A 69936-nucleotide genomic window follows, 5' to 3' on the forward strand; every position below is an offset into this window, starting at 1 on the left:
TTTATTTTGTGCAATGGTTTGTGAAAGGAAATGTTGACTGTTTTTTCTAGCTCTGAAGTCTTTTCACAGTGAGTGTGGGAAAGAACAGAGACTGAAATATAATGCTGCTGTTGAATTTATCAGTACCTTTAGATCTCAAACTACAGTGCCATTTTAAAACTTGGGCAGTGAGTGAGGGCTGGGCAGCTTTATATATACAGCCTTCTCCCTGGTGTCAGTCCTAGGATCCAGTTTCTGGATGCCTCTGATGTGCACTCATCAGCCCCTGGTCTCCGTGGGAGGAATGGGGCTGTGGCTGTTTGCAGCAGCTGAGGTGCCATGGTTCTGGCATGGGGCATGGGGATAGCGCGTGGCTGTCAAACTCCTGGAGGAAGAGAAACCATCTTCCTCAGGCAAGGCAGACATCTCCTGCATGACCCTTGATGTCTCTGCCACTCTGTTGTGAATCCTATGAGAGCTCACAAGATGCTTTGCACTTCCATTTCTGGCTGGAACTACTGGAGGAGAAAGCTACCTTTTTCTTTTCTTGCTCCAAAATCTGTCTGTAACATACATTAGGGAAGCACCCTGGTGTATGAAACCAGGGCTGACTTAAGATCAAATCTAAACCCCAAAAATTGGAGTTCTGTTCATTGTAAACTGCCTATTCTTTGAATGTATATAAGCATGATTAAAAAGCATAATGCAATTAACTTAAAAATGTCTATTTCTTACTTTCAACACCATCATACAATATAATGACATGATTTCTAGAGGGTACCTAAAAATTAATTATAGGGTGTTCACATTCTTGGTCACAAGTGAACTGCTGAGCTTAGTACTGCCTTCTGTAAATACCATTCCAAATAATCATGAACATCCTATAATTCAATTATAAATAACCTCTGAGAACCATGAAATGATATATCCTAGGCTTGTGAATTGAACAGATGTATTCACCATTCTGACTGTAAAATTAAACCTAAAGCAAACCCAGCATTTTCACATGCTTATGATCTGCAATGTGCCTCTGTGCACGAAAAATACAATGGAGACTATACAGCCTGTAACACTCTTCTTGGAATTAGCCCTTCTCATTAAAACGAAGTTTAAATCAAAACAAAACAAAACAAAATTGGTATGTTTCCCATTAAAAAGAAAAATAATAAAGGCCTTTACTCTGCAGTTGTTGAGATATAGATATGCAGGAAAAATTAACAGTCATTGCAGGAAAACATACATTTTTCTGACCCTTACAATAAAAATTATGATGTGACATTTTTAAGAAGGTTGTTTTACTGTTACTTATGTATTAACTTCTGAGGCCTCCCCATCCTGATGCTTGGTGCAAGAAGTCCTCTTTGCACTACCAAATGGTAAAACAGGGTTTTAGAATAAATGAAAATTGGGCAAATCAATGGAGCAAATCTAACTTGGAGAGAAGGACTGTTCTTCACCAGGTGACAAAAAGCTCAATAAATCTATGCTTAATATAGACACCTTCTATCAAATTTTGTCGTAAAAGGCAAGATAAGAAATCATAGACAGCAGAGTAAGCAGACATTTGAAATACAAAGGCACCATTGTTGCAGTTGTTTAGCTCAATGTTTTTGGTGCCTAGATGAAAAAAGACATGCAGTATTTAGATCACACAGGACCAGGACAGGGATAAAATTTTATACTGTAAAGCAAAAATTAAAAAGGAGCCAATAAGTAACATCCAGGGTTGCAGTAGGTTAATGGTGGTGAGAGAAATTAAACAAAGTGGAAAGCTATATTTTGGCAGAGTCCCCCCACTACAAGGTGTGGAGCACACACAATGCTAACCCACAGGCTCTGTCCCTTGCAGCATCACCTCCACCTCCACCACGGCCTTAGGTTCCTACAGCTCTGAGACTGGGCTTGTGGGCACCTACTAGGAGACTGCTCATGAGTGCGAGCCTCGCAAGGATGGGTGGCCGTGCAGGGCTCAGGGACAAAGCTGTCTGATATTACTTGTGTCATCAGAGCAGAACAGAGCTGTACACATTTTGATAAGATGTGGAAAAAGATGAGTAGATTAAGCACAAGATAACGTGCTAGGCTTGGTGGGTTTGACGCATAAAAAGCCTGGGTGAAGCCTCACAAATGTGTCATCTTGGGTGTCACTGTGGCACCGAGCACTGCTCTCTGTCTTTTTAGCTCTGTCGCCAAGTGGGAGGAATAAAATTGATGATCTCCTCGCATCTTTGATAAATAAGTGCTACTGTTTTCCAGAAAGCACCTGTTTCTTTTCTACATCTCTTCTTGGGAGATTTTTTTAAAGAACTTTTTGCCCGAGAAGCAGCTGAATTCCAAATCCCAGGTCACCCCCCATCTGTTTGCAGAAAACAAACTAGTTAATTTTGGGAATACTAAAAACAAGTTCTAAAAACCCTCTTTCACATTGATGCTCCCCAACACTGGAAGGCAAGGCATATGGGGGAGCAGCAGTTGGTGGAACAATTTTATTTGTGATATGAGAAACTTGATAAAAGTGTTCTTGTGAGGACACGTTATAAATGTTAAAGGCAGATCTGATGATTGCCTTTTCCCTTTTGGGCTATTATTACCTACATATTGTGCAGCTGGTACTGACTACTAGTAATGTGTATTTAGTTATTTAAATATTCACTTTTGAAATAAGGTGGCAGAGACTCCCCATTTTGTGGTTTGTAGGTCTGTAGGTCTTTGTAACTTTGCAGCTTTCCATCTGCAAGCAAACTAATGCTCACTTCTGGGCACAGTGTTGCCACGAAGACATAGATAAACTAAAGGGAGCTTGGAGAAAAAGAACAAAAGTTATTGTGAGGCTGAAAAGAGTGATATATAAAAGAGATAAGTATGCACAACTTGCCTAAACAATGATTAACTGCTAGGGCGAAATAACAATTCTGAAAAGAGTCTTAATTGATTTATCTGAAGAACACTCAAGGATTCTTTTAAGATGCTTTACTATTAGAATTATTTATCTGTCTAGGTTAAGGGTACAGTTGAAGACTTCTGCCCTCATTCAACAGCCAAAACTGGAGAAAACTAAACACACACAGAACCATAAGCATCACAGGGTTATTCAGATGCCAGTGACTCTTAAAATATTAGTGCGTGAATAGTCCTGTGTGTCATCAGAGGAAGCTACTGGGTGTCCTAGAGTCTCAGACGGTGATAAAGACATTAAATGATAATGTTTACAGGACTCTTAACAGTGAATTAGTAATCCAACACACAGAACAACATGGCCTGAGAATTGCTATATACTGAGGAGCACCAGCCATGAATTCTGGGTAAGGTGACTAGCATAAGGCGTGCAATAAAACTTGTTAAATTTTGGGAGAAAGGATATGGTATTCCTTCCAAAAAGTTAAAAATATTAGTTCATAATACTCAGATGGTATAAAATGTCATAGCTGCATTGACTTCAGCGGCACTGTGTTGATTTACATTAGCTGAAGTTCTGTCCCTAAATTCTTTAAGAAAACCCAGAATGAAACTATAATGAATTTATTTTTGGAAGGACACCATCTGGTGTTTTATTGCTAGCTGACAAGAAGTAGGAAAGGATAGTCTGACTGCTGGTTGCAAGAGCAATGCAGGATTTACTTTAAACAGGGGCTAGTGAGGATGTGGTTAACCAAGTATCTCTTTTTAACAGGTCCCCTCACAATCATCTACAAGCTGGAGATGAGCTCAAACCAAATTCAGTGACCTGGACATCATAAATTTTCTCTCTTTAAAAGTGTGTAAACTAGGAATAATGGCACAATCCTGTCACGCTTTAGAAGCAGATTACCCCCCTGTCTAGATCTCTATTGTTCCTAACCAATCATCTCCATTTAATGGCTTCAATATTTCTGTTGATTATAAAGCCGGCTCTCAATACAAGATAAGCCACCTTTCAGGATTCATAACCCAGTAAAACTGAGGAACTTTAATCCTTGCCTGGATGTTGATTTCATTGCATTCTCTGATTCCCTAAATTTTTTTCCATGACTCTTCCTCTACATTATAAATTTATTTTTCCAGTTGTTCCAGTACATAATTCTCTGTAGAACTATCCCTCATACCACATTACACCACAAGCAAGGTAAATGTAGCTTTTCCTCAATGCTGTTGATTAATTTTGGGAAAAGAATATTTAAGGTGTGATTTTATTTTTTTAAATATCGTAACTGTGTCAGATGCACCTTATTTTGATTCTTGTTCAATGACAATTTTAGCAGAGTCTTTAGGAAGAGGCATCAGATAAGGGGACAGCAGAACCTTTCTGAGAAAGATGAAATGATGGTGCTCCAAGAGGCAGTTTGTTCTTCACTTCAAGCAACAGCCAGCCACAGAGCAGGTGCCAAATCAATGTCTGAGGAGATAAGCACGAGTGTGAGATATTTAGTAAGGGAGAGCTAAGAACACAAAATGATTGTTTTATTTGCCTATCTCTACCATGAAATGCAGACATGACTGGGTGGTGAGACCACAACAGAAAGTGAGGGCACAACTTCTCTTATGGAAATGCACGTTAGATAGAGGCTCAGCAAAAGGATTTTTATTTCAAGGCATTTGTATTAATTTGCATGATTAGTAAGCACCAGTTGTAGGATGTAGTAAGAATAAAAGCCACTGTGAGAGCTGACCTGAAGTTTCCTCATTTGCTTGTATAGTACCCGTTTCCCTGATGAGGCAAGCGTTGTGCTGTTCTCCACTGACAAGGGTTGGGAAGCTGGTTTTTCTGCTGCTGGAGCCCATCTCCGCTCATCCCAGGCTGCAATCTGGTGCAAGATCCCTCAGTGAGGAGCCGCACAGGGAGCAGCTGTTCCGAGGTTTGAGCTGTGATAGTGGCCATGTCACACTGGATTCACTGAGCAGTGTGGAGCTGTTCTCAGCTGAGACTGGGGAGGGGGATGTGTAGGTCTGAGCTGGATTTGAAAGCATTTGCTCTGCAGGAGCCCCTGTAATCATGGCCACCTCAGCTGACTACAAGTATTGCTAAGACAAAGTAGGTGCTCTTCCTTCCACTAGATATTGGTCTCAGACTGTTTGGACTTAAACTGTAATCAGCTGCCAAAGAAATGCCAGACCACAGGGGTTTCTCCTGATTTTTAAGGAACAGTACATAAGGATAATCCCATAGCTTCAGCATGAAGACAGCTAATGCTTTTATTGCCTTTACTTGTATTAATGCTACTTGGAAAATATAATGTTAATATATAACTGTAATTAGAGTAGGTCTGCAGTTATAAATAAGGCCATAAATATTTCCCCTTAGTCATATTCAAGAACACAGAAAGCAATGTGCTTGCCCTTCTGCATCAGTGTACTTAAAAATGGATAGTCCTGATGGAAAGCAGCCACACAGAGACTGAAGTGAATAAGGTAAACAGACCCTCATGTGTGCCTCCCAATGTCATATAAATCCAAAATTCACAGCTAGGAAACAGGGAACACGAAGAACATCTTCCTAAAGGCAGACACAGAGAGATTCAAGCTCCTCTGTCTGTGTGAACACTGAAACAGGAGCTGTGGGCAAGCGCAGCTGGGAGGCATTTGAGGCGGCTGCTCGTCAGGCAGCTAGACTACGATTATAGACTAACTCCTTCACATGGCTGTGGTCGCAGCTCGCGAGCCCTGCTGAAACCAAGGTGCCCGCTTAGGCATCACATAGGGCCGACAAACTGAATCAAACAGGAAAATGAGCCAGTGAGAACACATTGCACTGCTCTGTGTCAGTAGATTAACTGGTTCAAGTTTCCACTGCTCTGCACTCCACTCACTTCTGTGCACGAATTCCCATTTAAATAGCAGGTTGATTAAATAATTGATGTGCTTTAGTGTCTCCATAGAATGCCATAGAATTCTTGTGTGTCCTTGGGCAATTATTTTCCCCTCTTTGGCCTTCAGTTCACCATTTGCAAAATAACTGCAGTCAGAGCTCAGTTAACAGAGATAACGGAGAGGTGGGATAACGCAGAGAAAATGAAAATATGGATAATTGAAGACGTGCTGCAACAACTGTACAGTGAGAGGACAGAGACATGAAAGATCTGTGACAATGTTGACTGGAATGCAGGGAACCCTGAACCACCCTGGAGCTGAGGTGCTCAGTCAACCCTGCACACTCCTGCCCAAACACATCTACACTGGTGCATGCTTACGCAGACCTACCCTGGGTGTTCCTGCACCTACTGAACAGGTAATCTGTCATGTGGGTAAAGAACCTAGGGATGCTGTGCTGTAGGGTGTTATAAAGTACTCAAATACGCATAAATGATGGATAGTATCTTACTGTACCAAGCAACATTGTGATTGAGATGGCTCATTTTGTGAGGCTTAACCTTGAGTGATAAAACGTTCTTGTGCTGCAAAGTACCTTATGAGAAGCAGTAGATGCAGCAAATAAGGCAGACTTTTTGCTCCAATCTTTTTATGTTTTTTTTTAGTATATCGAACGTTGGGGTTTGTGAAGGAGCCTGAAGGTACCTAAATGATGTCCAGTTAGACACTAAGTAGACTTAAGTCTGTAAGACCATGTAATTAGTCAGTCTAAACTGAAAGATCATCTTTCTCCATGTGAGAGTGATGACCTGTAACAGAAAGACTTCCCTGGAAGAGCTTTTTTTCCTTTGTATATGAGTACATATGTAAATCACAGACTTTGCCACAAAGGCAAAAGTGGGATATACTGTCAACCCTGGATAAATGGTTGAGATGAAAACATTTTCCAAGCACTTGGTGATCTAGGAGCATACATATAATTTCAGCCTGGGATTTATGGATATACATCATTTTACATTATATGCACATAACAAAAATGTTATCCAAAAGCCAAAGTCAGAGAAAGAATGGGTGATTAAGAGAGAGAATTCCCAATATCCTGAACTATGATTAGGCTAGTGAGAGTGCTGCTGTGAGAATTAAATTCACAACAGAAGTAACTCAGTTTTATCTCTTCTGAGTAATTCAGTACATTCTCACTTTGCTGTTACAGTTAACTTCTTTTTCTTTATAATTTATTCAAATATCCCAAAGGGTCAGATAAGAAAATTGCACTTGCTTTTTTGGAACTAATAATGAAGATGGGGTCAGTCAATGCAAAACAATAAGGTATTTTACCATAAATATTCTGCAAAGCAAAACAATGGCTGCCTCTAAATTATGTTTTTAACCATTCCTTCTAGAACTGGATAATCTGGACCACATCCACATATATAGGCTTTCTATTACAGATGTAACACACCTGCTTAGCCTCCTCATTCAGCCTGACAGTCTGCTTTGCTGTGGAACATCCTTCTTTCCTTCTTTGAAACACAGGGCACAATCCCATAAGACATACTAGAAACCCCCTGGTTTGTAGCTGGACAGTTCCCAAACTCCCAAACATTCTTCTGAAACTCCAGGTTCTTGGCCTTTTTGGTGAAAATGTGACAGAAAAGCATGGAAAGGAAGCTTAGCAAAGATATTTCTGAATCACTTTGAGACAGCCTGCAGTCTTAAAACAAACAAGACTTAGAGATTTTTGAAAACAAAAGTTCCTGATGTCTTGTCTTACTGTGATATCAGGAAAACATCACTTTTTAGGTCAGGTGAATCCTCCAGCAAGTTTTCCTTATGTATCAGTGTCTCCTTACGCAGTGCAGCACAGCACCCTGCTCTTAAGCCACTTTCATCCACTATGCTTGTACTCACTAGATCAGATCTTTCCCAGATCCTTCCCATACTCACTATTAGTACCTGTATAGAAAGAATAATTTTTTACAGATGTGAGCCAGCAAGTGAGAGGCGATCAAAAGCTCTTTTCATGCCTTCTCAGTGCTGACTTTCAACGAATCTTCAAGAATCCTCCCTGTGTAGAGTAGCTGTTTTAGCTGAATTCAGTTCAAAATGTTAATTCAATATAGAGACATGCCAGTCTGTCACAGTAGTTGGATCAGTGCTAGTGGAAGGGAAGGATTGAGGACTCTGATTTGTATTCTACTCTGCTGCAACCTGCTTTTCCAATTGCACCATTTCCTATTTCTGTTATCTCTTACAGGAACAGAATCAGGGTATTTCAGCTGAAGTCAATAGTCACTTGATATGAAATCTCTACCAAATCCACTGTTTCCAGTGGATTCTGGATGCTCACTTTTCCAAATCAAACTTGCCATGTGGAAATTCTTGTCTGGTGTCTCTGGGTCTGGCCTGTGAATATCACATAAGAGAGAAGGATTATGCAACTGTAAGCACTCCATTACCTTCTTTAATTCTGCTTCTTTGTGCTTGTGATTATTGCAAAAAGCATATAGCTCAATGGAAGAAACATAATGCAAAAATACATTATCAACTATACAAATGAGATTTAGTACAGAAACATTTCCTTGGTGCTGGGCAAATACAATTGTTCTTTCTACGTTGTAATGTTTCAATAGGAGAAATTTTAGAAAGATCTAAAGAAAAACAACTGATTAAAAAGTATCCTTCATTTGTCCTTTTTCAGGGTGCGCTACCATCATACTGTCATGTGATGGTGATTTTGATTTTCTTTTCATGATGTTTTATTTGACACAGTTGATGAAAAAAAATCCATATTTATTGAATATTGCACTGCGGTTGATTCTGATGTCAAGCCACAGCCATCATCTCAAATTTCATCTCCCTAAGTGTAAATGCCCATAAACAATGTTTGATGTTTAAATCTTCAGACTCAATTTGATCTTGCAGATCAAGAAAAACCCTTGGGTGCTACTGGCTTCAGTTAAAAAAAGAATGAGCTTTTTTGTCCATTTTAGGGAAAAAAAAACCCATGTAGAAAATAGATTACTGTGAGCTTCCACCCAAGGATGAAAATATTCCCTAGCTTTCAGTGCAGAAATAGTAGTTGAGCACCTCAGGGAACTCCCAGCACTAATGAGTAAATTCCAAGTATGGACTTACATTGGAGGAGTACCCAAATGGTGATGCATGATTCCCAGGTGGCTTTGCAGCAGTCATGATTGTGGCACAATGCCTGTGTCATTCGATTAGCAGTAGGACTGCACTGGCTGAGGAAGGGATGAGCTGGCAGGTGGTGCTGTCGCTGAAATTTCAGGGTTACTCTGGGATTTCTGTTCATATTCCCACTGTACAAACCAAAAGCAGTGAAACCTCCAGCAAATTCTTGTCATCACCTTCTCTAGATTTCCTCTCCAAGCTCTTCCTTCCCTTGCCTTGCAGTTCTTGGTGAGATGAGGATTTTATCATCTCATTTAGTAAGGGATATTTGCCAACTCTGATATGATAGTATATCTCCCATGTGATGGATGCAGAAACTGGAGAGAAATGAAATTATTTGCCTAAAATCAGTCAGTGGCAGAATAAGGAAGCAAAATAAAGATGGGGGTCACCTGTTAGGTTGAAGTCTCAGAAATCTTTATCCTTCACTGTAAATGGCATATCATCTTTCCTGTCCTTTAAATCTAGTTTTCTCACAATGCTTTTTCCCAGAGATGCATCTATTAATTTTCAGTAACATGACTGTGAGTCCTTAGAAGGAAAGTACAAAAAGGACCTGGAGGAGGGAGATGACCTATAAGCTCACCTTATACAGTACCCTATGGATAGACATCATTCACCACAATCCTAGCAACACAGTACTGACTCTTCAAATTTTACGCCATTTATTTTATATTCATGCCATCGATGTCTTTTGCCAGGCCTATGCTTTCAGTGTTATTAGCTCTTCTCAGGTCTCAGGTTTGTTAAAAGACAGGGGGAATAGGTATAATTCATGGTATCGACTGCAGGTAACTCAGCCATTTTGTGTAGAGTTATATTATGATTATCTTCAAAATTAATGGGTCCATCTATGTTCCATAATAGCATCACTGAGAATCTTTATGATCGGACAGCCATGTTGTCTCCTTGCACTCATGTATACGAAACATAACAATTAGTTCTTTGAACAACGGGGTCAAATCTTCAGTTTTTGTAAACTGGCATAACTTCACTGAGAAAATGCAAATAAAAACCCAAAACCAATTCTTCTCTTTTGCATAAGGGTAAATCAAGGCTATGCTCTGGGTAAATGGCTTAACATGCTTGGTTAAATGCTGACCTTGCTTACAGCAAGTTAAGCGAGGAACAGCTCCACTAGAGAGGAAGAGTTATAGGAACAACTATTATAGAAGTACTGTGTAAATGATGAAGAGGGGACAACAAGGAAGAAAAAGACCAACAAGACAATATAATTTGCTCAACAAGCCTGTGGCAAAATCAGGAATGGAAAAGAAAGGACAGATTGGCACTGAATAAGAACTGCCATGGCTCCCTTCACAAAGAGGTTGGGATCTTGCTCTGCTTCACCGTGCACAATCTTAATAATTGATCTTGCAAATATCCATAGCAAGCACAGGTGTTATCACCCCACATTTGTTGGTTGTACTATTGTGAGCAGCAAGCTAAGAATTATTTGAGAAATTAGGTGGAAAAGTCTAAATATCAATGAATTGTAAAGGAAAAAAGGTTTAAAATATGTGAGAGGAAAAAGCATTACTGGATAGCAACATCTATAAAATTTGCTGGTGTTTTCTATTATTTCTGTAGATTTTAATTTCTTTTTCTTTTTTTTTCACATGCACAGGTTATTCTTTTCCTGTATTAGTCATTTGGTGATAATCTGCTGAATATGGGAATGTCAAACTTGCCATCATGGACCAAATTAGTGGCTTAGAGCCTAATATCTGATCTGACACTGGATAGTTGATTCAGAGGTGTACTAATCACAACCAGTGCCTAAAGACAAAGTACACAGAAACATAAAACATAAGAATCCACAGAGACTAAGAGGAAAGACCATTAGGCAATACCCCACACAAGTCAATTCCTCCATCTCTGAGAAAGTGCTATCACAGAAATGTTATTGTTCCCATTTAGGACTTGCTTATTGCTTGCACTTAGGACTAATTCAGCAAATCACTGACATGCATTAAGTCGATGTGGTTTAAATATAAGTTTGAGTGTTTTTCTGATTTAAGTCTTTATGTCCTTCTAAATGACTGTGGAATTCCAATACTGAAGTACAGAGGAAATCCATCAACATAATAGGCAGCAGAACTGGACTGAACACAGAACAAAACTGGTAATCCTGAAACCAACAAATGAGAAAAGAAACAAATCTACTACGGAAAGAAAGCAAGATTTCTGAACCCAAGAAATAACCTTCAGAGAATAGAAATGCAGTCCCAGTGATCTCCCTGGAGAGACATCTAAACAAGGGCAACCAAATGATGGCATAAAATTTATGAAATAATTTAAAGAGCAAAAGGACTTAAAGAACACATCTAAATATATATATTTTTAAAGGATAAACCATGAAACTGTGAGGGAGCTAAGGGGCAATTAAGGATGAATATATATATATATAAAAGAAAGAACCTAAGTGGATTCTTGGCACTGTTCTCCTTTTACTCCAAAGGATGCCTGCCTGTAACAGGCTTACTCTTTCAGCTAGTAATGATGAAGCACTCTCAGAGATTGTAGTGTCAAGAAAAATGCTCGAATAAGCTGATAGAACAAAGAGCAGCAACTCATCAACACTGGAGTGTAAGAAGAACCACAGAAAAATATTCAAGATAGTGGAAAAGACAGCACTGCTTAACAGGTTCTCTTTTCTGCCATTAATACAGGGACATACAATTACAATGGTGGGCTAAGAACTCAGAATATTAGCAGTAAATCCTTTTTTTGTCACAGCATCTAGCAAAGATTAGGCATTTTCAGAGATGTTATTATCACACATTTGCTACAGCTCTTCATACAGTCATATGATGATCATAATGATCCTTTTTGACGTTAAAAATTACAGAAAATATTAGTGTTATAAACCTTTGAAAGGATCTGATAGTGGCTATTGTTAGTAACAGGATATTGGACTAAGCAAACCATTGGTCTGCCTTTTAGGACAATTCCTAAATGTTTAAATTATCGCTCATCTTGTGTGTCATGTTGGTATTCTTAATGTCAACTATATAAAAAAAATAAAAAATAATTCAGAAATAACAACATAATGTTGTAAAACCATAAAGAGCAAATAAGATTAGAAAAGCCATTTCCTTTACTGGGATTTGTGAGCTAAAGGTTAACTTCCAATTAGAGTTTAAAAGGAAGAACTTTTATTCTGCGTTGGTTGAGGCTTTTAGCAAATCACATTTATATGTGCAGAACATTTGTATATTTCTTAATAACTTTCCATTGCGTTAAAGGCTGTAAGCATGCTGCTAGAACTTGTATAGCCAATTTGGACATAAGGTATGCAGCGATAAGATTTGTTAATATTTCATTATCAGATGCTATTTCTTTGCTATTTATTGCAATCATGTTACCGTTCAGTTGCCAGGTAAATCCTGTTCACGAAATTTGTGTCACTAAGTGTAAATAATATTCAGTAGAGGAAGATTAATTCCTGTGTCACATTAATATAGTAGTAAACTAGCAATAATAGTATTGTATTAAAAATAACATAAAAGAAAAAGATAAATAGTGCAAAACAATAACCGACATATTTAAATAATAGCAGGCCCAGGGGATTAAGTAATACTTTGCATTTTTATAGTGCTTTCAGTATAAGGATCTCAAAACACTTCACAAACATTAGCAAAATAAGCCTCCCAACACTCTTTAGGTAGGGAAATATTATTATCCTCATTTTACAGATGAATAAGCTTCTTTATGAGGAAGATAAAGCCAAGTGAAGTTCCCAAAGCCACAAAGCATGTCAGAAGCAGAATTACTAAATAGGCTCCGTGCTTAGATTACACAGACAGAGACCTTGACAGATAGAACAGAATCCACATATTCCCTTGAAAACCAGGTCACATGTTATGCAGCCACCATCTTAATGAGAATTACAAACATGAAAAAGATAAATTTTCATTTCTGAAGTCAAAACTAGGACTGTAGTGAGAACCTCCCATCACAATGCCTGCAAAGACTGCTCATGGAGTCTCAAGGCAAAGCTTTGCTCATTGTATGCTTCACAGCACACGTACCCTGGGGGTCCTAGCTTGAATTCACTAAAGGCTGGTCCCATACTGCCCACACTGCTTTAATCTGCCTCACGTGAACCCAAATCCCTTTTCGGCCAGCCTGCAGGATTTTTTTCTTGTTTTCAATTGATAAAAAACATTTCTTTTTTTCTCACAACGATGCACAATTCAGCATAGGCGCATGGGAGATGATGTTCTTTCCTTCCTGTACATACCTTTGTCTTAACTGGTCTGATTATTACAGAAACGCATTTTACAGGTTTAACTACAGTATGACTCACTATGAAATTTGCATAATATCTGATCTAGTAGGCAAGATAGGAAGTAGACAGTTCATGTCAGATATCAAGAGCCCAATTCTGGCAAAGCAGTTTTACAGGAAAATCTAGAGTTATCTTGGGTTTTCACAGCTGTAACAAAGTACAGAACCTGACTGCTGGCATAAATAATGGAATAAAATTGCTAAGAATGACACAGAAAAGTTCAGATTTTTTTTTTCAGGGTGACAAAGTAAGAAGAGGCAGCTGGGGCAATTCCTTTGGGGACTGCCAATAGTAGGGGCAAAAGAACCTGGAGAAATTAAGAAATATCCCCTTCCCTTCCACTTTTTTCTGATTGCTACAGATCTCACTGTCACTTTTTCTCAGTCACTGTCGAGGCACCAGAAGCTTCAGTAATGCCATCAGAAGGAATGAGGCATATATATCTCTCTATCTATACGTACACATATATTCACACACATATATGTATGTACCTATGAGTGACCTAAACTTTCCAGGCACGGTCACAGCAGCTGTCATCCTCTTCTCTGATGGCAAGCTTCTACTCACCTTTCACAGCAGGGCAAGTCTGCCCCTTCCATGCATAGTTGCAGATGAACTCCTGAAAACTATTGTTCCTAGGAAATGTGCTCACGTCACCTGTTCACGTGGAGAATTGGGTTTTTACAACAGATTTAAGTAAAACTGACAAACCTCATTAAAAAAAAATATCAGAAGAACAGAATTTTTTTCAGCTGGATCCATACCTGCTGGACAGTCATCAGTTATTGACAAAAGCGACCGCATGGCTGGGAGCAGAGGTGGGGACGGGTACATCCCTTTACAAAGCAGTCCACAGATATTTCATCATAAAATGACTGCAAAGCCACAGTCTCCATCTTTGAAGGGTTGTAAGAATTTTTTTCAGTCACTCATTGGTAATTTTTGAGATTTAGGAAAATGGCAAACTTAGAGCTGTTTTCAGTACAGATACACCTATATAACTCTGCAGGACTATTTCACTGGCCTAGCTTCAAAATCCCTTGAGAATGTTTTTCCTTCCTCTGAATGAAATGAGGAACAAGGCAATAATAAATTTCTCATGACATAATGTTTTCATTAAGTAGCACAAATGTCAAACATTTGGTTCACCAACTATTTTTAACTGAAGCAGAAATCTGCTTATTCTGACAACAACAACAAAAGCCGATCTTTAAAAAACTGTGACAAAATAGATCTACTGATATTTTACTATTTTTACATAAGGATACTTTTTTCAAATTGTCAAAAAGTGTGCAATATTCTCACGCTGCAGAACACTAAGCATGGAAGAGCTTTCTAAATAAAGGTTTCTTAATAGAAATACTGTTTTGAATAATCCATTGGTTTTTTTATGAAGTCACTACTGCCAGTAACAAGCCCCCCAAAACTGCAGTTTACAGCAGAATGGAAACAGAAACAGCACCATCACTAGTGACTTATGTTACTGCAAGAGTGAAGAATTATGGCATGAAATTTTCCATATAAACCTGAATGAATTAATGAATACATGTATATATATTGAAGACAAACAAGCCCTGAGTCATGTTAAACAAAGGAAATTGAGGAACCATAAATCTGATGATGAACATAAAGGTTGAAAGAAAACCTTCCTGATGTGACATGAAACATGTTTGCATCTTCTCCAGGCAGCGGATTTCATTCTGTTCATCAATACCCACTGCAAGACTTCAGCAGGTGTGAGAGACTCAGTTATCCAATCCTACATGCTATGAAGTTTCTCAAGGTTTGGGATAGAAAATGCTGTTGAGGTCACCAGGGAACTAGTGTAAAAAGTTCTCTAACATTGACGAAACAAACTGTAATCCCAGGAAACTGTCATATCCAGTTCAGATCTAGCAGGAAAATACTGGGTTTAAAAAGTCAGAAGGAGGTTTCTAAATGGAGGGAGAGCAGCTGGATCCAGGTTTTCAGGGAAAGATGTTTCTAAAATGGGGATTCCTAATGTTCCACGGTGAATGTACCTCTGCCCTCAGCATGCCACGAGCTCAACACAACTCCAGCTGCTGATGGTGCCATGACCCTAGCTCACAGCTGGATGTGGAGTGCAGACAAACAAGCCAATAGAATGTGAGATGTTATTCTAGAGGTTTGTCCAGAGTTTACTGAGTTTAGGAAATTGAGTAAATTTACTGAATTTAGTGAAAACTATAGCTGAATACTGGTATAGCTGAATACTGGTAGAATACTGAATACAGAAGGAATGAAAAAGAAAGGTGAAAAGAGTAAGAAAGAAAAGCATTTATACTAGAACCAGTTGTTCAGTCACCCTGAATTCTAGAACCAAGCATGGTTTAGGGTCTTCTATTACCACTAAGATATTAAAATATGTAGGTGTATGCCTATATATGTGTATATATACACACACACAGAGGTGAGAGAGAGAGGCAAATAGACACACAGGTAAAAATTGAATAATTGTATTAATTTGTAGTCAAATACAGTCTACCAGATTAGGAGTGGACCTTCACTGACAAAGAGTTTCACCTCTGGAAATGTAGTTTCAAGAGATCAAAGATGTTGGCTTTTTCCTTTTGTTATTTGAATTTATTAGTACTTTAGGAATATGTGTTGAGTATGTGGCTTATTTTCAAGACAGAAAACATTTCCCTAACTTGTTTTGGAAGAATGGCTGCCTGAAAATGCTTGGCTCTAACAAAGATGGGGAAAAGGATGTTGGACCATCTGTTTACATGTTTTTAATGCATATTTTGCACCTGTAAAAAGAACTCAGTTCCCACGCTTCCCCAAAAAAGAACCAGCTGATAAACAAACAACAGTTAGGCTTACATGTGGAAGAGTTAAAAAATTACCTGAAGTATCCCTATATCCTTAGGACACTAGCAAATATCAGCTCAACAGCCAATGAATTGCAAGGATTTCAGCTGCTGGAGGAAACCCCTAGCTGCATCTAGACCACGTCACTGTTAAACAGGTATCAATTCAGTAACCAGAATCATCACCTTGTGACAAATGCAGAGCATTGAATCTAGAAATTCATTAGTTTCACCAATCAAGTGTGGTCTGAGGAAAAGATGCACTTAGGGGCGATCACCCAGGGTGAAGAGGTGAAGCTTCACTGACCCAGGCAGAGCTTTTTCCATTCATAATAGTGAAGTTTCTGATCTAGTTTTACCCAGTCAAAACTTGCTTCACCGAGGCTGTTCAGTCATTTTGGTATTCACAGGAGCTAACAGTGGGGGAAGGGGCAGTATTTATGAGCCACCTGAATTATAGCAAGAGGCTGATACAGTTATAGGAGATCTGAGTCTTCAATAAAGCCAGCACAAGCTGCTAAGAGTCATTTATGAATGGCCATTCATCGTGTATGAAAGAGAAACATTTGAAGACTGTCAATGTTGTGTTCACATGGCCACAAGGGCAGGGAGACATATGGCTTTTAGGCCTTACCTTGACTGTAGGAACTCTTAAATAGCACTGACTCTCATCGATTTTGGCTTTTTAATGGTGCAGTATTTCATACGATCAAATTTGGAAAATTCTTTTGCCATTTTTTGTTGGACCAAGTCTTATGCCTACATACGTACAGATGTTTTGCTGGTGTATTTGGCTAGTTTCTATCAGGCAGTCATAAAACTGTCTGGTGCAAGCTACCCCATCTTAGAACAGCTGCGTAAAATCACAAACCTTGTCTTCTTTGCTTAAAAGGTATAGGGTTATTACCCGGAGGCAGTTAATATATTTGGACTAATTGGAAGTAAGACAAAACACTGAATAGAAGACATGTTAGGATTACTGTGGGGTAAGCTATGTATGGTCAAGACATGATCACCAACCTTAAGTATAGTACCTTAGAGTAAAACTGCACTGTCTCATGTTTCATGCGGCACCTCTTGGTAACAAAACTCAGGCCCTGGAGGGAAAAATAACAACAACCCGGACAAAAAATCTCCTGTATCTAGACTATTTGTGAATTAATTAGAATGTTAAGTAATGATGGAATTTAACAACTTCAGTGAGAAATATCCCAGGGCTCCCTCCCCCAAGCATCTGATGTGTACATCCATCTCTAATACAGTTTCATTGTTTCAGCCTCCAAGAAAAACAGGATGCAGTACGCCTTCTGTCTATGATAAAGTTTCCTAATACAGTACAGTAATGCAATTTATTTTCATACAGCATCCTGCATATAAAATATTACATAACCCTTTATGAGCAGATAATGCATTACAGACTCAGGCACATTACTGTCTTGCAGGAAGAAATTGAAGGACAATATTGTGGGAAGGGATGAAGGAAATAGGAGCTAAGGTACAAAAGTAGTTAAAAAAGAAAGTAGTAAACATGTAAGTATTCTTCTGGCACCCTTATTATCTGCATGAGTCTATCTTTTGCAGAGGGCAGGTCAGCATTGTTGCAGATGCAGCGTAACACAAAATGTTACGTACACATAGGAGGGGATGGCTCTTATCCCATGGGTTTATGCCATAAATAGATCAGTGGGATGACAAGGTGAGTCACAGAAGTACCATGTGAATTCCCCAACAAGATCAAACAAGGAGCTTGTGGTTCAAGTGAGGAATGAAAATTAATGTCAAAAGTTCCAGACAGTGCATTGTCAAAAAAAAATACTCTCCATGACAGATGCACCAGAACTGCAGACCCAAAATGTCTTATGAGATCTGGGGACACTCACCCTGGATTCAGATTGTTGCAGCTCGGAGCCACATCTGAGTGCTGCAGTGTGGAGTCCTAAAACAGATAAAGAACAAAGGCCTTTGTGAAAAATCCAGACTTGAGTAGAGTGATTTCAAAACTGAAAAACAAAATTACTTGCAGGAACTTTTGTTTATTACTTGGACTGCTGGAGTAAGAGTTATTCCTGATTCCTTTGCAGGAAATATGAGTGAGCCAACGCTGATGCTGTGGCTAATCTGAAAGTGGAGAGGTGGGGTGGGAAGCAGAGTGTGAGGTGAAGCAGGTCTTCGGAGAATTGTAAGAAAATGAGAGAAAATATGCACTCACTCCAAATGAGTGTTGGCACCTCTGATCAAAGCAATTTATATTTGTAAAGCATAATTATAAACCCTCAAAATCCCACTATTTCAGTTTAAGAGACAACAAATGCAAACTCTCACAAACCTTGCCCAGAGGGCTCAATAGTACTTTGGGCCCTGCAGGTGCGTAAATAACTTCTAGAGAAAAGGAGTTCCAAGAGAATTTGAACTCTCCATTGAAACTGTCGTCCTTCCCACCATTCAGAATTCAACCTCAGGAAAAAAAATAGTGGGGAAAATACAGGGCTGCATACAACTACAGTGTGATTGGCTTCACTACCATATGGATACGCAAGCCACTGAACATATGTATACCAACAGGGGAGAGAAGGGGTTCTTAGACATGCTGTTCTCGTCCTGTAAATCCATCCCTTCAGTGTCGTCTTTTTTTCAGGAGCTCACGGTCTTCTGGAAACTGGGATGATTAGAGCTGGGTTTCTGCCATGGCTTCCTGTGTCGCCTTGGACAATATATCTAGGTGTGTTCAGGAGGATGGAAGCAGGCAAACAGGAGCTCCTCTGCCTGTGCTCTGAGCCTGTGGACATGAGCCAGCTCCCATCTGGGACCCATATGCCCAAATGTCCCCATGCTGACAGATATCCTCTCCCTCAGGAGTCTCCAGATATTGCTGTTTCTCTCACATGCCTCCAGTGGAAGTCACTGCCCCAGTAGTAAGCTGGATAGGCACAGATGCATACCTGTGTCTTGGCCACTCGAGCTCACACTTCCATACCTTAGTACATGCTTACCTTCAGTGCAGTTGAAATGAAACTAAGACGCTGAACTGTGAAATGGAGCAGCTGATGCGCAAGAACATCTGCTGAGCCAGATGTAGGGGCAGTAATCTCTGGTAGAAGTGCAAAGCAGGCAGCTGGTGGCAGTAAAGTTTGAAGAGGCCACAACTAGATTCACCCAAGAAAGACTGTCAAAATCCTAATTAGCTCACTCACAATGAAAATGCAGCAATAAGGCTTCTGCACCACCGCTGATTCTGGCTGCACCCATCTGTGTAAACACATATAAATCTTTCTTTGATTTTCCCCCCACCTGTGAAATGGGAGCATATCACATTTTTCTGAACATTTTCTCTCTCTACAATTTTAGCTTTTCAAGACTGGGCTCTGACTTATTGTAGCCTTGCTCATTACTATAACAGTGGGAGAGATACTTAATAGCTGTCATATCTGGGCATTCTCATTGGATTCAGAGACAAAACTGACATTGACTTTAATGGGAATCAGAAAGGACATTCAGAAAACCATGAATTACTCAGTTTATTAGAACTATGTGAATTGTTAATATGATAATGATTCAAAGTGCTGTAAGATTGGGACAGTTTTCAAAGGTGCAGATTTACCCAAGCCTAATCTCTGCATGTTTACAGATGTCTTATGTGCTTATGAGAATCCAAGCAGTTCTTGTACTGTTAGGATAGAATTATATATAGCACAGCCTGCACTTTAAAGAAATCATAGCTTGCAGAGTCTTAAGAACATTAACCTTCAACCCCTTTCTTATGATCCCTACCACTTTTTTTCCTCCTCTCTGTCTTCAGAAGTTGAAGATAAGTAGTCAGAAAGGATGAAAGCATGGACCAAAAGCTGAAGAAGGACATCAGAGTTTTGCTGGCTTTTGGTACAGCTGCTGCTGTTTGAGGTAGGGTTAGGGCAAGGTTTGGGGGTGAGGAAAAGGGACATCACAGGACTGGAGCTGGAAAGGAGGTGCCAAAGCAAAGGGTGAGGAGCAAAGGGAATATGGTTACAATAATTTTTTTGGTATGGTACTGCCTAGGGGAACTTGGGCATAGGGATTACTGTTAGGCTGAGGCTTAAATTTATCATTCAGAGGAAGACGGAGCCATGAGCTCCCACTGGAGCAGGAGTGAAAAGTTGGCTGCCAAAGTAAAATTATAGGAAAACAGGACAACTTTACCATGAGGCCTTTTTGGTCTCAGCAGGTCTCTTGGGTGTTTCTGAAGCTCAGGTTAAGGTTAGGTTTATTTTTAAGGTTAAGGCTGAGGGAATAAAGGAGCCTGGAGCTCTGCTTAGAGGGGGATGGCAAAGGGCCTGCCAAAAGAAATTGTAGGCTGTAAAGACTGGGAGACTAGGCTGGGAGATGCTTTCGATGTAGGCAATGACCACACAACCCCATCCAAGGCTCAGCTTACTTTTATATTTATTACTAGAGTTAAGGATGAAAGAAAGAGCAAGCTTGTTCCTGCAGTTGGAATGGGGCTGAGAAGGGGCTTCAAAGAGAAGGAATAGGCTGCCAAAATAACTTGTGTAGAAAAAAGAATCCTCTTGACATGTTTGAGGACCCAGTCTAATGTCCAGCATCCACTTGGGTTTAGTGGTGGGGTAAGAGTTAGGGTAAGGAAAAGAAAGAACTAAGAAATCCAGTTGTCCTGGGGTTGGAAAGGGGTTACCAAAATAAAGGGCAGGATGCAGGGACAACTCTTCTGTGAGAAATTTTTGTGTGCGAACTGGCTGGGAAGCTTTGTGTAAGGGTTAGCCTATAGTTAGGGTTAGAGTTAAGGTTACTGCTAGATTTGAAAAAGAACTATAGCTGGAGTGTGTCTTCAAAGTGACTTCCAAAGGAAAACATAGGCTGCAACGAGAATTCTTTTGCAAGAAATTTCTGGTTAGGTGTATTGTTGGAGTTAGGGTTAGGGTTGGTAACAAGAAAGAGCCTAAAGCATCAGTGTTATGGGGACTAGAAAGAAGATAGCAGAGGGGAGGGTAGAGTACAAAGAGAACTTGTTTGTGAGAATGTCTTGGTGTGGCCATCAGCTTGGAGTCAGGTCAAAGATTCAGACTAAGGTGAGTTGAGAGCTCCATGTGGATGGGGCTGGAAAAGATTTGTCAAGGAGAGACTGTGGCGCAAAGAGAACTCGACTGTGAAAACTTTTTCATTGTGATACTGGCTGGGGACCCTTGTTTTAGGCTCAGTCACTTGTTAAAGTTAGGTATAGGTTAGAAAAAGCCATTTATTATACTGTGAAGAAGCAGTAATAATTGTTTCATGGAAACTAGCTTTTCCTTCTAAGTTTGAGATAAATAATGATATTGATGTAATATTTTAATGGATCAAAAGTTATGTTAAAAGTAAGGGAAATGTGGATTTATTACTAGCATCACCAGATCTTCTAGGCCATGGAATGTTATCCTTTCTTCTACAAGTCCAAGTCATTTACCCCTGTATTTTGCAGAAAATTAACCTTAGAATAAACACCTAAGATTTTATTTTTCTTTCTTTTTTCTGCAAGTGTTACCATTCCAAGGCAGAAAGTGGAAAAATCTTTAATAGCTCCTTATGTCAATTAGTGAAGAAATGAAGAGTTTTGGAAAATATTTTATAACTCCCATGTGGTAAAGAAAAACAGCAATCCCTGGCCTGATTCAGCAAAGTAGAAAGCCCTGGAACCCACTGCCATTTATGGATTAGTTAAAAGTGAATTTTAAATACTTGTTAAAGACCTGTTTAGAGATGAGTGATAGGAAATCTAAAAATAATCCACTCCACTCTAATACAGATTAATCAAAGAAGTCTAGACTTGCTTATGTTCATCACTAAGCCTTTTTTTTTTTTTTGCCCTCACATAGCATCTGAGGACTGAAAAAAATCACTCTTTTAACACCCTGTGAGGTAGATCAGCATTTTATTCCTTTAATGAAAGAAAGCAGAGGGTAGGAGGAAGCCAAGACACTTGTGGTTAAAAGTCTTCAAAGCACATGCTTCCAATCCAGTTTCTAATTTCAAACCTTTCTTAGATGTGGCCTGGGACTTTCAACTACTCATTTCACTGCTTGGTTTTACAGTTTTCCTTGCTGGAAGATTAGACAGCAACCTTAATAACAGCCTAGTGGTATTATGAGGCAACATTAATCTATGAAGCACAGTAGGTAGTAGCAGGATGGTGAGCACTCAGTGTGGGTATGGAGCAGGTTGGTGATGGAAATGGGAATGGAGTGACCTCCTAGTACTGCTACTGCTGGACCGTTTTCACCAAACAGGAGTAGACTCTAACATGGTTGGAAGCCATAGGGATGTTTCTGACAGAGAGGTGGTCTCTCTTTAATCAAACATTTCTAAGTGGCATGACACTCTGCCTAAAATGAATATCTGCTCCTTATTTCACAGTTACACTTTTTTCCTACTCTGAATGCAACTTTGAGTTCATGCATTGGTTCGGCTTACTTCAGGACATGCAGGGTGAAACACCTGCAGGGTGGAAGGGCTGGTACACTGCAACGTGCCCGAGGTTTTGCTGTTGCGCTGCCATGCAGTTGTAATTGGGCTGACAAGTCACCTTCCTGGAGGGGTCCTGATGGATGTTATGTGCCACAGAAGCCAATAACATGTACAGATGGTCTAAGCTTGGGCTGTCTTAAAAAAAGCCATGCTGAGCAAAATGTGAGGAAGGTTTTCTCCACTAAGTACTGTGGATTTTTCAGGATATGGGGCCACCTGCATGAACACATAATGATTCTGCAACAGCACTGAACACAGTAACTTCAGCTGTCCTAACAGTCCCCAGTCTTATTTACTCCAGGATGTTGCAGCAATTATGAACAGACCACGCAAGAACTGACAATGATCCTTTTTTACTCAGTACAGCCAAATGTGAAAACTGATCGCCCAAGCAGTTCTGATCAGACAATTAATTTTGTGTTGCAATGCCTGCATCCTGGGGCAGAATTAAATTTAGCACGTCTTTTATATGGTTCTAATCACTATGTTTACTCTGTAATATTTATTTATATTTGTATCGTTTATACATCATTTTACTTGTATAGCCAGCTGTTTTACAGTCAAGGACCTCATCACAATGAGATATAAATCCATGCTGCTGGCCCCTGGGAAAACTGGTAAATTAAACTATGTGTGCATAGACTTTAAAATGCTGAAATCTATTATACCTTCCCTTCCCACTGATAAATGACAATGGGTTTTACTTGCTGAATGCTTACTTATGAAAGGCCACTGTTTATTAATACCTCCCTGTATAAATATTAACATAGCAAACCCATAGGAAAAATATGTGAAGGGTCATCTTTAAATTGTGAAAAGTCAGACTATTAAGCACAAATGTCCATGCTTCATTCTGTCTGGAGACTTAAACAGCCTCATCACCATAGTATCTGGAAGGTGCACACAAGTGTGACATGATTAGCATCTGCCATGTGTAGGTCTTTCTATTCCTTCTGCACTCCCTAGGGAAAAATGTGCAAGGATTTTTTAAAATATACGATACGAACACTGTGCTGTATATTTATATTAACAGAGTCAAGGTCAAAAATATGTACTTTACTCCCATCTTTCACTCACCTCATTTTAAAAGATATGAATACAGAAAGCAGTGCTATCTGTGCCAGATATATATGCTCAGATACTTTGGCATATTTCTTTAATTGTTCCTATTAAGGATGCGAACAGGGACTGAATAGAAAGTGGTTCAAATGCCTTTCATTTCTTAACATGCTGAATATGGCTACTGTCTTCTCATTTCATCTCCTTTTCATGGCACTTAAAAGAATAGTGAAGATTTTTTGTGGAAAGAAATAAATGTTTCCATAGTCTATGGGTCACTGGTATAATAATAAATGTAATGGTTCCCACACAGCCATTATAGGCTGTTGTGTCAATGCATATTATTAGGCACCTTTTGTCTGTGAGTTATTGACATGATAGATTGCAACATCTCTTTTGAACATTTTCTCACATAAAGCAAAACCAGCAAAATTGCCTCAGGTCTCCTTTAGAGGAGTCACTAAACCTAGGATTCTCCTGTCCCTTTCAGTTTTGTGTGGAATTAAAGATTTGATGACACTTGCTAAACGTATTCGAGGATGACCCTGTCACCCTGGACAGTGTTTTTCCCTTCTCCATGTCTCTCCTTGCCCCACCAAAGGGACCAAACCTTTGCTGTTGGAGCAAGGCTGTCCTTGGCTGTTTCCATGACTACTCCCTCGGCTGAGGGAAGGATGCGGGGACAGACGCCAGGATTTAAGGAAATTAATGTGTTCCCACCTTCATTCACTCTCTGCTGAAGTGTTGCTGCCTGGTGCAAAGGACACCCCCAAGCTCACAGAGCAAAAGCAGCTACAACATGTGCTCCCTCCCTTTTCCCAATTCACCACCTACAGGCATACTGGGGCCTTTACTAAGAGCTTTATAGTCTTTCCATTCTTAATTTAATAATAATTAAAAAGCTATTCTTATTCAGGCAGGGGATATTTGGGTTTGATCCTTACTATTCTTCATTAGGGAAAAACTTTTGCGCTGAGGAAAAATCAACATTTGCAGAAAATCTGGGTGAGGATCCATAGTACAGGTACTACAACCTTGAGGCCCCCTTACTCCTGGTAATTTGTAATAGCTTTGTGACTAAAACAATTTAACCACTGCCCATGACCTATCAACACCTCATTGCAGAGGGTACACATTTGCACCCCAGCAGCTGCCACTGTCCCCATAACCCTGTCAAGGAGAGGAGTCACTGTGAACGAATCGACCTTGGGCTGTGCTGTCTCAGTACAGGTCCCCTCGGTCCTCTGTATTCAGCTCTGCCTCTGGCCTGCTTTTCCTCATAGTGTGGCTTTTCTGTACTAGAGGTAGTGGTGATGCTACAAAGGTTACTGAGCCCCTTGCTCTAAATGGCAAGGAGAGAATATGGAAATCTGTGCCTGGACAGAGTGTGATGCAGTTAATGCATTTTCACCACCTACTGGGAAGTGCACGGAGAGTGCTTCAGAGACCAGCTTCAACTGATTTTTTGGCCAGCCTAAGGAATGGAGGGGAAACATCTCTATGGGGTAGTTTCTGTTGCTCATTTCAATTGCTTGAAGAATTCTGCATTGGGCTGTTTCTGAATGCCAGATGAAGTGTCTGTTTTCTTCCCTCTCTCCTCGTGCACCTGAAAATGCATTTGGCCTTTTGCTGTGCATTCTCTTTATGCCCTTTGTTTTCTAAGGTAAGTAGGCCAACCCTGTATGCAGTATTCAAAATTATGGTGTCACTGATTTGTATAAGGACATATTTTGCTTATTATCCTCTTTTTATTTTCTCAGCTATTCAACCTTTGCACTTTCCTGTTTTCAATATGAAGCGAGCAGACATCTTCACTGAGCTGTCCAAGGAGACTGAATTCTTCTTCTTGAAAGGGCATAAGTAAATCAGATCCAGTCACTATGCTCAAGACACTAAATCACCTCTCTCACGGTGCATCACTGTTTACCTTGCCCTTGCCTAGACTTTGATTTTTCTCTGGCAGAAATGGAAAGCCAGTCTTCAAAAGAGAAACTGGGGCAAAAGAGGTCAAGAGATGAGTGATAAGTGGTTACAACACACACACTGTCTACCATGTAAGTCCTACATGTAAACTACTCAGAAGGGGAAGGAGGTGGGGAGGGGAAAGCACTGACTATTCATAAAATCAAGAGTGAGTTCAATGGATGAGATACCCTCACACTTGTCCTCTCTTATGTACTCTTTGGATTGCTACCAGCTTTTCTCTTCCACAAACAACGTCAGTGGTAACATCCCTGACGACATTTCACAGTCTGTGCTTTCACACTCCTTTCCCCCTTCACTATAAAAAGATCCCTGTAAATTTATGCAAAGACTTTATCATTCACTGAGTCTTAAAACTGAAAGGAATCTCCCTGCAGGTCATCAGATCCAGGCTCCTTTCAGCTATGGCATATTACTCATTGCCTTTCATAAGGTGCTCAAACTCTGTTGTTACTAATGTGTACTTTTGCTCCCCTAACTCTTATCAGAAGGCTGGTTTTGCACCTGTGAACAGGTAAGAAACTCTCCTACTGCCTACCTGTGTTTAGTCTCAGCCTGGCGATAGGCAGACCTGTGCACCTGGTGGCCATTCAATTTCCCTGCCAACACAACAGGAGGAAGACATTTGGATGTGTTTAAGGAGCTAATGATGCCTCCATGCCTGTGTCTAATGCCAGATCTTTCTAATACTTCGATATGGGTAGCTTTAGGGGTCATCATTAAATGAGTAGCAGAGCTAGGAACTAATATTTCTGAGCCATGGTACAGCGCTTTGCCTAGTTGTACCTGTCTATGAAAGGCTTACAAAGTAAGACATAGTCTTGACCTCTAGGAATAAGTATGAAATAAATAATAGTAATTCTATGCTCTAAATTTCAAGGAGTGCAGCACTTAAGGAGTGTAAGGCAGTACAGTGGTCTATATTACCTCTGTGCTGTGAGGGTATTGTGGATATTTCCTGTTTGAAAGCTTCCCAGGCTCTTTGTGCTCCCTGGGCAGCATGGCAGTGAAGGGACAGAGTCTGTGCACCATGTATCTTTGGTCTCTTGCTACACAAAGCATCTATGATTTTTCTATTTCTTTTTCTAGCCAGGGACAGGTGGAGGTGAGGGATGGACAGAAATCAGAGTTTCCTAACATTTAAAAAGGTCAGGGGGAGAGAGAAGGAAGGATAAAATAAGGAGAGGAAATAAGAATAATTAATGCCTAATGCAGTTCCCTTTCTAAAGATCAGGCAGCAAGGGCAGCTATGACAGCTGTAACATTTCCATTTCCTCCTGCTCTAAGTAGTGCCACTGGGGCAAGTGAAGGACAGCAGTGGTCTTGGAAACACTGCAGCATGTAAATTCAGTTAGCATGACTGCAAGAAAAAACAGCAGTAAGCTACAAGGGCAACGAGTGAGATGTCACAGGCAGCCAGCATAGACACAAAGAGGCAGCAGATTTTTGTGCATGATATTTTTGAGCTGGCATTTCCAGTCACATTTCCCTTATGCATAAAGTAGTAGGATGTGCTGAGAAGCAAACGACTGCAAGAAGGAAGCAGAAAGCAACCTGTCGACTGTGCAAGGACTGAAAAGCAAGGTGCAGATTCCTGCCACCACCTTTAGCACTGCTAAACACTGTTGTAAACCTGTCACTGAAATGGACCTCTCCCTTTTCCCCTCTCACTGGCCAGCTCAGGAGAAACAAAACGATGCTTTGGGCAGGGGTGCAACCTTAGTGGAAGGAATGAAGAAAGCAGAAGTGGATTGACCTACCGTGACTTAGCTAACTTTCTCACATGCTTGTGTCCAGCATAACTCTCAGTTCCCTTTACAGACAGTGGATAAAAGAAGGCCCCCAAGACAGGGCAAGTAAATAACCCCCACAGAAACCCATTTCTCTTCGGTAACTATGAAGAAAGTCTGCAATGAGTATCTCAGACTTTCATGTCCAATTTTTAAATGTTTGGTACTTAAGGGAGAGTCTGGCCCCATAAAGAAAAAATGTGGAAGCCATCTACTCCTTGCATTGCCACAGCTGAAACACAGCTCCTTTGCTGTGTTCCCAATCCCGCCCACAATGAATGGTAACTTGTGAGAGGAATATGATAGCAAAGAAAACAAGCAGGGGAGTCATATGTCAGGCCAGCTGAACCTTATCACTGAAGTAACCACAGGGTATAAGCAGTTCTGCAGGAAAACAGAAGGCAGAATTCATATGTGCATCACATGCACGAAAGAAAGAAAGAAAGAAAAGAAAGAAAGAAAGAAAAAGAAAGAAAGAAAGAAAGAAAGAAAGAAAGAAAGAAAGAAAGAAAGAAAGAAAGAAAGAAAGAAAGAAAGAAAGAAAGAAAGAAAGAAAGAAAGAAAGAAAGAAAGAAAGAAAGAAAGAAAGAAAGAAAGAAAGAAAGAAAGAAAGAAAGAAAGAAAGAAAGAAAGAAAGAAAGAAAGAAAGAAAGAAAAAGGAAGGAAGGAAGGAAGGAAGGAAGGAAGGAAGGAAGGAAGGAAGGAAGGAAGGAAGGAAGGGAGAGAGCGAGCGCTATATTATGTGTTTTAATACAGATATTCACCTCCTTTCTACATTTTGGGTCTTATTCTCCACAGCATTGTGCTCAGTGTGTTCATTTACACTTAAGCTATGGGAGATCCTGAATGAGAACTTGTGAAATCTGGGTTCACTCCCTGTGTCTAAAAGAGATTTCTGTGTGACCTTGAACACACTGGGTGATCTTGTCTCTGTGCCTCATCTTCTCTCCCAGAATGGCAAAGTGTGTTCTCATATAAGCGCTATAAAATTTCCGAATATCGCTTGCATCTTTCTGTAGTGATACTATTTTGCACCCTATATATACTCATACTGCATAAGAATAAGTAACCAGATACATGGTTCAAAAGTTTCTACAACACGTTTTTCATTGTGAAATAATTTAATGGCCTCAAATAGCATGAAAAAAGGGCTGCAATCTCCATAAAAATCACCTTTATAACCAGGACTTCTCCTTGGATCGCTATTACCAAAAGTATCTTCAGATTCTTCTGTGAACACTTTGAGAAATTCTTTGAAAAATATTGAGGAAATAAGACAAATATGTGGTCAATATGCTCTTAATCTCAAGTAAGTAGTAGAAACACCTCAAACAAAAGTGCACCTGCTTTGCTTCCTTAAAGCAAAACATTCAAGGAGGTGAACAAAGGCAAAGATGAGCAATACCACTCTTCCTGTCAAGTTCCCACTGCAACAGCTGAAATTCCATGAATCATCCCATCAATCACCATAAAGCAGACAACACAGTCACTCTGAATGCCAACATCCGGCATCCATACAACGCAAGCAGAGGGCAAAAACCCAAACTAAGCACAGAAGCAAACCAAGAAATAAAACAGAATTTGGCTTTGTGATTGCACACCAGCCATCTAAAATGTCAAATTCAGGATAAAATAACAATTAAAAAAAAATAATCAGGAAACAGGCAGCAACAGCCAACCTGGAAATTCCACATCTGATGCAACATCCTTTGGTGTTACAATGCCCCTCAAGACCCTAATGTGTAGATATTCACTAATGAAAAAGCTTGTGAATTGCTTAGATCCAAATAGGGTAAATGACTGATTTCCTCTCCCTTTCCTCCAAACTATGCAGCGGACAGGACTGTAGCATCCTGGTTGTTGACTGAAATTCCCAGAAATGGAGTGGTATATAAATAAAAGGCCTGATAGCTTCCCAATGATCTGAGGACTATCCATGCAGAAGTTACCTGTGTCAGCATTGCTTCATATGAGGGTTCAGCTTGATCCTTTTTTCTTCAGCTTTAGAGCCCAGCAGGGGAAACACAAACCTGTAACAAAAAAAAAACAAACCACCCAAAACTCCAACCCCCACAAAAAAGCAAAATAAACCTAAAGCCTCTTTTATCTTGCATGATCTCTCCTGAGCTTGAATATTATTTCCCCAGGGAGCTGTGGTTGGGAGCAAGGTTCCAGTAGACATACACTGAATGGGAAAAAGCATCTGTAGGGCAGTTCTTCAGACAACTGTGAGTTGCCACTGCTCACAAGGATGCTGCAGCACCAGGGACTCAGAATGGGAGAACAAGGAATCACATATGACCCTCTGAAAGGTCACCAAGGAAGATACAGTGGATTTCTAGGGGTCTGATGAGTACTCAGAGAGGAGGAAAAAAACCTTATTACGAATTTTCCTGCATTGTAGGGTTAGCAGGATGGGCTTTCTACTGAGGGATTACGGCTACCCAAGCTGAGGTTTGACTGACAGGAGTCAGACAATTACTGTTAACTTATTCAAAAGGAGAGGATAAACAGGGCTGAGGGCTCTAGACCCTTTCCCATGTGAAAGATCCACTGAGAGGATATATCAAATGTAAGTGGGTGGGATAATGGAATAAAAATAGATTATCCACCTTGTGAGAAGGGGCAAATCAAATTTCCTTGGAACTGGGATATGTGTGATGCAGTAAAGGATTTAGGAATTTTAAGGACCAGTGTCTCTGGTTGGATACAAAACTAGCTCAGATTAGATAACAACTGCCTACCTTAACATCAAATAAAGATAGGCCATAGAAATAATAGATCTTTAATTAGGTTTATTTTCTAAACAGCTGAATTAAAGCCAGTGTTGGAAATACTGTTTTCTTTCCTGTTAAAATCTACAAGCTATAAATTTGTCATTTTTGTTCTAAGCATACGCACAAACATTCTAAGAAGCAAATCTTAACAGCTTGTTATCACAAAGCAGCTCTGACTCAGTAGGAACACATGAAGGCAAGTTATCAGAGTTGCCTTTTCAGGGCCACAGATCCGTCTTTTCCAAATCCTCAGATATGTTGATTTCCTAATCCACAAAGTATTTCACTCACATAACATTTGGAAGCCATACCCCTTGACTGTGTGCCCACCTTACACAACACTTAACAGATCTTATTGGGTAATTAAACAATTACATCATGTATATTCAAGAGTGTCATTACTTGCAATGCTGTCAAATATTAACTTGTCAAATGCCCTACAAAACATAGCTTCATGGATGTCTTTCAAGGACACTTGCTGCTACACTTCCTTATTATCTACTTTACAAACCTTTCCAACACAACTCATTAATTCATTACAAAGTTAACTGCTCTTATTACTTCATTAACTGAAACAACATGATTTTTCTTGTGCTTTAATAGAAGATTTAATTTAACAATTTAATACACTTCATTCATAATCCCAGAAACAAATACTCCTATATGTTACCAAATCTGAAATATTTTCAGCAATCCTGATCAAAATTGTTTTCTGTTTGTACAGCCTTTATCATAAAAAGCTTTATTGTAAGCAACAAATATTTCAGTATAGTCAATGTAGGAATAATACTTGACCTACAATAGTCTGTGGAGGAAAACATTAGAGGAGAAAGGGGATTAGAGAGATCTGGCTCTGCTGCATGGGGTCTTGCTGCTAAATTAATCAGATGTTTTAGAGAGAGCCTACCCTTATTTTCTTTCAAGAAAATATTAAGGCAAGCCTTTCTCCTTTGTGTTCTTAAGATGAGATACTCTGCTGGTAGTGTTCACTTTATAGACAACATAAACCTGAGGATACCCGAAATCACTGAAGTTTCATGTGTATTGAACAGAACTAATATCATATGAAGTTCTTGGTTTTTTTTTTCCCAGAGTTCTTCAGGTATGTGGTAACCCTAGGAATCAACATCAGCAATAAAACTTCATGATGTAAAAACTCATGGGAATATATCCTCTATTTCTGTAAGCTGGCAAAGCTCCATTTAAATCACTACAAAAGAAAATTTGACCCAGGGAGTAGCAGTAACATACAATAACCCTCTCCAAGGATTCCTAGAAAAAGATTTCTATTAAAAGAATTCACAAAATGAAAAGCAAGGTTTCATTTCAACCTCAGAAAAAAGTCTAAAAAATGAAAAACCTCTCGAAGTTAATGCCGCAGAGAACATATTTGATCTCTGTGGCCAAGATGGACTTGACCTATGCATTTATGGCCTGAGAGGGGGAAATTTAAAACTGAAGCAGGGAGAATGGCAATTATAGTACGTTTCTGGGGGCTATTAGTACATTCCCCTGACAGTTTACACCAGTGCTGTGTGTATGGGGACTTTGAAGCTGCTTAAATGCTCTTCCCACTCCTGTTCAAAGGACTGCTTTAAAAAGTACTCTTTAAGCTGGCAATTTATACTGCAAAGAGGGTTTCAAGGCCAAAAATGCATCCACAGAATAAGAACTTGAAACAATAATGTTATCTGACCCCTTGGTTGCTACCATTAGATGACGATGTTTAATGCACGGTGAGTGCTTTATTTTGGGCTGGTTTGGCATTCGGCAAAGAACATTTACAATGGTTATTAACCCCGTGTTCTACACTTCCACTGCAGTAAATATTTTTGCTAGATATTATGTAATGGTAATGATACATTGTGGATGTACATTTTTTTGGTGGGGAGCTGACCTCTTATTCGATTAAACAAGTGGTTGGAGGTTATTTGCATGTGTTGTTCCAAGAGCATCTTCCTCTTCTAATTCTGTGTGAAAGACTGTTTCCTCTCCTACAGTGAAGGATAATAGGGAGCAGATAATTTAGATTCAAGGTCAGCGTCCTTCAAAGCAAGTAGCCTGAGCTGCTGCAAGTAATCCTATGACATGCAAGGGAATTGCCTAATATGAGTAAGATTGCAAAATCAGGTCATGCCTGAACTGATGATGTTGGGAAACATGAGGTATTTCCTTCCCTTAAATGACCTTGTGGGATGTTATACGCCCAACTTTAGCCAAGAATGCAACCGGGGAACTAGCATCAATTTTCAAAACTAGGCTTCCACTTAATGGTACAGACTGTGGAAAATACCACTTCTTGCAGGCAGGATTAATTACTCTAAATAAAGGAACTGTCTAGTTACTGTTCATGCCAAACAACATGACGTACTCACCTGTGAATTTTCCCAGTGCAGGAGAACCACAGTGGTTGCAGTAACTCTTTCTTGCATTTCATGTGAATGTGAAAATGAGTCATGGAACAAATCTACTGAGAACTTCAATTAAAAAAAAAAACCAAAACAAAACACACAAAAACACAGTACATACCATGAATGGTGATATATTAAATGCAACACAAACTTTATTAGAACCTAGTATAACCTGAGGGCTGTAATCTTGGTTTAGGTGAACTGCCCGAGCTATACTGAATATGCATCAATCCTTTTACAGTATTCAGTTTAATTAAAATTAAATACTTTTTTAAGACAGTCCATCAGGTGCTCATCATACTGCTCCAAACTGCAAAATTCAGGGTCAGAGCTGTACACTTTGTACATATACAACAAATCCCAGGCCAGTCTCTATTCCTAATTTTGCAAATTGTATCCTTTAAAATTTGCTAATCTGCCTGTAAACCTGCTGGATTACTCTTATGTCCGTTCATTCCCCATCTCAGTACTCCATGTTTTGCTGTATATGGTGGGATTTTTGCAGTGACTGTTTCCATCAAGGATAGCTCTGTTCTGTCCAGCAGAGCCCATGTACAGGTCCCTGCAGATAGCACTGAATCAGTAGCAGCACAAGCTTGTCTCCGTGATGCTAAGCATGAGCTGTTTAGCCTTGTTTCTACAACTCAAATACTTCTCGGTAGTACAATAGCGTGCAAAAAGCTAACTCAGAGATCTTTCACATAGCACAACAGACACAGCCTGAATGCGGAGGCAGTGTTTGATGACAGGCTTCCTGGCTCAGATATGCCTCTCTCCTGGGCTACAGGGTGGCTCATCCTACACTGCTAGAACTTAGATTTCCCTCACAAATCTGAAGTCAGATTATTAATAAACCTACTGCATCTCTCAAATGGCAAAGAACTTGTAGCCTAATTGTAATGCCTGCTTGCATATAGTCTAAAATGTTGAAGTGGTGAAAGGTTTAGGCTTCTTTGTGTGTACTTTGCAGTGCCAGGGAATTACGCTTTGCAACCAAATTGCAGCTATGCTCTGCCCAAGCTGCCTGCACACACCCTGAAGCAAGGCAGCAAGGCTTGAAAGCAGCCTTGGATCAAGACGGTGACTACTAAGCACCTTTTGCATTATTGGCCCGAGGCTTGCATAGAGAACAGGCCCTCGCTTTGGTGAGATCAGGACTTTTCCCTTTGTTATTTAGAATCCAGTCCAGCGGTTCCTCCATTGTACAATTCCCATGGCTCTCCATGACTAGTCCTTGCATTAAGTGGCCCAATCCCCTCTGTATTCAAAAATTCCATCCTATTAAGACCAAGGCTTGCTGCTTTCCTGCTGAAGTCCTGATTTTGCAACCTCTTTACATGTGGCATTCCCACTGAATTCGATGCAGATAAACCTGCACTGTCTCATTCTTCCTCAACCCCTGCAGAAAGCACAGCTGAATATACAACACATGTATTCACAGAGGAAGTGGCCTTATTTATAAAAAAAGTCACCACATGTCCACACTATCTATCAGTGCTGAGTCAGAAAGTTCCCCACAGGTGCAAACCCCATGTGTCATAATAATGATTTAGTCACTTTAAAATCCGTGTACCGGAGTGTTAGTATAATATATATTTTTTTACTGAGACAACTGAGACCACAAACCTGATTCTTCACTGAGGAGGGGAGCAAAGAAGGGCAAAAAAAAAGAGGAATGGCATTTCATTAAATTAGTAGTGACTTAAATCAATACTATCTTTTTGACTGCAGTTTTTTGAATGAAAGTTGCACACTGTATTTTAGTTATATTCCGTTAGAGAAGTAGAAGATCACTTAAGAGCTGATATTTTTAATATCACATCCTATTGTTTCAAGGGTACAACTCCAAATCTGATGCCTTTTGAAAGAATAGCATGAAATTATCTTAAAATGAAATATGAGTGTAATTACAAACTGCTAAGCACTCTCCTAATGCACTAGTTGAATATACTATGCCAGTAGCATAAAATATGTCACAATTGATATTATTTAAAACATGCTTCAGTAATTTCACTTTACTCTTAAAAGCAGGAGAGAATAAAAGAGCTTCTGTGCACCTTTCTCACTGCAGTTATAAATGTTTCATTGTTACTTTGGGAAACTAGATTGATCTGGAGTATTTTAATTTTCTTTGCATCAGCAATACTAGAGCAGATATGGAATTTAGTGAAGTTAAAAATAAATGGTAATATTCTCAGATAGTGTAAATCAGCACTGAGATCAATACAATTATGTCACTTTCCATCGGATTAAAATATAAAGATATAGGTACTAAATCACAGCACCTCCCTGCCCAATTAGCTGCTCTGCCTGTGGACAGACAAGGTCACCATTGCTTCAGCTGTGCAATAAACTGTTTGACTCCCCTTTGACTCCCCTTTGTTTTGCTCACTAATTTGAGAATAGAAGCCATGTAATGATTTCCCTATAATACCCCATAAAGAAAAAATTTAATCTGAGCTTTCCTTTGTTGGTACATGATGGTAGTAGAGCAGCAAATGGAAGAGCAGCTGAGCTGAAGGGGTGAAAGGTTGGAGTTTTCTGGTCAGAAGCTGTTAATCAAGAGGAGCATTGCCAGGGCTCTCCTGCAAGGCAGCCACAAGAGCACCAGCTGGAAGGGAGAGCTGCCAATGCTCCTCTGTAGTGTATGACCTCTCCTGTGTCCATAGCACTTCAGAGTTTTCAAACTTACAACAGGTTTTGAAATGAAGTCTAATGAGCTACCTTGGCCTGATTAAGGATGTCCTTTCCACACACCTTGCAGCTGGTGGTGCCGTGTTCTCAAACCAGCACCTGAATAGGAGTGCACTGAGGAGCATGAGCAAAACCAACATTTATACAATGAACCTGAGCAAAGCAACATCTAGATTGGATTACCAATTATTTCATTTGAGTTCTCTCCAATGTTTTCAAGCAGAATATATTTACAAAAAAATATATTCAACAGTGCAGTAAACCAAAGTATATATGGGCTTTTTAACATGACTATCAAAAGTCTTCACAACATGTAATTTTGTCTTTGACCACATCCAGGAAAAAGTTGTACCGCCTATGCATTATTCAGACATAAAACCAGGACATCACTAGAAGACAAAGTCCATCTGAAGACTCTGGAATTCTTTATAAATGCAGTGCCATCAAATGTAATTCATCAGGAACAGTGCAGGGCTGTAGAAGTTTCATGCTGGACCTCTGGAAGTCATCTAGTCCAATCTTCTACTGAAGGAGGTGCTAACTTCAAAATTAGATGAGGTTGCTCAGGGATTTTTCCAGCTGAATTTTGAAAGTCTCTACAGGTGGAGATTCCCTGTTTTCTTGGCAGTCACTTCCAGTGTTTAACCATTCACATTGTGACTTTTTTTTCCCTTTATAATAATGACAAATTGCATTTTCCTTCCAAAGTCAGAGTCTTTCAGAAGTGGAATCTAAAGGCAAAGGACTCCGCTCCAACCTTTGAAGACCAATGTTGGCCCTTAAGTTTCACCCAGTTATCCCAGTATTATATTGCAGTGTCAAAATTTTATTTGTGCAAATCTTCTCTTTCAGAAAAAGATACAGTCTTTATCTGCAGACATCAAAGTTTCCCATTTTCCTTGGCAAACCATTCCAACAGCTAATCATCCTCTTTCTTAAAACTGTGTGTCTTATTTCCCACTTGAATTTGTCTGATTCCCTATTCTAACTGCTGCTTTCTTTCATTTCTCCCACCTCTAAATTAAAAGGCCCTTTAGTTTTCAGCATTTGCCCATGCCCTGTGATGGTATGACTTAGAAACATGTTCTGCAATACCGGAGTGGCTACAACTGCCTTTTAACCATGTGAATATAAAAGGCTTGAGGAAAATGAGCTCTGGAAAACAAGTGGAGATTTTTGACTTCTGTCTTGTTCACCTGCAAGGTGTGAGAGAAATGATGAGGGTTTTTTCGGTGTTGTAACCAAGTTTGCTTTCCGTGTGCTTTTTGTTCAATTAAACAGACTATCTTCTTTGTCTCTCTCAGGGTAAGGCATCTATCTGCATCCTCTCTAATTTTTCAATTGCTACTTTAACATATGGCTGCCAGAACTGTACAGGATCAGTTTTACTACACATCAAGGAAAAATTGTGTCCCTCCTCCCCCTCATTCCTGTTTATCAGCCAAGGATCATATAAGCCTCCTTTTTTGTCTTTCTTTTTTTTTTTTTCTTTTGTAGCACATTATTCCAGAGCTTATACCAAGTTGCTTCCAAACTATATACCTATATCTTTTACAGAGGCACTGATTTCCACAGTATAGTCCTTTGTTGTGAATGTATGGTCTGCCATCTTTATTCCTAGAAATAAGCTGTTTCATTTGGTGTGTTAAAATGCATATCTGTGAAAGGTAACTTCTCCCTTTCTCAATCTGTTCTTATTATTTACTATTCTTTCCAGTGTTGTCCCATTCATATATTTTTCAGCAACAGCTGAAATGCTAAACAGCACTGGGCATAATACAGACACCTGTCAAACATGACTAGAGCATTCAGTTATGATTCCCCATAGATGACTGTTACTTGAGACCTGCCAGTTAATTAGTGGTTAACTCATTTAAAGCATGATTTATTTGAAATTAGAGTATCTTATGGAACTAAGTCAAAGTAGATATCCATGGGCCAAAATTACCACTGAATATCAGGTAGGAACAATCATACTAAAGACTAATAATGATGAGCTTATAAATATGTATAGCCACATTATTATTATTTGGGAGCATTTCATTCTGCTGCTCTGAGAGAAATCAGTTCCCTGCTTTACTTCTAGATGATTGACAGTTCAAGGGTCACACATTGGCCTGTTTCTCTTCCTTAAGGAGGAAATCTAATTTTAGTCTGAAAGAGAGTTAAAAAATCCTAGAGCAAGAGGTCATCCAGCTTTATTAACTGCTCTTTGGGCTAAAATCTTTGATGGACAACTATGAATTTTGAGGTGTAAAAAAAGATTCTTGTAAAATGCTGATGCCTACCCAGATGGCATGTTAGATCTTAAGAGCGCCATGAGTCACATAAAAAAAAAAGTGCGCTGGTTTTATCAAAGAGCCCTTCAGGCAGCAGGAGGAAGGGGAGGGATCTTGAGCATTTGTTCTTGTGAACACACAACATGTGGCACCAGAAATACTTCTTTTGTTTCCCTTCTTTAAGTACTGAAGGCAAGGAGGGGATTCCTAAAAATCGAAACTGATTTAGAAAATTTTCAAGGGTAAAAAGTCAGTAATCAGTCCCCACAGAGACAAAATGAAGCCAAACAAAAGCATAATGAATGTATAGGCAGAACCTACTGACCTTCTACTCCTATAAGTAGATTTTGTATTTTTATTGTCACAGTGAAGAATATACATTATTCCAGAGTAACGGACATCTATGTAGCATGTACAAAGCTTACTGGCATTACTGGAAGGAGTACCATTGGCTTCAAATGTATTAGGCTACCTCTGCATGACCTGTAAAATTTCATTGATCTGTACCTGTTACACAGAAGTTCACAGTCTGACATCCTGCAGAAACCAAGCCATTGAATTGCACCTGAGTTCCTGACCTAGTTAACATGTTAATCTGAGTTTAAATTCTGAAACAAAACTAAAATCTTTCAGGAGTATTCTTCCTTATTTTCAGGAAGCTGGTGGTTAAAGGTTTCTCTTAAGACAGGGGAGGCTTAAATTCAAATCTTTTTCTGATTTCAGATATAGAGATTTAGGGGTTAAACAAGCATTGATAAAATAACTCTACAGCCTAGTGAGATAAAATTGCAGTCTCTCTTTCAATTAGTATTTTCTTAATTTATATAGAATGGAGCAATTCCAATTGGATACTGAATTTCATCACCATTCCAGAATACTCTAAGGAGAGGTATTGCTTTTCTGAACTGTGGAAAACATTGGTGTAATTTCTTGCCCCAAAGTGGGTTTCAAAGGTATGTGATCATGGATCTCACACATACCAAGCGAGTATCACTTCTGCTGTTTGCAAGAAAAGATGAAGCTGACAGATGAAACTAATTCCAAGAGTCATTTGTAGCTGCAAATCTGAAATGGGAGAAGGTTTTTTCCTCTAACCCAGTATTCGTTTAACAACCTTTGATGGCAGAGCAGAAGTCTGAACATTTCTTTGTCATTTCCTACTGTTTAATACTTCGCGAAAAGCACTGGCTTCTTTGAACCTTGTTTTAGGTGTCTTGTTCTGCCCATAAATTGTATAGAAAGCTCTGATTTCACTAGGGAGAAGGCCACCTGAAAAATGTTCCAAAACTCTTTAGACTGTCATTTTTCCTTCTTCAGCCTATTTCACCTTAACAATAACTCTAGAAAGATCACAGAATAAGATTCAAATGTAGTATAAATCGATGCATCTACTGACCTACCCTGGTTCACCTTAGCAGAAAATAGAACTCCATTCTGGAAGTGAAGTGACGGTCCAGTATCATATAATCAGACAATGCTGTAGGAAAATACTATGAACTAAAGCAGGGCCAACTGCCTTATAAATATTGTGTGAATTAAGTCTGTAAAGTAAATTAACCTATAAAATTAATAAAGTGTTGTTTGGTGTTGTTTTTTTTTAATGAGAATTAGATTCTCAGCAGGTAGTTGAACTGTCATGTTTGGAGATGTGCTGATTTAAACATGGCGAAGACATAACAGATTACTTTAAAAATTATTCTCCTTTCTTAGCTGTTGCATCTTGGGCTGGAAATGAAGCATAAGCAGAACTCTCACCAAAAGGAAGAAAAATCAGTAGAGGCTGAAGAAGATTCTTCATTTATTTTGGAGACATTTTACTGACCATCTTTACTTTGTGTTTTCACATTCTTCTCAAGGGAAATAAAAAGATATACTTTTACGATGCTTAAGAAAGAGTTCAGAAGCATGTTCTTTTACTCTTCTTGCCTAAATTTCAACCTTTAAAATTGACAATATGTTGCAAGTCCACCTCTGGGAGGAGGAAATGTAATTTTCTAAGGGTGAATTTGTCAATAGCAGAGCCAACTCAGCAAAAGCTGAGTCACTTTTATGAAATGAGTCTGGCATCAGGTTAAGGAAAAATAACATGTGGAGACAGAAGGGTATGCAGTATATATTTTTACTCAGCCATACACTAATGACCCATTGTCTAAAATCCTGCCTACAGTCAGCTGACTCATTTAACCCACCAGTAAAAATAAAATGTTGTGAAACTAAGGTGCCACGTATTGATCCATTTAGTATCTTCAGCAACCTGAATTCTCAAACAGGTTTTTTTGGTTTCTTTTTTTGTTTGTTTGTTTAAGTCAATATTAATCTTTCTATTTATTTTAAATTTGCTTTTCTTGTAAAAGTCAATGACAGTGAGCTACATAGCTTAAAATGCACATTATACATACATTCAGGAAGACAGATAGTCCTCATGACATTGACTATCTGAGATTTTTGAGGAAAATGTGTTAGGAGTGAGTATAAGGAAGGACGTGAACATCTATAAAGCTGCGTATTGGCATTTTAGGTGACTCACCTCAGAGTGGTATCCAAACCCTGGCTTATGAAAATATGTTGTCCGTATCATGTATAGGCACATTTAGGATCTTCATACTGAAACCCAGACCAGTCATCTACAGCGGGCATCCTCAGCTGGTGACTGCTCAAAAGCAGCCGGAGCTGCCCTCCTGCCAGTTCTGCCCTAACTCCTCCCCAAGTAGGTGTCTGGCAGTGCGGGTGAGCCTAAGCTTGAGCATCCAGGGCCGGTGGTCTGAGTACAGAGCTCTTGGGTATGGAAAGTGCACCTCCTGCTCCTCAGAGAAAGCACAAATTTGTATTTGTAGGCAGCTTAGTCTTTCCTTGTGGGAGACATGCTCTGAGATTGCTGCAGATCTGGGTGGACTAATATTTAGATCAACATTAAGCTCCCAGGTATTTTTCAAGTATAACTCTTTGGCAGCTATGTCTTCCCCAGAAAGCAATAAGTCTGTTTATTGTGTGTGGTCCAAGTTCAAGACTTGAACTGATGAAGACAGCAGATGCTACACAGGCAGGCAGGATCACATCCTACTATCATGTCAGTTTTACACAGTTCTGACCCTCCTGACTTTGATGGAGATATCCCAAATTTAAACTGGCACAAGGGGAAAGAGCCCATAATATTTCTAAGGAGCTGATGTCCTTAGACACTTGGTTATACGCTCATCTGACATATTATTCACATAGGTATTCTAACGGTTGCATTTAATACTGAAGTTCTAGCTCTAGTTTAGAAAATATGTCTGTCCCTGCTTTAGCCTATAGGTCTAGCAGCTGTGACTGCCAAATATTTTTGCTTGCAGAAATATAGGTTTCTGTGTGCAGCTATTTCTCATAACAGTGCAAAAAAGTAATACGGGTCACTTCAGCCATGTGCTGCCATTAATAGTGAAGTGTGAGTTACTGCTATTGAATGTATTCTAAAAACATGGATTTTAATTTTTTCTGCATCTCACAGCAAATAAACAAACAAACAAAAAAAGACCCTTAGTCAAAAGAGTTAAGAAATCCTTTATTAACCACAACTTAAATTTGCCATGACATTTTTGTGGAAACACACTGCTTCTGATTTTATATTAATACAGCATTTTTACACAGAGCACTTTCCCCAGAATATCTGCTTTAAGGAAAGTCATGGTTCCCTGTACTGCAAAAAAAAAGTGGGGGAAAGAAGGATTCTTTAATGTATTTACAGGCTATTTCAAACCTAGTAGGCTGAAGAAAAGTTTTTGTGACAAGAGTGAACTTTGAAATCTAGTTGCTCCTGCTGTTCCAGTTAGATTCCTTGCCACCTGCTTTTGCTGAACCAGCATTTCTAGAAAGCTGGGCCAGATTCAGCACAGTGGGGCACAGGTAGGCTAATTTGATTCCCTCATTCCTTAGCAGGTCTGACTGTTTGACATTCTTTGTTTTTCAAGTCTTAACAACAAATATACACCTTTTGTGCAATTCTTTCTTAAGCTGTGGCCTGTCATTAGGAATTCACAGCAAAGAAGCTGGGACTGACAAAATCACCAGGAAATGCTGGTGCAATAGTGATGTAGATTATGATATACTATGTTACAGTAACGTTAATCTGGAAAAGCACGTATGTATCTGCCAGAGTGGGAAATGTCCACCCGCCGTAGCTGGAAAGCAAGCGGAGGTGAAGTGGCAGGGGAATGGGGCACTGGGTTCCTGCGAGTCATCCCACACTGCCACGGCCACAGGGCCAGCTGCGGAGCCTGCCCCGCTGCAGCGCACCCCTCCACGCCCAGAGCTTGTCCTCCCTTCAACTGCTCCCACGTAGGAGCATGACCACCAACAAATGCTGTTTTTGGGGGGACCACTACCCCAGTCTTCCCTGTGCCGAGGATGAGTAGGGAGCCTCCTTCCATGCTGCGCTTCTACCTTCATATTGCACAGGCCCCCCATTTCCACAACATTCCTAGATGGCAAAGGGGAGATAAGGAAGGACTTCCCCCTGTAGATAGTAGGAATGATTGACTTTTTTAATACAGTGTTAATTTATAGTTGCTGCTGGCTGTGTCTGTATCCCATCCCCATGATGTGCCCTGCCCCCCCCCCCCCCAACATTTTATTGAAAGCAAGATTTTTTTCCCAAAGTAAGTCTTGGTCAATATTTTGCTAGTTGCACAGCTCGAAATAATAAACATTATTTGCATTTGAAGAAGTGGCAGACTGGAAATAGTGAAAGATATCAGAGCAAAACCCTGAAGACAGATTTTTCCTACTCTTCCTTTCTTAGAAATTAAGAAAGGAGGAGGGAGGAAGAAAGATAACTAGAGAAAAAAAATACATATACTCTGCATTTAAATCTTGAATTTAGAAGTGAAGAATATAATGTTTAAAAGTATTATTTGTCAGTTTTTACGATCCCTCTTCCTTCCTCCAACACTCCCTCCCCCATGTCAGCTCAATCTCTTAGTGTGTTTGTAATAATAGATATCCCAGCAAGGTACTGTCTTTGTTCATATGGTTCTGAAGCTCTTCTCAGATGCTGTTTTCAGTGGAAAACTCTGCAGCTTTATGTTATGATAGCTTTCAATATCATTCCCTTAAATGATTCATAGAATGATTGTGGCTACTTGCAGGGAAAAAAAAAAATCCATTTTGCCCTCAAGAATTGCACGACAAACCCTACTGACACTAAACACACATGACACACTGTATCCTGTACACTGTTTGACTCACTCACATTTTGGACTGACTTCTGAGCAGTGATTCAGCTAAGTCCTGCCCAGCTTTCCATGCTGATAACATAGGAAAAAATGAGAAAGCAGCAACATTAGACCCATTGTATTCTCTCAAAGCCAAGAAAAAGCCTTACTGTTTTCCTGTTGCAGTTTTGTTGACACTTCCTTGTTGTGTCCATAGTATTGGAATATGCTCATTATTCACAGCCTTGATCACTGGTTTTAAACACACATTTCTCAAAAGTGAATTAAGTGATAGTGAAATTTTCAGCACATGCAACTCTTTCCCAGGGTGCTGAGTTCATTGTTCTTAGTCTTGAGAGGTTCCCGCAGAACAAAGCCAGAGGCAAATGCACACTGGTGATATGCTTACACAAAACGAGACACGGGAAAATAGCATTTGCTTGGCAGGAAGATCATCCTGAAGGATGACGGGATCACTGGAGCTGCCCTCTATTCCCAGGGGCAAAAGCCCCCATGATCAACAGCTGGGAGGGAGCCAGTGTCCCTCACCGCTGCTGAAATCGCATCCGCAAAACTTCTCAGCATAAAAAGATTTGCCCTTTGAAAGTGAACAACCTCTGGTGGCCTTTTATTGTCTCAAACCCATCCACCTTGAACATGATTACTTAATTATATCCCAAACTGGGCAGACTCAAATCTCATTTATGACATGATCCTTTTGGTGTATAATAGTCTTAACAAGCCTTAATTTTCCACTCTGTCTTCCTGTCATAGTTACTTACCACTGCTAAGAATAATGAGATAAAAATGTGAGGTGGAATGGAGGAAAGGAAAAAAGTCAGTTCAGAGCAATGCTCGTGTGGACTGCTCACAGAGGAATACTTCATGACGTCCCTTAGGCACTTCTAAGGACTCGGCTCCTTCTCTGGACTTTAGGTGAAGAAGGACCATGCTTTCAGATTTTGGGGGTGTTTTTGCTTTAATAGCTTTTTCCCAGACATTGTCAGCCTGAAAGATATGGCTCATACCTTCTGGCCCATGCAACGAGGAAACTCTACTGATTTACTCTAGCAAAGGATTTTATTTGCATACACTTGTCTCAGTGTGACCAAGTCACACCATTTTATAGTATGAACGTATCTATTGTCTTTTTTATTTTTTAGTTTCTTAACTTGCATTTTTGCAACAGAAGTTTCTAACTTTTGTTGCAAAGAAGATCATGAAAATGTGTTTTGAATGCACCCTGCTGGATCCAAAATACAGAATTTAAATTAAAAAAAACCCAGTGTCATGTTATCATTATTTTAATTTATTTTATTTTATTTTTATTATTTTAATTTTCTTTTATTATTATTTTAATCTTCCACTTCGTAATTTTATTTTTTTAGGCCCTGGTTCCTAATTTGTGGAAGCTTGGGTCTATGATTCATTGAATACAACCACCAACAACTTCAGTGCTGACGTGCCTATGCTACTCATATTCCCACAAAGTGTTAAATTCAAAAGAAGTCTGAAAACTGGCTTCATTTCTTGCCTTCTTTTTATTTTTTGCATCTGTTTCACTAGCACAGACTGTTTGATTTTTGTTCAGTGTTTTCAGCTGGTTCCATCTTACACTCTAGTTTAAGGCTGATATATTATTATCAGTCCCACAGATGACTCTTGAAGGACACTATTTTATTGGAATGTAACAGCATACAGAAAATAAAAATCCTAGACAAGAAAATCTGTTTCCATTTATGTGTGTGTGTGTGTGCATATATATATAAATTGTAAAAAAAAAAAATAAGATTCTTGGGCTTCTTATAGTCTATTATTATTTTTTCTTTGTTAAAGCCTTCATATTAAGAACTTAATTTTATCCTTAAATTGTAAGCTCATTCTTACATGTCATGGATTGAAAGGACACAGTAAAGTGTATGGGGGATCTGGGAGTACTGCCTCTTCGTTTTCTGGCAAGGGATACCTAGGCAGGCACAAAGCTGAGGCTCTCTCACCAAACACTGAAAAAAGCCAAGTGCTACAGTATGAAGGCTGAAGATTCTGTCTTTTAGCACCTTTGCTCTGATTTACATTTTCAAACACCGATATAGAAAAGAGCTACATCCTTCCTGAAACTCAGCCCACTCTCCCAAGTTTATCGCCTTCAGGGTCCTGGTGCACTCTGGACCTTGGCTGCGCAGCCCCAGGAGGCATGAGGACATCGCCTGGGGCTCCGCATCTCTTATCAGGGTTGGTCCCTGTCTCTGTGGTGCTCAAAAGAAGTCCTGTACAGTTTTTGGTGTCTCAGGGGACAGGAGGTGACAGTCAGAAGGCTGTTTGCATGGACCTTATTTCAGAATGAAGGCTTAAATCTGCTTTGCATTAAACTATCTGCACACACAAATATTTGCCTGAGCAGACTTTGGGTGCTACCCTTTGTGCCAAAAGGAGCCATATCCCACAGCTCTTTATTCTTTTATGAATCTTCTTCTTTCTCCTGGCAAAACACATTAGTCTTTTATGACCTCATTGTTATCCCAAGATACTTATTGTCCAATGAAAAAGATTTTTTTTTTAATATTGAATTACACAGTTACATTTGTTTGGTGCCTAGCAGTTTTAGCCTCTCAGACAGATATTAAAACTGTAGTGCCTAATCTGCTTGGATAAATGAAAGAATACACACTCTTTTTTCTTTATTTTTTTTTTAAGTTGTCCATTATAGCTAAGATAAATAACGTCCTGTCACAGAGCACAGAAACCAGAGTCTGCATAGATCCCATCTGTGTAAGTGCTGGAAACCTTATTGCAGAAATCTCCTTTAGTCAGCTTCCTTGTTGCATGTTACCACATAATTTTTACCTACAGGCATCCAGGCTGGTTCTGCCCTGTGAAGCATCTGTGGTCTGGACTTTGGGGATGGAAATTATAAGAAGCTACAGAGGACTTCACATGCTCTGTGTAAACACTGCATCCCTTTGTCTATTTGCTGCCCTTTCCTTTGCTAGCGGAGCGGGGGCCGGCTGGCAGCACACATATAGCGGGAAGCACAGCACTATAGATTTCACCTGCAGTGCCTTGTTATACAGATCCACTGTGGCGTTCAATGCCTCTCTCTTCTGCTTGATTAAAGATAATAAGGGACAAGTCACTGGCAACCCTTTGAGGCAGGGTGGTTTCTGGAGATAACTAGGGGATGGATTTGTATCATCATATTTATATTTAGGATTTGATTAGTTTTTGCTTTATATTTCTAGCGATATTTTTAGTTTAGCTTATTGAGCATTAGAGCAACCCTCTCTCCAGTGACCAGTCTAATACCTCCAAAGCCCCACAAGGGGCTGTTGGGACACTAAAGACCATCAATCCTTATGAATAATGCATCTATTTCCTACTGAGGCTCAAATCCCATTAATACTATAACATTATTACATCTCTTATTTACTCTTTTCTATCTCTGGGATTAAAGATTAATTCTTAACAATTTTTTCAAATTAAGAAGAAATCTCAGTAGGTCCAAAGCATTTCACACAGAATATACCAAATTTACTGCCAGAAGAAGGTGGTTAGAAATAGAAAACAAAATTATGAAATGATAAGAAATAGCCCGGTCATGTGCAACAGGGGTGGGCATTACAAGGTCCCACGTCAAAATGCTCACTGAAATGCATTGAAATCCAGCGTTCTGCGTGGTGATTTCTCATCCTGGTGTCCTGAATGAGTCCATCTGTGACAGGCAGACGGGACTGAATGGAATTATGGTAAAATATCAACAGCATTATCTGTCTGACCAGGAAAAGGAAAACCGCTGAGATCATCAAAACAGTTTGTAAAACTACTCTCTCTTTGGATGTGGGTAATTCCAAATGTGCCGTGGTCTAATTAGGCAGAACCTGGATGGAAGAGCCTCTTTCCCTGTAGGTTCACCACGGTAAGATCTCAGCCTCCTCTGCATGGCTGACTACTACTGTTAATACTGCTATTGCTGATGAATAATTAATTACAGTAAGGATCTATTAAAATCCAGTTGCCCTCAATGTCTTCTTCATAGTTAGCAAAAATAAATAAGGGAAAACCCAGAAGACTGAGTTACTCGCCTAGCGAAGCTTGGAAATGAACAATAGTATTTGACTATCACTGTATGTTCAAAGATAAATCTTATAAATGAAATACAGTAAGGTGAAGTACATAAAATTCAGAAAAATACAGCTTTGCATGCATAAATAGATTTTTGATACATTCAGTATCAAATCCAAAAGGTAGCATGTTACAGGAAAAATATATTACTGTATGCAGCGCAGATCTACACCCTTCCTGAATTATTACCAAGGTGTTTGTTATGTTACAGAATTCAGCAAATACACTGCCTTCCCCAGCCCCGTTAGATAATTTGCCTTTGTCCAGAACTGACCACACACTCTGCTTCTGAAATGCACAGAGGCAATAAAAAGAATATGGAGCTTTAGCAAGTGAGGCACTGAGGGACTAATATTCAGCAATGCTAATTCCAGCTAAATTTATATTGTATTGAAAGAAAGTGCTGTTAAAGAACAGCTTGGCTTACATCAAGACATGTGGTTACCAGATTACTTTCTATCTCCGCTCAAAAACATTTAGAGAATTTCTCATTAAAATTATTTAAAGTGAAACAAGTCAAATAAATCTACTTAAGCGTGTTGTTGCATTGCTTCATTTGTGCTGAAAAAATGTTGCTTGTTTTTTACATTCTATTTTAACTGTACATAGGAGGCTTTACTCACCCATTAACAAAATACATCACCTCCCAATTGCTTTCTATACCTCTTAAAATGTTAAACATAAACACATATACCATCTGTTTCCTATCATGACACCAATCCAAAATGGCTGCACTAGACACCTCCACATAATAGATCATCTTAAAACACCTTAGTGGTTTTGCTTTATGGAGTTATTTTTCCTGTGACGAATTATAAACCTATATTTCAAGAACACAACCAATCTGTAGCCTCAATTGCAAATTCTGAATAGTTTCTCTTTATTTCAACAAAATGTGCTGGCTTGTATCTGATGCAGCACTTTTTTTAAAGCCATAGGCCACCTTTGTTGCTATGGTTGCCTACAAATCCAGTTCATTTCTTCAGTTAATAATTTCTCAGCTAATAATTTGTGAAGCATTCAGATTGAAAACATTACAGTTCAATATAGTCACTGCTATAACTTACAAAATTATTATGTAGCTGTTGTGTAACTGAAACTGCAGAACAAATGACAAGGTTTATCATCAGACTGCAATCAAAAATAAATTTCAGAAAAAAATCACATTTCTGTTAAAAAAAAAAACCAGCTTTGCAGTGCTTGCACTTGTAAACTCCAGCTATCAAATGTTCAATGGGAAATGGACAAAATATAGTCATAAATGTCAATGAATGAAAATCTGGTTCTGAATGGATTTCAAATGTACTTCCTCTTCAGGTTCAGCTCTATGAAAAAATGACTGTGTCTGGAGCAAGTTGAATTCAGAGAGGAATTTCTCCTTGACTTAAATGAGCTTTTGACCAAGGCCTCACAATATTAATGCATGAACCTGCAAACCCTTATTTCCCAGGGTAGCTCCAATGAATCCTAGACTGATTAAACCTCTGTAGACCTATGTGCAAAAGCAATACTCCGTCTGCTCATTCTCCCTTATATGTAAGAGCTCAAATAGTTATGAGACAGTATTGCTACAGGTTTGATCAAAAATAAATGCCATATATCTAGGGACCATGAATAAGGGATGAAACAGCCAGTGTAGAGGTAAAAGAGCTAAAGGAAAAAAAAATAGAGATACTATTGCCTTGGGCTGTATAATCTCAGCAGAGTTTCTTGCCATGTCAGAGGCTTTATTTCAGAAGTACCTGTTAATGCCTCTTAGCTACACAGTCCCATGGGATGAAGCAACAGCAGGCAGACTTCTGTGGAGGTATGAGCTGCTCGGTAACCTCTTGTCACCAGAAATAAAGAACTGGAGTATTGCTGTTGTTACCAACTCTATAAACCTGAGGAAGCAAAGCTGGAAAAGCTTGAGAAAGAAATATTGCAGAGATTTTCTAGCCGAGCCATTTTGTCTCCAAGGAATTTCTGAAAAATGGAGGAACAATGAGGAAATACAGGTCCCTTTATGCTTTAAAAGGCAGAGAGGAAACCTTCTTTACCTGTCGGTGTTGTGTGTCCCTCCCCCCAGCCCCTTGTGCAGTTAGAGCTCCCCTTATTGTTTCATTCTACCTTAACTCCACTCTCCATACAAGGTTAAGGAGACCTCTAATGGATGGACCATGGAGCTTCCCTCTTACTAAAGGTTGTCTCTCCCTGTTGTGTGAATATGTAAGATCACATACTCCTTTGGTGCTGCGTAAATCACACTCAGCTCCTTTTTGAAACAATCACCACAGCGTTTTTCCTTCTCCGTGTTCGTAATTTTCTGCTGCTATTTGTACGATTTACCGAGGTTGTTTTACTTCCTCAGAGCTTTCAGTGTAATTAAAGAAAATGAAGGGCAAATGCTCAAGTAGTTGAGAAGACTGGAAGGAGCAAAAGATGGACACAAAGGCACAGGTACCATGAAGGACTACTAAAGAGGGAAGAATAAAATACAGCTTGTCTTCAACATGCTCTAACAGGCACAATTCTAGGTTCAGTTTGTGAAAAATTGTAATACGGTTAGAGGGGAGAGACACAGTAACTTCTAAACAATATGAACATCCAGTTTAAGAAAATGCAATCCCTTGTCTATTGTGAACTTCAAAGTTATGCTGTATTTATAATACACACTTGTTCAAATACGTCGGTAAACCATAATATGCCATAATACACCCTACTTGCACTGACCACTTGTATGCCAGGATTTTTCACTCCCAAGAGGGGAAAAAAAAACAAACCCAAAACAAACACCCAAACAGGTTCTGTTCTGGGATTTTAACTGTTTCATCTTGACCTCTGCATGCACATAAGTGTGCCTAAGTGCACAAACATGCCATAGCTAACCTTTGCAGCAGAGGGCTAACATGTTGGTTCACAGGTTCTGTCCTCATTGTTACCTTGTTAACCTCAGCTGAAGTTGTTGGAACTTGCTGAGGCTACTAATCCAGCACCATACCTAAGCCATCTGACTTCTTCACCCTCAAATTCACATCCCTTCTCATCTGCTCTGCATTTCAAAATCTGGAATTAAGTAATCCTGCAGTAGATGCACATGTTGAAATGCACTAACCCTGAAAAGACTATTGCTTTCTGCTTTGTAGTTTCCTTGTTGCCCAATAGCTCTGTCACTAGCCTTTCTTCTTCCTGAACACTGCTGTTTTTTCAGCACAATCTCTCTGAGGAAAAAAAAAAAAAGGGGTGGGATCTCAGGAACATCCTTAATAATGGAGTTATTGGGCTTTTTTTTTCTTTTAGGAGGTACGGTAAGACACAGCCCTAGATGACACACACCCAATGAGCAGGCAAAAATTTGCCAATCCTTGTTGTGCATTACACACCCATTGAACATTTTGGGTGGAGAACCTCTAAGGTCAAGCTCAGTTCTTTAAAAATATTTCCATTTCTACATCATATACAGATGAGGAGGCAAAATGTCACAATCGCTAAACCTTGGTAGCCTTTTCTATTTCTATTGCAACTGTAACTAATTTTCCCAGAAGGCATCTGTGTTTCGTTGCATGAGATAATGTACCAGTGGTAAAATTTAATATATCCCTCTCATTGCAGATCACGTATTTACTTAAGTTGCCATGCCTTCCTTGCCTATACATAGGCATATTACCTACTTATTAGCCCACTGCAGTGTTAAGTGAGGTAGGCAGCAAGAGTCTCTCCTCCACACTACTTCCGCCTCAACGTGTATTTATTGATTCAGTTCTTGTCTGCCTAATTTTTAGACCATTTCTGATCTAAAACCATGAAACATTCAATTACTGTGAACTGAATTCACAGGTTCAAAGCCAGTTCCTCAGCATATAAATTTGCCATTTCTGACAATGGTTTTACTTGATGCTTAAGGGATTTTTAACACCAGTATGAGGGAAGCAGAAGCCACAAGGCACCATTAAACAAGTTCTGCATGTGTCCCAAGCCAACGTGCACGCCAGGCATGCTTTGAAGAGACATTGCTCTGAAAAAATGCAGTTCAAAGAGGCTTGTGTTTGGCTGGTTGAAGGTCACCATCCGCATGTGGGTCAGGTCAGTCCGACAGCAGACTCAAATCTCTACATCTGGGGCAGGCAGGTCTCACATGGTTCCTTCTCACAAGTGCACCTTCAAGGTTTCAGACTTGCTTACCCATGGACCAGGCAGCTCAAAGGCCCACACTCTGCAGTAGAAGTTAAGAACAGGTGCCTCGAGCCCAGCCATCTCCTTTCTGTTTTTTTTCCTTCAGTTTAAATGCTCACTGACTTTCCTCTCCCACACGCACAACTTGTCCTACGTGCATTCACCTCTCCAGAACAAACCATTTGGAATAAAGGTACAGTCTTGCAGTAACAATCGTGTTAACTATTTATTCCACTGAGACAAAAGACGAGTCAACAACAGCTTTGCAGATATGGAAGAACTTTTAGTTTCTATTGCCAAAATTATTTTCTTATCAGGGCCTGTCTTCCACAAAGCAACCTGACCCAAAGGTGTTTGTACCTGCGACCAGGTGACTCAAGGCAAAGCGGTTCAACATCGTTTGGCGTGTAGGATGTCAGAAAGGAGAAAGATGAAACCAGACACGTGATGCTGATAAGAATTTCTTTTTATGTTATTCCAATAAAAAATACATTCATACAGAAATATAACAATCTTGCAAAAAACAATTTCAAATAAAATCTTGTAAAACAAAATTTTTACAAAAATCTTACAAAGAGATTCTTTAGATAATAGGGTGCTTCAAAAACAAAAAAAGAAATTTCACTAATAGAAACTTTTTCTTCTTAAATTTCAAGCAAAAGTTTTTTTTTTATTTTTTCAGCTTGATTGAGGCTCAGTTATCACCTGAACAAAATGTACTTGCTTATTAAGAAAATTACAGGCATTTGACATATGGCACACAGCCCCACCCCATCCACACAAGTCTGATGGTATTTCACAACTGAGACAAGCCAGTGCAAGTTTAATTTTTTTTTTTGTTTGGGGTTGGTTTTGTTTGTTTGTTTTGCTTTTGTTTATTTTCTTGTTTACTAATTATGGCTAAGCCAAGAACAATGCAAACAAGGAGTTAAAAACACAACAAAAACCTAACCCTAAATAGAAATCTGTTTTCTAGGAAATTTTGTTTGGTTTGGGGAAGAAAAAAAAAAAGTGCATTTTCAGGCAATTTAAACCAAAAATGAAATGAGAATGATTTAAGCCTGTGTGTTCCTTAGAACCAGATCACTTGCATATACTCTTTTTAAAACCACTTATCTACATACATTTCCAGGAAGATATACCAAAATATTAGCATAGTAAGCAAGACCAAGAATAAATAGAAAAAGAAACAGGTCATGTGTTTCATTGCATTGACTGTAGTGAGCTGGTTTGAAAAAAAAAATACTGCTTTTGGACAGACTATTTCTACTCTAGGAAAAAACAGTCTTTATTTTAGCTGAACTATGTAAAATTAGAGCTCAACCACCACAACGACTAGCTCACTCACAGGTCCTCCAGTAACCTGGAAGGCCAAAACCCGAGTGTACCTCATCTGCACACAGCTAATATTCTTTTAGCATGCCAATATTGGGTTCATATCATTCTTAAATGGCCACAGATACGCTATTCCAGACAACCTAATAACTACAAAACACAGTCAGCAGTCTGTGAAGGACTGAATGCCAACAAAGCCTTTAGCATACCATTAAGCTAAAGGTAAAGCCTCTAAAAATGCTAGTTTTTAATTAACTGTATCTTTCATTTCTTTGTCTCCTTAATGACCATATTGCTGGGGGGGGAGAGGGAATATTTTGATGGGCTGTGGCATTTTCTAGCTATGTGTTCTAATTTTTTTCCTTTTAAAAAAAATATTTATATATTATCTATATATATACACACATACACAGACTGTACACACAAATATACATACACAATTATTTTTCTGCCCACTTTTAAAAAAAAAGTAATATAGTTTCTTTCTGTATGACCAACAGATAGCTAGACATATAGATGTGAAACTTGTGCCTTTTAAGCAAATACATCTTTTAATACTTCTGTATCTTTAATATGTATGAAAACTTGACATATTAAGTACAGTTGGGGTGTGTATATACACAGTTGTTGTGCAAGGTCAATATAAAAAAAGTCTCAAGGTGGCAGAACTGGTCAGGTATTCAATTGGCATATGCATTATACTGTAACACAGTCAAATTGTCTAAGTTAAACAAATACTGTACTGACATGAACGACTTTTCTCTATATTTGTCTTTGTGAAGGAGGACCCTGGAAGTAACCTTTTTTTTTCCCCTCATATTATACATTTGATACAGTACAATGCCAGGTGAAAAGAGAGCCTTAATAAAGCATGCATCACCCATACCCCTGTATAAGACCCCCTACAAGAGAAGGTCACTTGCATAAGGCACCATTATTAAGGTCAACAGTGCATTAACAGCTAGAAAACCAGAAGTTAGTCCTCAAGGCATAAATAAGAGAAAAATTAGCTGCATGAGAAAAATCAGTTTCTAACCAATAGTGGTTTTATCCACCCAACAGAAAAAATTATTCATGTTCCATACATTATATAACATTAGACCAATTGTATTTTAGCTGCTCTTAACTGGAATCGAAACTGCAGTCCTGATTAAAGAATGGAAAAGCATATAGTTCCCCAGAACCATGCAATAACCTTTGTATTATAATGAAAAGTTATAGTTGTGTTACATTTGTAAATACACAGCTTATACAATGGATTACAAATGAGCTCTGTAGCAAGTAAAACAAGCTACTTGACACATTGCACGTTTAATAGCTGCACCAGACACCTAAAGCTCCTCTCACACAGGAATGGGGAGATGCCCCATCTCCATTCTGGCATCCTGACTCTTTTTATTCCCCCCTTTCCCCTCTCCGTTTTTCCTCTAAAAAGGTGCAGGCGCCCCTCCCCCCACCCCTTGGAAATGATTGGTGGTCGTCCCATCTCATGAGATACTCCTCACATACAAGACATTCAGACTATTTTTTTTCTCTTACAGTTATAAAACAACCACAAGAAAAAAAATGTGCCTCAGCATACAGTCATCAAGAGATCCTCATCGCATACAGTCGCCCAATCATTAACATTCTCAGTGCACATGCTCACGGCAAAGGCTTAAGAGCCACTCAGAAGGTTAGATACCAGTGTATGAGTCCAGGAAACCCCAAACATCACGCACCATGGTTGCTATGCCGTTTCTTACATGACTTATTAGCCCTCAAAAGACCTTCAAGGAAGTGAGGTCCTGGAGGCAACTGGGTAGGGTGCAAAATGGCATGCTTTGGCTGGAACACGCATCCCTCCGGTCAAGGCTCTTCAACCTTGACGCCTCTTAGCCCGCAGGATTCACCTCTTGACCCATTCAGAGGTGTCTCTTCATGTGAAGGGCCAGGTGGTCAGACCTGGAAAAACACCTGCAAGGCAAGAGTCAGGTTGTGTATTAGCCCACAGATGGTGGCACGGATGATGCAGAACGCATGGGTGAGGCACCCCCCACCCTTGCTCTGCTACTCCAAAACACAGCTGGTTGAGGAGGGATTTGGCATTCCTTGGATACACAGGAGCACTCAGGGTGGCTGTGGGCACCCAGGAGCTCTGCAGATGGGTGGTAACACTAGGACTACTCAACACTCAACTGCAATGTCAGGCTACAAACCACATCCCAAAGATTAGTAAAACAAAAGGTTTTTTCCCCAGTCTAAATATACAGTAATCCCTTAAAAATACCAGACACAGTTGAGCTGCCAAATGATTCCTCCACAAGTGAAAAGCAGCCTAGACTCACTTTCCAACAAGCATCAAAAATAACTATTTTAAAAGCTGCATTTCAGTTACATACCTGTCACAGTGACTACATTTAAAAGGCTTGGCACCAGTGTGCTTTCTGAAGTGTCTGGTTAATTCATCACTTCTTGCAAAACGCCACTCACACCCTTCCCATGAACATCTGTAAGGCTTTTCCCCTGCAAAGAAAGCAGATCACACGTTAGTCATGACTTCATTCAAAGACAGACAGGTGCTATCCCATTCATTTTCAATGTAAACCTCCTCCAGCCCCTAAAACAGCCAATTTTATTCAACCTGTCTGAATGCTTCAGAACATGTAGGCAAAGACAACTTGCAAAATTCATCCACATGATTCCTACTTAACTATTTTGCTGCAACAGCACATCAAATAATCTCGTTCTTATTTAAAAAAAAAAAAAAAAAACAACAGCAAACTGATTAAACAGGCTCACAGGAAACAAAGAAATCCAACCTTCTACCATTCCTGTATATCTGTTATGGCAGGCTTAGCCCCACAAGGTATCATTCACCTCATAAAGGTGATTAAAGACAGCATAGCTAGGCTCCAAAATGCAATTAGGCCACTGTATTGCATCAAAGTCCTCTGTCACTCACTTATTTGCATAACATGCAACCTCCTTTCTGCTGAGCCACATATTCTTGGAAAAGCCTGCACACCACTTTGAACACTGCAATTTCAGCATTCAAGAAATACCACTTCCATTCACAGGAACGTTCTCAGCCAGACAGCACCAGGACAACAGTTCTGCAATACTTCTGAGGCCGACAGCTATTTATGTCTGCTCAACTGCCACGGTTTCAGTGGAAGTTGTTCTTTCTTCTTGAAATAATCTTGTTTTATCTGACTACTGCATGACAATGGGAGCATCCAAGCTTGCTCAGACTTCCCATAAAAGCCACAAAATGCTGAGCTCATGAGTCGAAATAGGATCTTTTCCTTGAATTTGCTTTCCACATCTTGGGGGAGAAAAAAACCCAAACCAACCAAACAAACAAAAAACCCCACCAAAGACACCAAAACAACCCAACCCGTGTTGCCCTTTGGATTGGTACACCAAAAACACCAGACCAGTTTCTCATGTTAAGTGATGACTATTGAGCCAAGGTGCAGCTCTACATATCTAACTGCTGTCATAAAGAGATGTCAAATAATAACGCTCAAACAAGCAAGTCAGCACGCTACTTCAACCATAAAATATTTATAAAAGCCCTGAAGTGTCTATTTTCCTCACTTACTTTCCCAGTAACAGACAGGACTTATTTTTAATTCAAGTTCCGCAACAATGAAATGCTGTTGCTTAGTATTTTGGGATGAAATTATGCAGTAAATCATACATTTGTAAATCCAATTAGGCAGATATGTTAGAAGGACTAGAACACGCTGTGGCTTTCCAAGATTGTGCTGATAACAATAACACACACAGATGTTAAAATGATTTACAGCAAAAGCTATAGTTTATATAATCAAGGCCTTGGGATGTCTGATGGAATGGACTCAATGCAGACCGAACATTGAAAACAAGCTCTTACAGTATTTAGTGATCTGACCAATTTTTGGATATGACGTTCCTTTTTTTTTTTTTTGCACAGAAGTCTCAGCTCGCTTCTGCTTTAGAAATGAACGTCAACAAAGGTCCAGCATCTCTTTTGGCTAGACCTTTCCTCCTGAAGACCGCACTCTGCTGCAGCTTCCCAACTATTGCCTGTTTACACGAGTGGCTCCTATTTGCTGTGACAGCGGCCTAATCTACCACCATCTTGGCTTCAGCTTGCTTATGAAGAGAATGAGGAAATGATGTTGTCCATGCTGGTACGACTCTACTACTATTATATCATCTCTCCAAACCTGGGCTCCCACCCAGTGATTGTGTAACGCTGTGACACCACCACCATCAGGGGTATTCCCTACAGTACTTGCCAACTCTTAATAAGCATAGGGTTACTAACCTGTATGAGTGCGCTGATGTGCTTTCAGATGTGAACTTTTGGTGTAAACTTTCCTGCAACCGTTAAAATGACACCTGTGAACACGCCTTCTGCCATCTGGCGAGGTGTCACCATTGGCGGGTGTACCTTTTTCTGCAGTCTTTCCAGCGGTACCGGTACGAATTTTCCCTGGTGAATGCAACTCACCCGGCGTACAATTCCATAGCTGGGAAGAAGGCTCCTTGCTCAGCTCAGGAGATGAAGGGGGAGTGGAAGTGACAGACGAACTCAAGTTTCCTGAACTGGCTAAAACATCGCTTATAGGGTCAGAGGTAAACTTTGTCGTGGGCGAGAGCTCCTCAGAGCTGTCTGAAGATTCGCTGCTCACATCAGAATTCAAACTGTTGGTCTCTAAGTTCTGACTAGTAAGATTGTCCTCTTTTGGGACACACGTGCTCTTCAGTTCAGATTCCTCCTTTTTCTCACGTGCCAGAATAATTTTGGTCCAGAGATCCTCTTGGCTATCAAATTTGATTTCAGATGCAGAAACGTAACAGGGCTCACTTTGAAGATACCGTTCCAGCTCCAAACATGTCTAGGTGAAAGAAAAGGAAGAAAAAAGAGAAAAGTTACAAGCTTGCTTAAAAATAAACCCAACTGTATTTTATACTTCAAAAAAGCAAGCAGGATTGTAGTAGGTTTGACTTGAGGTTTCTAGGTTCAAAACAAATTAAAGGCTCTTCCAGCTGTAACTAGGTGACTGTTATGATGAAAAGAAATCAGTTTTTGAGACCTGGGCGGGAGTTCAAACACAGCTGAAGGTGCAAGTCAGCTTTGGTTTCCAAAATAGCATTCTAATGACTCAGTCAAATTATCATCACTCTCATCATAAAATCTGTGTTTTCAGTAGGCTGACGTTGAAAAGGCCCACAGAGAACCACAACAAATAATTACACTTCGCTCTTGCGCCTCATCTAATTTCAAGTTGTTTTGTATCTCCCTCACACAAACATGAGGCTGAAAGGACCCAACTGAACACAATGTGCTCTGACAGGCAGTTAAAACCCAAACGCTGTGTCAGAAAACAAAGCCACATTTCAGCATGGCTGCGGAGCTGCCGGCCTGTCTTCTGGGGACATCAATGGAGCAGCAGACATCCTCCCATTTCCTGTGCCTGAGAACGCCGCACACTCGACTTTCAAAGAATGTCATTTCCAAGCGTACTGGCATGCATGCCACATAACTCCAACTGCTCCCGTGCGTGTTTGGAGGAACACGGGACACTTCAACAACAGAGGAGAGGGGAGAAAAAAGTTCCAGAATAGAAACGTCCTGTTCTATAAAACGAAAAATGGGAAATTACTCTGAGGTTCTGCTGGGAGTCCCACAATGAACAAGAACTTTATCTACTGGCCAAGAGTGCAACTGTATGAGTCATCTCTCTCTTTCTTTCACGCAATGCCAAAGGAGACTTCCTTTTAAAACCCTGACCATCTGCCAAGAAAGTACTCTGTTCAAATATACATGCAACAGTACATGGACAACTTCCCCCCCTACCACCCCCCCCTCCCGCAACCTCATTCCCCTCTACTCCATGAAATGAAACAAAACAAAAAACAAACCAACCTAAATGGGTGAAGCTGTGGTTTTCAATTTCAATTCACCCTGCTGACTTTCTAGCCATTTTCAGAGAGAAAAAAATAAATAAAAAAAAAAGGTACGAACTGTTATGGCAACAAGCTGATGTTTGGGGATTATTCTTGGCACTATAGGAAACGATCTGTATGGAAGCATTACACAGAAAATGGACACACCAAGTTTCCATACCAAACTCTACTTATTTTAGCAAGATCACCTCTTCCAAGCCCGGTAGCAAAACCCGATCCCAAATGCCACACATTCCCCTCACAGCCCCTTCCCATCTGTCCAAGAGCGGAGCTGCCATGGAAGCAGCCTCCTTTCTCCCTCAGCACCGCTCAAGTAAACTGGGTCACATGTTCCGGCCAGGCTAGCAGCGAGGGCAAAAATAGGAGGAAAAAAAAACCCAAACAGCCCCAAAACCAAACCCACCGATGCACACACTATTGAGGTATTTGTCTATAATTAGGTAACTGGCTTGCAATGCACGTTAAAAACAAAAAAAAGGTTTGGACAGGGATAACACACTAGTGCATTGATTTTCCACGTAAAAAAGCATTTACTAAGATTTTCTTAAACTTTCATATTCCCAGCTAATTTAAATTCCTCATTAGGTAATTAGTAATGGGGACCGGAGCGAAGCTCTCTCCGAGTTTAAATGCCTCTGAAGGCTACTGGGAAGGAGGGCTGGCCCTTCGCCAAAAACCCAAAGCCTGAAGGAAACTACTTAGCTCCATTTCAACCACGTCCTGTTGAAGCAGCTTCTTGGAAAGGGGAAGGGGGGGGGGGGGTAAGCATTGCATGCAATCAGTAAGCATGCTAAGGTTGTAACACTTTGCATTACAGCCTTCTGGAGAAGGCTCCTTCCTCCCCCTGCAAAGCCGGCAGGTATTTGCTCTGGTCGCCGGGCCGGGCCGGGCCGAGCCGCGCCGGCTGGGGAGCGGGGCCAGCGCCCCGAGACCTCCGCCGCTCGGCCGGCCGCGCTTCGGGCCGGGGTGAGCGGCGGGGGAAACGGGGAGGGGGGTGGAAGGGAAAAAGCGCAACAAAATATGTCCATTAAAGGGAAGAAGCCTCCGTTCTTCCTCCTTCCCGACCGAGGCAATTAGCACCAGGGGATCGCTGTCATATGACTGACAACTCCCGGGCTCTGCAAAGCGCCCTGCGCTGGGAAACAGCTACATTATGTACAGATATATATATATACAGGCACACAGAGAGATATGCGTACGTATGTGTACACACACTCCTGGAGTTTTTCCCCCCATCATCGCCAGGAAAATTAAAGAAATAATAATAAAAAAACCAAGCCCACAGCAAGGGGAGAAAAGCAGCCGTCGGCCAAGGCAGGGAGCTCGGATGACAAGACCCAGCTGTGGAGTTTGGACCCGGTACAAGCGCAAAACTTTTGCCAGGACTCGGTGTGGAGCGGGGGGCAGCGGAGCGCCGGGCTCCGCGCCGCGGTGCGGAGGGGCCCCCGCCGGGCTGGCAGCCCCTCGCACCCAGGGCCGGGCGGCGCGTCAGGAGAGAGGGATGCGCCGCTCCTCACATCCACCTCGGGACTCTTCCCCCAAAAGAAGCCGCCTTATTTAACACCGAAACACCTGCTCCAAAACATCTCTACGCATTTGTGCATAGTTCTCCCCAACTCCTTGCTGACACTTGGGCTTTTTTTTATTCTTTTTTTTTTTTTTTTTTAATCCGCTCATCCTTTAATACGGCTCTAAAAAACCCCCGACAACAACAACAACATCGACATCCTCGTTTACCTGTTGCCAATATTCCTCCAGGGACGGCAAGGCTGAGAAGTAACCCGTGTCGTGCACAATCTGGAGTTCCTGGAAGATGCTGCACATTGGGAGAACATCCATGTCTCAAGTTGCAACAACAAAGTCAGTGCTGGTTACCAAAAATACAGATGCCTCCTTTATGTGCAGGGGTTGAGGGGTGTGTGCGGGGGGGTGTCAAACCTCTGCTCTCAGTTTCCAAGCCCCCCCCCTTCCTCCAGAGAAGAAAAAAAAAAAAAAAATATTTGTATATGGAGAGATAGGTATTAATTCCTTGAGGAGCTTAGGGAGGAAAAAAGACCCAAAGTTTCATGCAAAGTTTAATTGCACAGCAAGGCAGGACGTCTCCCGAGGCGGCCGCGGCGGCTCTCCCCTCCCGCGGCCGGCGGAGGACACTTGCGCAGGAGCGGACTCAATATTTGCAAACACGGCGCTGACTGCAAATGTAACCCCCTGCAAAACTTCCCTATTCAAAGCTCTGCCCGGCCGCGCCGCCGCCCCCGCCCCCCGCGCCCTCCCCCGCCCCGCGTGATCCCATTACGCCGCCTGCCGCCGCCGCCCAATCTCCGCCACGCACTCCGCGACCCGCGTGCCAATGATGTCAGAGCCGCCCAATCGCCGCGCGGCAGGCATCGCGGCTCCTCCTGGCGTGACCGAGCCTGGCCGTGACGGCTCCCGCCATTGGCCCGATTCGAAATTCGCCCCCTCCTGATTGGCGAGCTCGGCGGCAGGCTATTTTTAGCAGGGTATATAAGGCCGGGAAGCGGCTGCGTTTTTTTTTTTTTTTTCCCTCCCGGGCGGGAGGTGTGCGCTCGCGCGGCGGCCGCGCGCGGGGGAGGGGCGCCGCGCTGTGGTGCGGTGCCGGCGGCGGGCGCGGAGGGCGCTGCGGAGCCGCCCGCCCCGTGAGGCGGCCGCTGCGAGGGGGCGGAGGGGAGACGAGGCTCGGCACTGTCCGGCTGGAGAAACCTCCCCCGGGGCCGCCCCGCAGAGCGCTCCCGGCGCCGGGAGCCGCGGGGTCTGGCCGGGCCCTCGGCGGTGTCGGGGTGTTCTGTCTCGGCGCGGGGGTACCGGTGAATCCCTCCCCGCGGCACCTTCCCCGTAAGGCTTCGAGGCAAAATCCACCCACTCCACAAGTAGTCTCCTTTCGTCATGGGTTGCCCCTTCCCGGGGAGCAGGAGGGCTAGAAAGTTAACTTCCCTTGGTCTCCCAAGGGCCAGCCGAGCCCCTCGGGGACCCTGCAGCGGGGGAGCTGGATCATGAAGCAGAACAGGCTGATCGTCGTAACGGGGCTCCGCACGGAGATCTTTCCTCCCCGGGCTGCGGCCGCGCAGCTACCCTGGGGACCCTGGCCTGCACCTTCGGACAGCGCTTTTCCAGGAAAAGTTCATTCTTGGTGCCCGCTTCCACCTAAGTACAGATATTTTTTTTTGCGCATCAGTATCAGAGCACCAGCTTTTTTAAGAGTAGACCAGTCAATGATACAGATGTCTTCATATAATTTAAGAAAATGTATTTGTTAGCTTTCCAAATGAGTGTCCAGTACAAGGAACAGACACTCCTAATGTGTTTCTGTTATTAAAGGACTCATAATTTTCCGCTGATGTTTCCATCATAATCTCTACTCTGTTATTTCCATTTCCCCACTTTTCTCTGCATCTGTTGCTAGCTACCTACAGATGGTAACACTAGTATCTAATGTTTGTTTCTTCTGCCTCCTGTGTTCTGTGAGCTGGTGATCGCAGGTGTGAAATGTCAGTCTAACTTTCCATCCCTTAGACCCTCAGAAACTATTAATATGGCAACTCCATAAACAACTGGTGTTTGTGGCTGGGTTTTCCTGTGTCTGTGAAAAAAAAGCTTGAGGTCAATTACAGCATTATTTCATGTTTAGAAAAGTCAATGCTGAAGAGACTAAATCCTGAGAACTAAGCTCACTTGGTTTAGTCAGTGATTCTTTACTTGGCTTCATGTGGCCAAGCGCATAAATGTATACCCAAAATTGCCTTGCGGACAGCAGATAGTGCAGACGGGTTTGTGTCTACTTGTGGCCAAAACTAAATCCTCTGAAGAAAAGTGCAGAAGGGAAAAAAAAAAGCCCTCTTAATAAGATGAATGACACACCTTGCCTTGCCTGAGCTTACTTTTAGTTCTGTAGAGTTAAATACTTTGCGGCCTGAAATGTGGTCTGGGCTCCAAGCAAATATAACCTGGTAACATAACTCTGGAAACACTTTGTGTTCATTTAGCTGATCCACTCCCTTTTTGGAGACGATTTTATTTTCAAACGTAGTGACAGTGAATGCAACTGTCCTCTCTATTTCACACATGGCCCTTTTTAGCTGTGTGTCGTGTAAGAGGGATCTGGCTTTGTCGGAGACGGGATGAGATTTACTGTGGCCATGTGGAGTCTGAAGCATAAAGATCCTCCTCTGTACAGTTATCTTCAGATGGGTGGTACCTCCCAGTGAAGGACAACTGGGGATAGCAGATGTAAATCGATGGAGATGCAAGATTAAAAAGAAAAGGAAAGGTCCTTTAATAAAATGCATTTTTAGTTGACAAAGTTTTCTGCGCTTCTGCCAGTCCGTGATTGGTTGAGCAGAATGAAGATAATTGCTGTAGGGAAAAATAAACCAAAGAAAACCATGGCACAGATGTGACAATGGTGCAGTAAAAGCTGTTTAAGTTATATCCTGATTAAATGCTGGCTTTGATTAGGACATTATCAATGGGCATTTAAGAGAAAATTGACATAAGTGTCACTGGATGTGTTAGTTTTAGCTTATAACTGTGTTAACAAAGTTTAATCTTAAGGAACAAAAAGCGTCATTAGAACTAAAGGTCAATCCCAGATAAGAAAGAATGGGCAAGACTGTAGGGTGAAGTAAACAGACACAGTGTTTTTACCCGGTATATTTATAATCAGGAATTAAAACGAAATGGTGAGTCAATAACATGCTGTGGTTGAGAAGACTGTTCCGTGGAATGCAAACTGAAGGGAAACTACTGGCGCTAATAGCAGCCAGGTGGAATGAAGGGGTGGCGTGCGAGTTGAAGTGGATTTACTGTAGTCTATGGAGGATAATAAACATTAGGACACATTTTAATTGGCCCCAAAATGAAAGGAAATTAAAGCATGGACTAGCGGAGATACTTGAAGATAAAATTTAGTCCCTACTGCCTTTCTTCGAGATATACATAGTAGTAAAGTTTCAGATATCCGCAGGGAGTTCTTGAATCACATGCCAGGGTGAAATTAACTTGAAAACCTTAAAAGAAAACATGTTCTAACTTAAAAAAAGCACACACCAGAACCAGTCTGTCTCTTGGGACCGCACCACTTTATTTAGATGGGCCAACAAGAGACAGAGGTTGAGAGCAGAGGTCTCTTCATTTATGGTAGTGGTGAAGGATGCCGAAATGCGTGCTGAGTGGCCAGTGCTCGTGGGTAGGGAAGGAATACAGCTGTTGACTGCCTTGGGTAAATTTCTTGTGACTGCCACACAGCTAGTTCAGCACATATGCCCTTGATTATGTAGATGGTGTCACAGCTTTACTTCCCATCCTGTAAATGTTCGGTGTGTTTTTAACTCTGTATGATCTAGGTCATTTACAAAAATAGCAAAAATGAGTGCAAATTATATAGGATTACTCCAAATGTCGGTGCTCTGCCTGCGGAGTTGCGCAACGGCTTTTAAGTAGGTCTGTCCACAATTTAGGATAATCAGCCAATATACCCCTTTAAGGCCGCTGATTTACAAATATGTGCAGAGAAAAAAGCCCTGTGTGCTTTAATTTTTTTTGGTTCATTAATTTTAATAAGGTTCTGTCTGAAAAGCTATATTGCCACATTAAATGCCCTACCACTTCCCGCTTTTGCCAGGGATGGTGGACTGTTCCTGGAAAATCTGCTCTCTGGCATAGCGGGCGACAGACGGTGTTTTCCAGGTGGGCTGAGCTCCACATGAGGCAGGGGGAGCACCTGTTCTGTTCTTAGAATATTCATGCATTTTTAGAGGACACATTAACTTGCTCTGCACTGCATTCAGCACTGAGAGTAAAAGGAAAAACCTCCTGAAAATGGTTCACATGCAGCCAGATGCAGGGAGGTTAGATGAAACAGGCAGGAATCAATAGCTTATGGTTTGATTAGGATAAATGGACTTTATTTGGGGAAAAAGAGAGTGAGAGAGTGTCAAGCGCGTGAAAGCATTGTCGGTTAGCAGAGAACGCTACCTGAAATGATCTGCTTCCGAGGTGGTAAGTTGCTAAATCGAAAACTAGCATGCAATGTGATTCTACCAGAGATAAAGTAAATGCTCTTTGAGGGTATATAAATAGAACAGTTATGAGTAGGCAAGCAAGTGGGGTGATTCCTGATCTGTCACTCTGGCAGAATTACAGAATTACATGTCAGACCATAAGCTAGCCTAAGACAGAGTGAAAGGTACAAGAATTTAAAAAAAGAAATAATGACAAAAATAGAGTAAGGAAGAATTTAGGTCAATGTGACCTGAACTTATTCAGCAGACACAGAAAACAGTTAGGAGAGGTGATGTGTTGCCCTATAAATACTGGTAAACAATTAACCAGAATGGAGGGTAAAAATTGTTGTCATTAGCTAATGTGAACAGAACATGAACCAATGACCCACAACCAAGTCAGAGAGGTGTTATGGGGCTTCTTTTTTGTTTTGGGCAGTTTTTTTTCACTCTTCTGACCAAACCTGGAGCTATGTAATTTCTGCAGTTTACCCATTACAGAGCCTTGGAGTTCATGCTTTTAAGCTCCTATTTTCACTTTGATACTCCTAGACGTGCCTAAACAGTCGATGAGAAGGTAGTGCTCTGGGAATGGGTCTGTGATCCCCATCAGCACCCACAAACAGCATTAGAACAAAAGGTACTGACAGACAATCCTTCTTCAGGCAGACGTACTGTAGAATGTCTTCCTTACGTCTGCGTACCCTCACCTTGAAAGCAATTACATTTTCCATTTCCATAACTGGCACTGGAAAGGTGATTCTCTCTCTCAGTGCTGTAATTACGAGTGACAGTCCTCTAATTCCCAGCCTACTTGCAATCAGTTTATTACACCTGTTTCCTCACGTGGTGGTGTTGTCTTTCTGCTTTAAAGAGGTCTTTTTCCTCCCTGATGCTTTGCTGCTGGGCATATTTAAGAACAAAACATATATTCACTTTCAGCTTTTTCTTGGGTGACTGATTAACAAAAAAATTAGACCTTATTTCCACAAGACGCTCAGCTGAACAGTCCACTTAATAGTACACAAGAGTATTATTAGTAGTTGTAAGTCCTAATCGAATAGGTATTTCATAATTTCTAATATAGCAAAGATCACTTGTGAGTTTTTAAAAGTTTTTAAAAACAGTAGTCCTATACAGGGTAAATAAAAATTACACTTCAAAAAGTTAACAGTTTTCATTTTTGTGGTATCTGAACTTTAAGATGTCTACTTTCTGGCAGTGCATAAAATCTTCCATGATTTAGAAGACCAGAACTTCTATTCTCTTAAAAAAAAAAAAAAAAAAAAAAGTAGCCTTCCAGACCTTTCTTTCTAAATACGAATAATAAAAAGAAAAGCACATCTTATTTGCAAAGCATCTTTAGAAAAGATGGGTTTTAAGGTAAGCGTGCTCCTAAGAAGTAGCAAATACGAGCAATTGGGACTTGTCTGATGCCAAGTTACTTGGCTGCTTTTAGGAAGTTTGCTGACTGCTTCCCCAGGTGGAGGAGCAGCAATTGCTATGATTAATGGTAGAAAAAGCAGCTTGAGCTAAGGAAAAGAAACCAAAATCCTGGTGTCACTGGGCATTTTATCATTTTCATATGACCATTTCTTCCTTTTTTGCCATTGCTAATTAGTGACCATTATTTAACAGTGCATTAATCTGGGAAGCTTAATTCAGACCAATTTTGGAAGCTGTGAAAAAAGGAACTGAGCATGAACCAATCATTTTGTGGAGCGAGAGACTGGAGGACTAATGATTGTTAGAAATAGCTGGACCGTCTCACTAGCTGCTTGTGAGGCTTAGTAAAAGTATATAGAATTAGATTGTAACTGTGAACTTTCGTAGAAGAATGTGAAGAAGTATTTCTGAGCAGTGATGCCAATTAGACACAAGGCTGGCTTGCTTGGAGTGGTTGTGAAACTGCCTTTTCTGGGAATTAGTCACGGCAAGACTAGACAAGGAGTTGTGTGGAAGCCTCAGCCAAGAACGGCAGACCTTTGCTTGGAATGAACTGCATGGCCCGGGATGTCTTTTCCAACTCGTAACATCTCTGCTCTGACTTAATGCGAAGTGCAGTGTGTGGGTTGTAACTTTCGTAAAGGGTTATTCTCTTATGTCGCAGTACCCCTTTCTGTGGTGCACGGGAGGAAGAAAACCCACCTAACTGTTGCTGCAACAGGGAGCTTTCCTGTTAGCAGGGCACGGAGTGAACCTTTCAGCCTTTGCAACTCGACTTGTTTGTTTGGTGCCATGGCACAGGAGAGCAATCTAATAGTGTCCTCCTTATGAGAAGTGGGAGTCAGGGCTGATTTCCTCCCACTCTCCATTTTACAAAAGCTGCAAAATTAGATACAGTGTCTGATATACATATGACCATACATACATATTTGAGAGCAAAATGAACTGTGGCCTTCTTTGGGACGCAAGGAAATAAACATAGTCATTAAAGAGTCAGCACCGTTACCACACAGTGAACCTTTACTCACTGTTCCCACCTATTGTTATTTGAAATATCCCATTTCCTGTTTTCAGTAACTGTTGCCAATGGGCAGGATTCAGATCTCATTCACATCAGTGTAACTCTGGTAGCTTCCGAAGATCAGCAGGGAAAAGGAAATGAAAAACAAGTGACTGTGATGAAGTAATCCTGAGTTTCCACTGAAGTGCTCTGGGTTTAGTCCCAGCCAGTGTCAGAACTCAGCCTGCTACGTGGGAAATCAGGGAAACTACTATCTGCTGCGTAAGCCCCAAGGCAGACCCCATCAACATACTCACGTTATTGTCATTATTGCTATTGTGCACAAGGATGACAGCAATAATAAAATAAGGATATTTTACTCTGTAAGTATCTGAGATGAATGGGTGTATATATACATATATACACACATAATAACCAGTTACTTGTTGAGTCATGGAAGGTACTTGGATCCTCACCATGAGACAGTGAAGTTGTAAGAAATATACAAATGACTGTGTAAAAAGAGTATTTTTCCTGAGAGTTTATATTGCAGCCTGGTGAGGAAAAAGAACCCAACAGAAAAACTAGCCTTTTTTAAAAGTGCAGGAGAAAAGATTTGTTATCCGAAAGCTCTAATGAGGAAACAGAAGCACAGAGGTAATTGGAGGATCAGACCCACACAGACACCTCACAACTCTCAGTCATATTTCTCTGCAGGGAAATTTACTGGAAATGTAAATGCCTATAAAGCATTGTGAATCCTTGGCTAGTATTATCTCTGGGTCTCAGTTCCCTAACTATACAAAAAGGATACGACTTCCTTTCCTCAGTTTATGCCAAAAGTAAGCTTTGGCCCAAAATCACAGAGAGAGATTATGGCAGAGCCAAGAAATGAACTCAGATCTTCTGAGTCCTAATCCAAGCTTGTTATCATAAGCTCATCTTTCATTTGCTTTTAAATAACAACCAAAGTGTTAACCCTATTCATATACATTTACAACCTGATGAAGTTCTTATCTGTGGTGGTCATTTCATTTCCTTCTGGCAATTTCACAAGCCTTTTAAAGCTTCCCCCCCCCCCTATTTCCCCACCCCCAGAAGATAGGCAGCTGCCTTCAAGATTTCTCCAGGAAAGGTTGCCTGTCTTCTTTGGAGATGTGTGATATGTGATTTTTACGTGGTGCAAGAATCATCTATTAGCATTTTTTAATTGCATGGTGTTCTTCACTGTCTTCCTTACCTGTCATTTTTATCTAATCCTTCTGCCTCAAAAATAAGTAGACATTTTTCATAAGATGTCCTAGAAGATTTTTGCCAAATCAAAATGTTTGCTTTAAATGAACGCTTTTTGAGTTTAAATGCTTGAGGCAACCTGCTATTTTCAAGGGGCAAACATTTAAGTTAATATGCATACACAAAAGCCAAAACCTTCTCTCTAGATCTTTGCCATTCTCTTGCAGTTTATGAAATTTATTCATGTTGGGATTTTTTTAAAATCTCATTTGGCATTCCTTTGGAAATCGTGGATTTCAGAGGCATGATAGAAATCAAAAGTTGTGTTCTTTGAAACAAATACATTACCTTGTTGTTTTAACTTGAGGAGGAAAATCTTTAACCAGCTGATCTTTTTAGGATCATTGGATTAAGTATGAAATCACACTTTTATTTAAAGAATACCAATGGCCCTTTGAGAAAAATAGTGTTTTGAGGTAATCGTGCCTACGTGTTGTAAATCTAATTTTGATAGAAAGAAGTGCTTTCTCATTCTTTCTAAATGTCATTGGTAAGAATGTCTTCAGTACAGCAGGGTCTTTCGGAGTGTATCTGATTTTTTGGATCTTGTCTACCTGAAACCTAATCCATCAAAGTGGGTGTGGAAATAATTTGACATTACATTACATGATTACATGACAAAACATTACACACATGAAAAGAATTAGCCTCCCATTCTGCACAAGTTGCTAAACATTTACACAGTGATGACCCAAACTGTACAATAGTCTCGCAAATTGAAATACGATGCCTACAGAAGCAGTCATGCTAGGGGAAAAAAAAGATTTATATTTCCATAGTTGTTATTATTCATTGTTTGTGTTGTGGTAACACTTAAATGCAACAGCAATGCTGAATCCCATTGGGCTACATGTGGCAAGAACACACACTAAATGACAGTCCCCATCCCAAAAAGATTACATAAACATGACTTTAATTAGGGCTGATTGATCCCTCTACAGAGTGTATTTCTGCCGCTAACTATTTCAAGATACAACATATTAATTATGACTGCACTTTTCCCAGTTTCATCAATAGCTGCTGTCAGGGATGTCTTTAGGGGGAAGGAGGTCACATGGCAATTTCCCAGGATTAAGAGGGGTCCCAGCTTGGCTAAGTCATGTAGCAATGGGAGTGGAAAGGAGTGGTAAGGCGCTGCTGCCAAAGGCCCTCACGAGCATTGCACCGCCTGTGGCTTAAAGTCAGGGATCCTCTGTGTCACTGCATTTGAATACTTAGTTTTTGGTGAGAACAGCTGGACTCATGAGTTGACTTGGAGACCTCATGGTACTATCCAAGCTGAGCAGATGGATCCATCCATACAGGCAATCTCTTGCCGGACCAGCCTATTTTCAAAAAAGATGAGGCAAACAAAGCACGGTGAAAGGAAGCTGCAGTGTTCCCAACTTATAGACCAGAAGATCTGAAACACTGAAAATTTGTCTACGCAGGGAGATTAACATTGCAGTGAGATTCGTCAGTGGAAATGTTTCCTGCTAACTGATAAGCAGTATCTATGTCCAGAAGAACAGATGGCTTTTCCTTCGCTGTGACTCATTATTGCTGCATGGTGGGAATGACCCCTGAAGTATGAGCTCTGGGGGTTTCTATCCTTTGCTCCTTCATGCTGCTGCTGGGCCCAAAGCATTGTGGAAATGCTCTCTAGCTTTTGGCTGATGTTCATAGTGTTATTTTCTAGTGATGCAGGCTGCAACTGTTGAAAAGACCATGTTTCTTTTAGGGACATCGTCTCATAATTTGAAAGGGGATATGACTAAACATGATGACAGGGGAGAAGAAGTCATAGAAGGAAAAAGAATAACTGGTCAGAGTGTCACAGAAAGCAGCATGGGAAGTGAACCATGAAAATGTTGGGCATTGTAAGGTGCCTC

General features: G+C 40.5%; 1 protein-coding gene across 1 annotated transcript; it reads right to left on the reverse strand.

The window, feature by feature from the left end:
- Positions 1 to 51479: 51479 nt before the first annotated feature.
- KLF6 (KLF transcription factor 6) lies at positions 51480 to 60544 on the reverse strand. The gene is made up of 4 exons (XM_075082421.1): positions 60047 to 60544; positions 56664 to 57237; positions 54748 to 54871; positions 51480 to 54322 (listed from the first exon to the last, which is right to left on the reverse strand). The coding sequence occupies exons 1-4, from the start codon at positions 60146 to 60148 to the stop codon at positions 54271 to 54273; spliced, it is 852 nt and encodes a 283-aa protein (XP_074938522.1). The 5' UTR covers positions 60149 to 60544; the 3' UTR covers positions 51480 to 54270.
- Between the last annotated feature and the right edge of the window lie 9392 nt (positions 60545 to 69936).

This window comes from Phalacrocorax aristotelis, chromosome 2 (assembly GCF_949628215.1).
Source record: "Phalacrocorax aristotelis chromosome 2, bGulAri2.1, whole genome shotgun sequence".
In the NCBI taxonomy this organism is placed as follows: Eukaryota; Metazoa; Chordata; class Aves; order Suliformes; family Phalacrocoracidae; genus Phalacrocorax; species Phalacrocorax aristotelis.

Excerpts from the sequence above, each read along its gene's own strand:
- KLF6 (XM_075082421.1), bottom strand. The coding sequence starts at position 60,148 with ATGGATGTTCTCCCAATGTGCAGCATCTTCCAGGAACTCCAGATTGTG. Across the intron at positions 57,238-60,046 it reads TGGAGGAATATTGGCAACAG|ACATGTTTGGAGCTGGAACG; the intron begins GTAAACGAGGAT and ends TCTTTCACCTAG. Across the intron at positions 54,323-54,747 it reads AAATGTAGTCACTGTGACAG|GTGTTTTTCCAGGTCTGACC; the intron begins GTATGTAACTGA and ends CTTGCCTTGCAG.